Source organism: Thalia democratica, chromosome 7, assembly GCF_965202585.1.
Source record: "Thalia democratica chromosome 7, ktThaDemo2.hap1.1, whole genome shotgun sequence".
Lineage (NCBI taxonomy): Eukaryota > Metazoa > Chordata > Thaliacea > Salpida > Salpidae > Thalia > Thalia democratica.
In genome coordinates this window covers 38,688,108-38,760,196 of record NC_139171.1, presented here as the reverse complement: position 1 = coordinate 38,760,196, position 72,089 = coordinate 38,688,108, and the positions used below count along the sequence as shown (strand labels likewise).

General features: G+C 26.5%; 1 protein-coding gene across 2 annotated transcripts; it reads left to right on the top strand.

The window, feature by feature from the left end:
* The first annotated feature begins 25,037 nt into the window (after positions 1-25,037).
* On the top strand, positions 25,038-45,697 carry LOC145840237 (SRSF protein kinase 3-like). Of its 2 annotated transcripts, none has more exons than XM_082947420.1 (17): positions 25,038-25,132; positions 31,726-31,816; positions 32,274-32,407; positions 33,909-34,105; positions 34,335-34,422; positions 34,566-34,672; positions 35,861-36,026; positions 36,486-36,517; positions 39,876-40,022; positions 41,423-41,597; positions 41,721-41,754; positions 41,864-41,983; positions 42,340-42,438; positions 42,637-42,877; positions 43,828-43,897; positions 44,116-44,205; positions 44,816-45,697. In XM_082947420.1, the coding sequence occupies exons 1-17, from the start codon at positions 25,117-25,119 to the stop codon at positions 45,001-45,003; spliced, it is 1,995 nt and encodes a 664-aa protein (XP_082803546.1). In that variant the 5' UTR covers positions 25,038-25,116; the 3' UTR covers positions 45,004-45,697. The 2 variants fall into 2 exon arrangements, with proteins under 2 accessions (XP_082803546.1, XP_082803547.1); XM_082947421.1 differs by lacking the exon at positions 25,038-25,132 and adding an exon at positions 25,324-25,413.
* The last annotated feature ends 26,392 nt before the right edge of the window (positions 45,698-72,089 follow it).

Sequence of the window (72,089 nt, the reverse complement as noted above, 5' to 3'; positions counted from 1 at the left end):
TAACTTGGTGTTTTTAAATCACACAGATCTTAAAAGAATGTTCATAATGTTTAACCCATACTAAAGTTAAAGTTTTTTTGGTTTTATTTTATGCAAATTATTTTATAAAATTATTAAAATCTTATAACCGCTTGTTGACAATTGTCAGTAAAACTCAGGATAACTGAGGCTAGTTTTAAATATTTGAAAAACTCAGGCAATTTTTATTTTAAATCCGGCCAGTTATGAAATTCTTCCTTAATTTCAAGCGAATTTTTTTGACTTTGAAATTTTTCATAAAAATAATGTTTGTGTTTACGTTCTTTTGGCATTTTTTGGTATTATATTTTCATTAATAGTATTTTTTCAAGTTTTAGTTCACATTAATGTTTATTATATTTTCTCAAAGACTCAGACTATACTAGTTTAATGTAACTCAAGCTAGTTTTTTGACTTTAAGGTTTGATTTTTTGCCTTCAGTAGTGGCAACCCTGTAGATTCTTGGTAAGTGCTAGTTAAAAGGTTGGATAATTTAAGTTAATATTTCTATTTTAGTTTTTAAAACACTTAATTGCAGAGTGATTTTATTAGCAACTCTTTATAATAACCAAAACGTCAAAACTGTTTAAGATGTATATGCTTCACATCTTTAACTAGTTATATAACAATAAGTTAATTTCCAAAAGGCATATTTAATTTTATTATAAGCATAAGAAAGTATTCAATTAACGAATTAAAGTTGATTAATTTTCCTAACGGTTGTCAACGGTCAGCTAAGTTAATTTTCTAAATAAATCATACCAATTTTGGAGTAAAACATCACCTAAAATTACATAGTAACCTTATTATATGGCTCACTTTGTATTTTAAACTTAGTTGTTTTTTAGAGATTGTACAAATTTGTAACTGCACTTTTAAAAATCAGCTCTGAAGTATAGTAAATTTTAAGGATTATATGTACGTAAATAAATATTTTATTCGTTTTGCAGTTTTAACTATTAGTAACAAAAGTCTTAGATTTTAAGTAAACTATTAGCTTATAACATCATACGATTTGAGCCATATTAAAGTTTAAAACTTAGTTTTATACCATTGCTAATTTACTAAAGGTTTTTGAATTCCCTTTTAAGATAGAGATTTTGGTTTTATTTTAGTCTACTAAGTAAAAATTGTTCAACTTTTATGAAATCTAAGTTGACGTAACAGACGACTGTTTGTAGGTTAATCAATACAGCTTTATTTTAATAGTTTATTGAAAGACAAAAAAAGACGCTCAATATAGATCCTAGGACCTGGTACTCGAAGAACCTTTCGTTTATCGAGTCGCACACCACGGATACCTTTTAACGTCTTGTCCAGGACGTACATACGAATTTCGGTAAAAGCGAACCCGGGTCTAACAAGAGTTTGTTATTTAAGTTTGTCTTAAATGCACATGGAATCTCATGTTTTGGTTCTATTGAGTTTTACCGGTGTATTCTTGTTTTTCTACTATAACAAGAAAGATGAATACAAGTTCGGTTTTTTTTTTGTGGTTAATAGAATTTAAGTAAATTTTGATTGATAAAATAGATGCTTTAAGAAATTTGTCAAACAAATTTTAAGACACTAGTTTTTTTTTAGACATGCATTCAAATACATTGAATCAATGATATAGGTATTAGTTGTAGGTTAAAACTTTGATAGAACTTAGATGGTCGAAAATATAGCTTGAAAATAACTAGTCTCAAAAAATATTTAATGTGATTGATCAAAGAACAAAGTTTTTATTAAATATAATTTAAAGAAATTCAAGCTGCTTAAATCAGCATTGCCTTTGTTAATATTAAATAAATTAGAATTATTAAAACGCTTTCATAAATGAAGTTATATTGATTACTAATGTATAGATACTATTGTAAGACGAACAATAGTTTAAACTTTTGTGTAATATAGTGGTGTAAATTCTATGATGTCTGGCATTTAAATTTCCAAACTGCTTGTCTGAACAAAAAAAAAATATAGAATCTATAAAAAAGTATAGAAAAAACGATAAACTAAAAGAAGATTTATTTATAACGGCTTTGCTTTATAGGAAATTTCAAACTTAGCTAAAATTAAATATTTTACCCACGAGAGAGAAAACCTGGGTTGTTTTGGGTTATAAATGTTCTTGTTATACTCTTGTTTGATATGATGCCTTGTTTGTGTACTTCTTTAGGTTTTATTTCATATAAAGTATATATTTTAGTATGCATATAAATTTTAAATTAGCTATCTACTACATCAAAAAACTTTGGATCCGGATGTATTTTCAAACTAAGACCCGGTCAGATCTGGATATTTTTTCGAACTAAGATCCGGCCGAATCCTAATATTTTTTTAATTGGGATCCTGAAGATTTAAGTTGCTTGTAATGTAAATAGAATACAAACATTAATTGCGTCTTATAAATTGAGTCTTACAAATTTAATATAAAAATGTTTGAACAATTTTTAACTGTTAAAGATTATTCTAAAAACGAAATATGTACATATGTTTTTCTGATACTAAAAATAAATTGAGCTAGATACACAAAATTTTTGATATGAGTACAAGCTACACCAATAATAAACTTGTTATTTTTATTCTGTAAAAGAACTCAAATAAAGATTTATATAAATGCTTGAAATGGAAAACGAAAACAAACTAAACTCAAGTACTTTACGTTCAACTTAAAATTAAAGTTTTACAGTTACAACAAACGAATTAGAAAATTAACTTTTGAAACTGCGTAAAACTAAAAAAGAAGTACAACTCAGAACAACTAGGAAAGAAGTTACAATTAAAACAAAAAAAAACAATTACATACAATTAAGGATTGAGTTTTTACCATTACAAAGAAAAAGAAACTTACTTTGGAAAACCTTTTTAAAGAAAAAAATGATCTACAATTGCAAAAGACATCGCTACACTCTTATACTACAAAAAACTGTTCTTTTTTTTTTAGTTGTGAGGGATAAATATAATCTTGCCGCCGGTCTTTGGAAGCAACCGATTACGCTTTTGCTCGTACAAATTACTAGCTTTAGAAATAAATCTTTCAGAACACGCAGAAGATGGTGGTGCGGAAAGATATTTCTTTGGGAAGCTGGCAGGAGGTATTTTGTCTTCTTCTAGTTTCACCTAGACAAGACTTTAGCCTCTTCAGTTTCTGCATTCAAATTTTCTGTAGGAAAAAAAAGCATAATTTCTAATATAATTTCTTCATCTTTATAGACTAATTTGGAAAACTGTATTAGTTTATAAACATTACTTTAAACAAAAAACTAATTTGAAACAACAAATATGTTAATTTGTTGTAAAATAATTTAAACTTAATTTTAGTTTAAGACTTTCTAGTTAAACTAATTTAATAAAAAATATTTTTACTCTGAGTTTATAACAGTGTTATTAGGTTATTGAACGACAAAAAAATAACGGTCAAAATATTTGGTCCCAGGACCTGGTGCACGAAAAATTCCTTCGGTTATGAAGTCACAAACCACTTCGATAACTTCTTGTCCAGGACAAAAAAAAAACAAAATTTAAGTTACAGTTATGCCTATAAAAAAACTTTTTAAAAACCTATCTAACTGAGTGATTGTGTTAATAACGCATTTAGTTAGATAGAAGTGCAAAAGTTTTGATTTTCAACCTAATAAGGAAACGATGATTCATCATATCGCGAAGTTAAAATTTACTTGCAATAACTAAATTATTATTTACTTAATTTTTTTGCGTTAACAGATAGATGGTTATTTAATAATTATTTTTACATTTATACTTTTAATTTAGTTTAAATTAGTTAGTTGTCCAAATATGTTAACATGTTAACTTATAAATGAAATTATAAACACTATTACGAACTTTTAAATTTAACAAGTAACGATTCGGTTATTGTTTACTTTAAATTTTTTTATTAGTACTTGCTTTTAAATTATAACATCAGAAAGTTTGAAATTTTTTTTAACTAGTTGGTTAGTGTCTCAGTTTAAAAAACTTATTTTTTAACTTAAAGATGAAATAGTTGTATTAATTCTATCAACATAAGACTTATAAGAATACTTTTGTTTTATTATAAAAGTTCTTTATTTTATATGTAGATTTAGTATCTTGTACAACTTTATTCTACAAACATGAAACTTCTTTCCATCTACGCCTTTAGTTTGTTATCAGTTAGTGCTGAAAATGTACAAGGTAAACTTAAATTATATAAATTTATATATTGATATTTTTATCTACTGCATTTAAAAAAACTTTCATACAAATTAGTGATTATATTTAAGAGATCAAAATTTAATTTAGTATTAGTTATTTTTTATGAAATTGATTCAATATATAAATTAAATTGATTCAAATTTAATTGCTGAATACAAAATTTACATCTTCAAAAAACGATATAAAAGCTTATATAATAAATTAACAACAGTTACAGACTGTCTGCATTTAGAGGAAATTTCAAGTGGTAATATACAATGTACTCTTTGAAATAAAGTGGGTAGCGAATGTACTTATTCTTGCATTCCTGGTTAGTGTTATTATACTTTTATTTTGTTGAAATAGTTGTATAAAGGAATACTTAACATTTTGGTAACAAAAACATAACAAACCAAGTTTTTTACAATTTTTAACCAAACTTTGTATAATTAGTAAGTGTGTGTTTTGAAATTAATTATATGTGTATTTTAAATTATAAGCATAAAGCGCTTGGGTACCTTAATGATTTTTTTTTAAAGACAACGAATCTTTGAAATTTTATTGTCGTTTTAGTCATTTTTTTTCGAAAAAAAAAGTGTTACAGTTTGTTGAAAAGTTTTAGATATATCTCTACATAATAAAATTTATACATTTTTAACAATCAATTACTATTACTAGGTTTTGAAATAGACGACGCTTGTTTAACAACCAACTACTGTATAGACGACGGATTTAACAACGGCATGTGGAAACTCATTTCTCCTAATTGTGTACCAAAAAAATGTTAGTTCTAGAATTGAAATTTTTTTAAATTTTTTGATTGAGTTTAGTCAATTAAAGTATGTAGATAAAATTTTCAAAACTAGCTCATAATTTTTTTTTTTTAATTGTAGTCAGAAAGTTTTCTCGTCTGTTTTATCTTATTTAATGTTTTTCAATAATGGTTTACTCAAGAACCTGAATCTGATTCTTTTTAACAACGGACATATGTAAATAAACTTGTAAAAGTATTGTTTATAAACCAAAATTTATATAATATATACTATTTATATTTTCTAACGTAAAAGTAACGACCTTGTAAAAACATTTGTACGAAAAAAGCATAATATTTGTAAAAATGAATATTTATATAAAATATGGCTAAAGAAAATACTTTAATGTATAGTTGAATATTAAAAAAAAGGATAAATTCAATTATAAAGACAATAAGTTTTACTTGAAATAGTTTGTTTAAAATTTTACTATTTCTCAGAAAGCCAACTTCAGAAAAAAAAACAGTTAAGAATAATACACAAAAGACACTCAGTGCAAAATCCAGATATATTTCACGCTATTTTCTCCAGTGGAAACACATCAATAAATAAAATATAAACTTAACTTATATAGTAACAGTTGTAATCATCATAAACAAATAATAATTACATACAAACTCAAATACACAAAACTAATCAAAATAATAATTATTAAAGCTGATAAAATACAAACATGTAAATACTAAAAAGAGCATTAAGTAAATTAAAAAACACTCTAGTCAAATTCTTTTTGCTTACAAAGGGTAGTTTTTCTATTTAAAGTACATATAACTTCCATTTTAACTAAGTCAAACACGTTATAACAACTTTTAATTATCTTAAATCTTATCAAAACTATTCAAAAACTTATCACTGCAAAAATATTGGTGAACAATCAAGTACATTTGGTGAACAATCAGAGTTGTGCTGAAAATTTCAGTTTGGATAGATTTAAGATAATTAAAAGTTGTTATAACGTTTTTGACTTAGTTAAAATGGAAGTTATATGTACTTTAAGTAGAAAACCTACCCTTTGTAAGCAATAGAATTTGAATATAGTGTTGCTTTATTTACTTACTGTTCTTTTTGGTGTTTAAATGTTTGTATTTTATCAGCTTTAATAACTAGTATTTTGATTAGTTTTGTGTAATTGACTTTAAATGTAATTAATATTTGTTTATTATGATTACAACTGTTACTATATAAGTTAAATTTATATTTTATTTATTGCTGTGTATCCGCTGATGAAAATAGCGTGAAGTATATCTGGATTTTGCACTGGGTGTCTTTTGTATGTTGTTTAAAATTAATTTCGACTTCATATGTTTTCATAATTAAGAACAAGTAAAAATTAAAACTGTGGCTATTTCGGACATAGTTTGGTTGTACAGAATAATTGTGTAAACATTACAAAAAAAAACATTATTATACTATTAAGTTAGTTTAGAGTAACTTTAAAAAACTTCTAATAAAACAGAATCACAGCACACGCTTTTACTTTTTCATTTAGATATAATTCAAAAAGAGTTTGTAAACATTTACAGTGACTTTTTTGGTGGCAATTGATCAATAAATAGTACGTATAAACTACTTATAACTTTGCAACACACTAGTTTAAAGTATGTATATGAAATGGTTTTCAGAATTTGATAATAATTTTATTTTAACATACAAAAAATATATACTAATTACTTTTACAGATTGTCAATCATTACAAAAACCGGGTGTGAGTACAAAATCAGGAGTTTACGAATTTTTAGTTGGTGAAAATCTTGTCTACCTTTTTTTGTGAAATGAGGTCAGCCAACGGAGGATGGACTGTTAGTATAAACTTAAATTTATTAAATTTCTCTGAAAACAGGTTATGTAGATTTAGCAGTATTTTAAGTTTTTTTTATTAAATCATACAGTTATACTTTTGATTTATAATTAACACTTCTAATTTAAACAACAAAAAGTTAGCATTAAAAGTACACCTAATTTATCATTTTTAAATTTTAATATACAGCATTAATGTATAAGACACTGCAAAAACCTTATTTAATAACTTCATTAAAATTTATAGAAATATATGAGTATTGACTTTAAAAACCTATGTTTTTTTTCAAACTTATGTACCTAAACATTTACATTCAGTTGTTTTGATATTTTTTTACACAAGCCCTAACTTAAACCTTAAACAAACCAAAAACTAACTTTAAAATAAACGAATATATATATATATATATGCATATAACATAGATTTTTTTTGTTTGACTTAGTTAATTAATCAAGTACAAACATCTAAAACTGCTTCAAATGACCTTTATGATAATTTATATATTTTCTCAATTTAATTAACAAATGGCTAATTTTTTTTATAATTTTTTGTGATGACCTAACACGAGCGTTACTTTGGCTCGAATAGCGTTTTATTTTTAACAGACTTATATAATTAAGTTTTATAACGTTATTAAATTTTTTTCCAACTTATTATTATTTTTCAAATATATGACCAATTTAATTTTTACCTAAATTATTAGCATTTGATTAGAAATCCCTCAAATTACGTAAACAAAAAATTTAGGTAAAACTTGTATGGGTCATATATCAAAAAATAATAATAAGCTGGGAAAGAATATAATAACGTTATAAAACTTAATTCTATAAGTCTGTTAAAAATAAAACTTATAAAAGATAATTTACTTTTGCTATAAAACCATGAAAAAAAAAACCAAAATCGTGTAAATTTGGAACTTTTTTGAAAAATTTATTTAAGCATATGTTATAAAAAAAAAACTTTGAAAAAAAAAATATCGTCTTAAAACTCAGTTTCATAAGTGTGTTAATAATTAAAAAAAATGAATAAACAAATAACTTTTGAATAAAAACGTTGCAAAGTGAAAAAATACAAACAAACATTAAATTCTAAAGGACCCCACTACAAAATTAAAACCCCAATTCGATGTAAATTATCGTGAAAAGCTACGCAAAAGAACGTTCTTTAGAATAAATAAAAAATTCCAAGTTAGCATTAAAAAATTCAAAATAATTGGTTTTAAAGTTTGGTTAAAAAAAATTTACAAAAAGCCACAAAGCCAAGTTTACGCTCGTTAACCTAACTTATAGTAACTAACAATTATATGAACTTATTTGTAACTAAGAAAAATTTATTACTTACAACAAAATAACTAATTTAATATTTACACGTGTTTACCTTCAAATTGATCTTCTCTATTTTAGTAAACTGACAAAACGAGTTGAGTAACTTGCCGTTGTTAATGTTTTGAGAAGAACTATAAACATTAAAGTGGAAGTTTTATAAATTAACTATGACCAAAAGTTTTAATTTAACTGTATAGACAACTTTTTTAACAGCTGTTCATTTTTTTATAAATTTGTTATTTGTTTAAATTTCTTATTAAATTTTAAGGTGATGCACAATCGGTTCGGCGTTGTTACAGTAAATTTTAATATAAGTGTATATTTTAACACTATTTAGTACTTTCATACCAAACTTATATCGATAAATGACAAGCTATATTTTTCGCAGGTTTTTCAACATAGATATGATGATTATGTTAATTTTGCAAGGAATTGGACGTCTTACGAAAACTTTTTCGGAGATATCAATGGAGAATTCTGGTTGGGTAAGAAAACTTTAATTTGTTGTAAAACAATATAAAACTTGATACTAAAAAAACGAAATTAAACAACAAAATAATACAAAAAAATTACAACTAATATTTTTCAATAATGTTAAATAAACTTAACAGGTTTAAAAACAATCAGCAAAATGACCAGCGATGGAAGAAATTACAAACACAGAATCGAGATGACCAGCTTTACAGGAGTAAAAAAGTATGCTGAGTATAAGTTAGTTAACAAAAAAGATCCTCACTACAAACAATTTTTTTAAGTCACTGCAAAAAGCACTTTTATATTTTTAATTGTAGTTTTACTAAAATTAAATCAAAATAAAACAATAAAATATTTTTTTGCAACCACCTTACTGTAGGTAAATTTCAACACTTTTAAAACATATATTTTTAGTCTTTGGATAAGGTTTAACGCAATGTCTTACACTATATACTTTCTGTTTAATGCAAAACTAACAGTATCTTAAGTTTGTACAATATTTAAGGAGTATCTTCCAGTGTTCGTTATAAAATAAATTACAATAGTTTGAGTTAAACTGGTAAAGATAGATAACTTATTAAAAATATGCTCTTAGTCAATTTTTTTAGTTCTTAAAAGTTCTATGAAAGAATTAAATAATGTAAAATAAAATATTTGATACCCTTTTTATCTTATGTAGATATCAGTTTTAATACTGTTTAATGAACTTTTTGCAAGTACGTTTTTTTTTCAGAAACTTCAAAGTAGCTGATAATTTGGAAAACTACAAACTAACGTTTGAAGAGAACTCTTTCTCCGGTAACGTAGGTTAGTACTTTTTTAAATAAATGTATATTTTTAAAATCATTATATCATAGTTAAAATACTATGTACTTATTCATTGTTATTTGCTGACCAAAACCGGCGGAAATTATATAAAAAACAATTTTACAAAATTATTATTTATATGAATCAATCTCTTAAAATACTAAGTTGCAAGTTAAACTAAAAACGATTTATATAAAACTGTCAAGTATTTTGTTTAATTGTAATTACATTAAAGTATTATAAATTAAATTTGTCTTGTTTCAAACATCTAGAGTTGTAGGATAAGTAGCAGGGGCGTGTCTAGACTTTTTTCAAAAGGGGTTCACAAATTTTTTTAGTTCTTAATTTCCCGCTTAAGTACGCATTTCTTAGGTATGCACTGCCAGTTAAGTACGCAATATTTGGCTGAAAAAGTGTTTGTTTAAAATGTTTTTTTCTGCCTAGAAATAAGAAAAAACATATAAGTAGTAATGGAAAAATATTATATATTATTATTTATTATACTGTACTAAATTAAGATAAATTGAAACTAAAAGAGCTGGAAAAATTATATTTATAGTAAAATTTTTTTTTAAGTAACTTAAACTATAAATATTTAAAATTCACTAAAAAAATGGGTAATTACCTAGAATGATGTTGCACCAATATCCAGCTGAAATTATATTAAACTCAATGTTGTTTTTTACCATAATTATAGGCATAAAACTTAGTTTTTATAAAAACATAAATAAAACTTATTTATGATAAACCAATAAAACTTAAATATTTAACTCCTTTTTATTTTAAAACAAAGCAAATGATACATAACTTATATACATTACTATACTATAAAATAAAATCAATTAAGTATTTTAAATTTTAACAAATGATTTTAATTCTAACTATGTATTTATTAGCTTGTTTAAAACGAAGTATAATTTTAGATCAAACATACAAGGCTTAAATATTGATTTTAAGCCTAAAATCATGATTCAAAAAGATATTTAACACAATATAATTTCAGCTTGATATTAGTGCAACATCATCCTAGGTAATTACCAAAAAATGTTTAGACTTTTACAAATAAATTAAAAAGTCGTTAAATTATAATTAAATGTTTGGTTTTACACACGAATCGGGGCACACGCTTTTCAAAATTATTTGCAGGAACTTTTTACTATTATTCATGATATTCAATATGTATTTACTAACAGGTCCAAATTTCTGTGATTTCAAAAAGTAAAGACGTCTTAAGGTAAGAACTTTGAGAGGTACGCACCCGCGTAAGGTACGCACTATTTAAAAAAAAGAATTTAACTATCTATAATTGGTTTGAGATACTTATTAAAAACTAAATATTTAAAAACAATTCACAGGTGTTATCAGAGACGAAGACAAGCTCTTTAAAGCAAAATTAGAAAACTGTAACTACTAGTGACATTTTTGCTATATCAAAACTTTATCATCAAATAAATGAAAATTTTAATTTTTATGAAACATGTATTTCACTAAAACCAAATAAATTAAAAAAAATTATAATAATAAGTTTAAATTAGTGTAAAATAAAAAATTAACTTTATTTATCAGTAGATAAAAATACAACTATTCAAACAAATGAAATAATATATAATAATTTTTCAAGTTTAAACTACAGACCATTTTTAAAATAAATAACTAAACAACTTGAATTTAATTTTCAAATTTTATTCATTAAATTTTGTCACAAAAAACCTTAATTAACGCGGTACAAGATTTAACTAAACAATTATAATAAAACAACTAATCTAATATATAAACACAAGTTTATTTTACATAATTATTTTTTAACTTACACAAAATGAGTTTAATTATTGTTCTTTGTTTTTTTTTACACAGTTAAGGTTTTATAATTTTAAACACTGAATCGTAAAACAAGTGAAATTAAACAAAATATATAGAATAAATTTATTAGAATTATTTTGTTAGGTTTAACATATTTTTTAAACCAGTAAAGAATAAGCTTAAACATATTCAACTGTACATCTGTATCAAGACTTCAGTCGGGGTACACATACTTAACTGTAATCAAACAATGTATACACCTATTTGGGCACGATTGTTTTTTAACTCTTTTTTGATTTCAATGTTGATAGAAAAGTTTTGGTATACATTTTGTTTTTAATTTACTAAGTAAATATTCTATTCAGAATTTTCGTTTTACTTAGTTAAATTTTTGTTTGTGTTATCCGTTGAAAATAAAAAAAACTTATTTTATTAGATCGTAATAGGTTGTATAAGCATGTTGTGTACGACTCGATAACCAAAAGGTTTGATCTTTCACCAGGTATTTAGACCAAGGTTTTTGAGCGTTTTATATCGTTAGGTAAACAATATTATAAAGTTTAAGCTTCAGTCGAATTTCTAAGCTAAATAAAAACTAACAAACAATCTTAAATATAAATCTAAGTTTATTTCAAAAAGAACTATTATTTGTATTAAAAACTTAGCCTCAAAAGTACTCTAAACTTAACCTTTTCATATTTAAAAACAGCTTCTACCCATGACTCATACTTGTTTTGGAAACTAAAAATTATCTTTTAAGCATAAATACTACATTGTATGACTGACTTGACTTTAGCATAACATAAGCTTGCATCGTTATAGTTATGCGTGCAACAATTTATAGTTTAAAAAAACTATTTTAACAAATTTTTATTGTTGAATAAACAAAATATAACATATTGTGGAGATACTTTAAAAAAAAACAACGATATATTTAATGTTTTATTGTTTTATCAAGCAAATACATAATATGTGCAATAGTTTTTTAATTTAATAAAATAGTTTAACGAAATTTTGGTTCAATTAAACAAGAAATTTTACGCGTGCATAAAGTTTTAGAAATAATAAAACAAATTAATCTTATTTTATTGTTATATTTTCAAAAAATAGCAATCTCTGTTGTGTTTTTTTTTAAATACACGTTTTTAATATTGTTTACATCAATATTTTACTTTTGTTTCTTACAAAAAAAAAAACTAAAATAGCGTAGCAGTCGCCTCTTAATTGCCATGAAACGGCTTTTTATAGCTAAGCTTTAGGTAAATAGTCATATTTAAGGAATTAGTTTCAAAATTTCCGGATTTAGCTTTTGACAAATGTACAAATATTTTAGAAATACTTGATTTAAAAATATTTTAATACTTTTACAATCTTAATTGTAAAAAAAAATCTATTTTTTTTTATTTAATTTTCAGCAAACAAAGCAAATGAAAAAAGAAACAAAGTTAAACAAAAACTCTGAGTTGTATTTTTACTATAAAAATATAGCAAATTTATAATATCTAATTAGTTTGAAAATTTATTTAAAGTTGTTTTTATTTTTATTTAGAAAAAAGATCTGTAGTTTAAAATTAGAAAGTTATTTAAACTTAGTTAGTTTAAACTTAAAAAGTTTGATAAATTTTAGAGTCTCTTTTCTTTTAAATAGTTGCATTCTTATTTTTATCTACTGATAACAATAATTAATTTTCTATTTAAAACATTTCTAGTACAAGTTTGATTAAACTTTGGTTTAACTAAATATATTACTAAACTTTTTTTTTTTAATTTTAGTTGGTCGTAGTCAAATACATGTTTCATAATAATAAAAATTTTCCTTTATTTGACGATAAAGTTTTGATATAGTAAAAATGTCAAACGTAGTTAAAATGTAACTAGGATTTACAGTTTTCTATCTTTTTTAAATGTTTAGTTTTTAAAAAGTATTTCAAACCAATTATAAATAGTTATTTTTTTTAAATAGTGCGTACCTTACGCGGCCGCGTACTTCTCAAAGTTCTTACCTTACGACGTCTTGACTTTTTGAAATCACAGAAATTTGGACCTGTTAGTAAATACATATTGAATATCAAAAAAAATCGTAAAAAGTTTCTACAAATAATGTTAAAAGCGTGTGTAAAATTCGTGTGTAAAACCAAATGTTTGCCTGTAGTGCAGGCAAGTTCCGGATCCTAGCTGAGATTTGGCTGGATCCAGGTAGATTGGAAAGTCTTTGTTTTCTGCAGTCAGCTTCTTTAAGTTTTATACACTTAGATTATTGTGTTTTGAATATTTAAAATATTTAAAATAAGTCAAACGAAATAGACTAACTAAAGCTTAGTTAATTCAATCATTTGTTATAAACATACAGGTACATATATCCATTGGAGTAAAAAATGTAATTGTTAATTCAAAGCTTCTTGCAGAATAGATTCTTCTATTGACTCTATAATTTAGTTCTATCTATAAACTTAAAATGTTTTATTTATTTGATATTAAAAATATAAATTTTATAGTATTTCAATTTGTTAAAAGTTTTTACAGTTTTAATATACTTTTTTATTTTTATTTTAAAATATCAAGTAATGTAAAAATTCTAAAAATACAGCTCATTTAATATTTGGTTACTATAACTTTTTACTTTATGATAATTTTTTTTATTACTGCTGCATGCGGGATTTTACTCGACCGGGGGAAGCAAAAAGGCAGCAGTTGTTCAAGTTTTTTTTTTCAATAGTTCATTTTACAAAAAAAAAAATTTAACCCTGGTTTAGATGAAATATATATATAGTTTTAAAACTATAAAACACTTTTGTAAAAACTTTAAAACTTAGTTGAACAACTGCTGCCTCTTTGCTTGCCTCTGTCAAGTATAATCCCGCATGCAGCAGTACTAAAAAAAATTTAAATCATAAAACTAATAGTCCACCAGGTCAAGTTAGTTCTACACCTTAGCAACCTTGGCAGAAAATATAGAAGAGTGTTTCAAAATATGGTTTTATACTACTAATAACAGCTTACAAAATACCTTCACGATAACGACTTTTTTTACTCACAACAGCTGTTGGTCGACGGTATCGACTTGAATTTTTCCCTGCTAATCTTAAACAAAAGGTTCTAAGGCTACTGTAATTAGAAGTAAAAATCGTAGTTGTCGTGAGACTGGTCAACGTGGTCAAGTTCCTCTAGTACCGCCTAATAACCTAAAGCTTAACTTTATTATAGTTATTGTTTATTGAACGACAAAAAAAAAGACGCTCAAAATATTTGGTCCTAGGACCTGGTGCACAAAGAACCTTTCGGTTATCGAGTCGCACACCACGGATACCTTTTAACGCCTTGTCTAGGACTACCTAAAGATGATATTCCCGATTTTTTGTCGTGCTACTCTACATTTAAATCGGAAACAAGTGCAAACATTCACGAAAGTGAGCAACAAGATTCTGTTGATCAAGAGATTTAGACAGAAATTAAGTTTGTTATTGGCTGAGGAAAATTTATCTGCTGAAAAAGTCAAAGAAGCAGAATTCTTGTCTTGGTTGAACTCAAACTAGAAAAAATACACACATCTTGCCAGGTTTTTTGCAAGAAGTTATCGTTCGGCACCACCATCTTCTGTTTATTCTGAAAGCTTATTTTCAGAAGCTGGTAATTGTACGAACAAAAGCGAAATCGATTGCTTCCCAAAACCGACGAAAAACTTTTATTTCTTAATCAAAACTTGAAAAATTAAGAATTGTTTCTTTTTAGCTTAATGAAATTAATATGAGTAAATGTTATTTACTAAACTATCTTTTAAATAAAGATTCTCAAAGTCATTAGTGATCATTCCTACTCGCCTATTTACTTTGTTTAAGGAGTTAATGGTATTCGTCATTTAATATCCAAATTTTTATTAATTTTTTTAAATTTTAATGTTTTTGTTCGAAAGTTGATTTGTTTGGTTACAGTAACATTGGTTTAGTCCAGATTTTAGCATTTTCTATCTATTTATTTTTAAGATTGTAGTTTAAGATTACTATTTAAAAGTTCATTTAATATCCTTTTTTTTTTTGTTGGAAAGTAGATTTGTTTGGTCACATTAACATTGGTTTAGTCGAGATCTTAGCATTTTCTGTCTAGTTATTTTTTAAATTATTTTTTAAGATTACTATTTTGAATTAAGTTCAGAATACTTACAAGCTTTTTTTTTCCGTATAAAAACTTTTTTTATATAACTTAATATTATCATTTTTCTTTTTTTTTTGCATGCAAATGTAAAAAGAATAGTTATAGATGTTTATATTTTAGCAGAAAATAAAGTATTTAAAAAGTAAGCTGAGATAACTGTTTCAAGCAAATTTATGTTAAAAAATCTCTTTTTGAGCAAATCAAAGAAAAATTCTTCTTTTTTATGTTTGCAAATGTTGTTTTTTTTTTAATATTATTACAGTTAAGACTTAGACAAGTGTTCAAAAATAAGAAAAGAGTTTTTTTTTTTTAATTGATTTAATGGAAAGAAATTTGTTGATGTTAGTATCATTATGGTTAAAATTATTATTGTTTTTTTTTCTTTTTGAAAGCATAATTTTTACAGTACTTATCTTTATATTTTAATTTATAAAAGTTAAGTTCAGTTATTGTAAAAATCACTTCTTTAAAATTCTTTAAAATTTTACAATAGTTTTATTTAACTATTCAAATGTGAAATATTTTTTATTTTTCAACTTAAATTATCAAATAAAATAAAAATCACCTTTTTAGCACAAAATACTTAATTTTTTTTTTTAAGTCTTTCAGCGTATTACATTTTACTTTCTTTTTAGAGGTTGTAACCTAATTCAAATATCCACACGTTTGCTTTTAGTGTTGTTTATCTCATTTAAAAAATTAATTTAAAGTTATATATTTCTTTTTTTATTTTTATGTTACTAAACAAGATTCATAGTACATTACTAAACACAAAATTCAGTTAGTTTTCGTTCAGTTTTATTTTATTTTATTCATTTTATTTTCTTTCATTTTTTTATTTTGTTTAACTGATTGTTTTATTAGTAATTGTCCTGGACATGACTTTAAACTGTATCCTGGTGTATGACTCGGTAACCGAAAGGTTTTTTTGTACACCAGGTCCTTGGACCAAATATTTGAGCGCTTTATTTTTTCGTTCAATAAACAATTATATAAACTTACTTTTATTCATCTAAACAGTTGCTAAAGAAGTTATTGTTCATCTTATAGTTCTAACTTTCGTAAATAAAAGTATAATGTAAAGCTTACCATTAAAAAAATAAATAAAGCCCGTTATTTTTTTAAAGCTTTGTAACATTTAGTTTGTTTTTCATCATGCAAGGAACAAAATTCAAGTTTAGTCGTATAAGTAACTTAAAATTTAACAGTTAAACTGAGATTTCGTACAGGTATATTTTTCTTTTACTACGTTCTTCTTCCTAGTGTTTAAATTTAGACATAAAATATTTAATATAAAAATTTAGACAATAACATTGTGTTTTTTTTTAACTGAATATTTGTTTTAAATAATTTTCAATAATTAATAGTATTATAGTAATTAAGTTTTATAAGTTTGTTCTCTATTGAAACTAGATTAAACTCAAGACATTTAGGATCCGGACCCGGCCGAATCTTAAATTTAAAAAAATCCGGACCCGGTGGATCACTAATGATAAGTTTTACTTAAAAACAGTTAAAGATAAAACAATATTATTTTCTTAAAAATACTCCGATACGCTTATTTAAGCTTCGATTCGTAACAACATTATGAATTTTACAACTTCCTACCAAACAGGTTACAATACACTGGAAGCGCACAACGGCATGCAGTTTTCAACATACGACGTTGACAATGATGAGTTCAGCCGATTGAATTGCGCTGAGAGAGAGGTGGACATGGAGGCAACTGGTACAACGACTGCTTTGACCAGAACCTCAACGGGATTTATGAAGATTGTGATGGTATAGATGTCATGAGTTGGTATGGTTTCGACGCCAACAAATCTGCAGTGGCCCTGCAGCAGATGAGGTGGATGCTCCGTGAAGTTGTTTAAATTATTCACTGTTGATATTTGATAGTTGATGTGTTTACTGAATTTTATACTTTAATTAGTTACTCGTTACTTGTTAAAATTTTATTATTTTCTGCGATCAGTACTCTAGATCAGTGCTTCTGAAATGGGGTTCCGCGGAACCCTAGGGTTCCGCGAAGCCTTTCGAAATTTAAAAAGAAATTTGAAAGAAAAAAAACATAAATCGTAAGACTTAAAAAAAAATGGAAAACATATATAATTATAGCATTCATGGATCTGCATTCATAGTGTGTATCTAGCGGTAGGACTTTTAATGGGTATTCATTATTAATAGGTGTCCTGGTTGCCTAAATTTTTTGAACTTCTATTTTTAGTGAAGTCATGAAAATACTTGTATTATCACTAAGGCAAACAATGTAGGAGCAATCAAAACAAATTCTAAATGTTTACACAATAAAACTATATAAAAAATCTTTATCAGAAACTTATTTCTGGTATATTATATTGTTTTAAATGCTGTAAAAATGTTTAAAAAGATGTCTATTAGCTTGATTTGAAATTTTTTATGTATAAAAGCTTATTTTTTACTTAAAAAATGCTATTATAATTTTTAAAAAATCTGGCCAGCCCTATAAAATTTTAACAGAAATTGAATTTTAAATAGTTTTTTTTAATTTACATGATAAAAAACGATACTCTAATTTTCAAAAGTTGTGGCCAGGGCTTTAAAATTTTAACAGAAATTGAGTTTGAAATAATTTTTTAAATTTACATGATAAAAATGTTTAAATGTCTATGTGTTAGCAAAGCTTTAAAGTTTGTTATTTAAGTAATTGCTTTTTCTGTTTAATTATTATAACTCAATGATATTTTTTTTGATATTCATTTATAAAAAAACTTCTGTTAAAGTAATGTAATGTGTCGAAAAGTATTTCATCAGCAAGGGTTTAGAGTGGAATAAATGTGTCGGTATTTGTACTGACGGTGCAGCGTCTATGACTTGGTCCAAAAATGGTGTAGTGAGGAAAATGAAGGATAAAGCAGTTGAAGCTAAATGGATACATTGTTTTTTACATAGAGAAAATTTGGCAACAAAACATCTTCCTTCTTGTTTACAAGAAGTTCTCTCAGCGTCGATTAAAACTGTTAATTTTATAAAGAAAAGTGACACAAAGGCCAGATGTCTCAAAGACCTATATGAAAGTTTAGATGCTGACCATCTGCGACTTCTTTATCACAACGAAGTTCGCTGGCTGTCGAAGGGGCGGACACTGGTTCGTCTCGTTTAATTAAAGAAGTAGGTGTTCACCTTTCTTAAAGATGAAGGCTCAGAATTAGTGAAGTTCTTTGAAGATGATGTTTTTTTGACCAAGCTAGCTTATCTCACCAATATTTTCGAAGAATTGAACGCTTTGAACTTAAGCATGCAAGGGAAGCAAAATTCCATTTTTGTCATGACAGACAAGAACTAGGCGTTAAAAAATAGAATTAATTTTTGGAAGAAAAAGGTTAGCAATGGTAACTTTGCGATGTTTCACCGGTTTGATGAGGCCCATGAAAAATGCATATAATTCAACTTTTCTGACGAAATATACAACCATCTTGATCTTTTGTCTCTAAAGTTTCAACATTATTTTCCTGAAGATGTTTGCATCGGAAATTTATGGATTTTGAATCCTTTTATGTGTGATATTGCTTCAGAAGAAGTGAATCTTCCTACAGATACAGAAAACGAATTGCTGCAACTATCTGAAGATAGAAATTTAAAATTGAGTTTGATAGGGAAGGAGCTTTTAGATTTTTGGATATGTGCAATTTCAGAGTACACTGTCTTAGCAAAGCGTGCAGTAAAATTTCTTTTATCATTCACCACCACTTATCTTTCCGAGTCCGGCTTTTCGCATGTAACAAAAATTAAAACGAAGCAAAGGAACTGTATGCTGACTCCAACCTTATCTGCCTGTCTCCGTCTCAGTCTATCAAAAATCCAGCCGCGCATTGACATGCTTGTTGCAAAGAGACAAGTTCAAGTTTCGCACTAAATGTTTTTTAGTTATTTTTCGTTAGGCATCTTACCCGTTTATTACGGTAATCTGTGAACTTGATTAGGTTCATGTTCATTTCGTTATTGTTTATAGCTCTCATTTTGTTTTTATTATGCAAGGAAAGATTTTTATGACGATGCGATTAATCATGTTTGTTTTCGTTTATTTAGTATAGAATCATAAAATACCTATTGCCTCTGGCGCACTTTGAGTTTGACTCGGCTTAATACTAATACAATTGGTATGATTTCTAACAATGATAAAGTTTTGCTAAAAAATTCGTTTTTCACTGAAATTCTTTTGTTTTTGCAGGAAATATTATATTAAACATTTTATGTAAAATTAAATTAGGGGTTCCGCGGAAAAGTTGAACTTTGGAAAAGGGTTCCACCACTAGAAAAAGGTTCAGAAGCACTGCTCTAGATAGAATAGAAATAATAAGCTCAAATATTTTAACTACAACTGATTTTTAAACTACATTTTGACAAACGCCTTTATGACATAATTGACCTCTACCCACAGGTTTCTGTTGAAACAGATTCTTTTATTGTAGCGCTTTTTATTGCTTGCTCTTTTACATTTTATTCACTATCAATATTATTGATCATAGAAATAAGTAACTTACTGCAACATTGGTGTTATTTGAATACACTTAAGTAAGTTAAACAAAATTATGTTTTCAAAACAAACGTTTTTTTTATACATAATAAAAACACAAGTTAAAAATTTTAATATAGATCTTTAGCTAAATTTATAATTTCTAAAAGTGTAAAAAATAGTTACTTAAAACTATTAAGATACATTTAAGTGTAAAAAGTAAAAATAACGAGGAATATATTTTTAAGTAATAAAGTTTTTCAAAAACTTATTTCAACTTAAATTTACTAGTAAGAAGCATACAACAGTCAAATAAATATTAATAAACTGAAGAAATGTATAGATCGTTATCAAGGTATAAACTTAACTTTTAAACCGCGAATTTTTCTTTTTTTGAAATTTGGCCCAAGACAACTAAATGTATACTGAGCCCTAATATAAGCAAACTTAAGCAAAACTATAAGAATTTCAATTACAATTACATTTTAATGTAAGGATTAGAAGCTTTGTAAGCAACCATTTAAGAGAACACGAACTAAAAACTATAATCTTAGAGTTCTAGACTTACTGTTTCTATCTTTTTTAACTTTTTATTAAATTTTGTCTGAAATATTTTTTAATTTTGTTTCTCTTAAACAAAGCGGATTCATTTCAGCATAAATTTAATTGATAAAAAAATTAAATATTAAAAAAGTCTACTTAATAATTAAGGTTTTTAATAGTTATAAGTTTTCAAAAGCCGATGCATTTTTTTTCTTATCACAAGTTAATTAAATTAAGTTTAGTCATGACAATCTGTATTTAACATTAAAATGGATTATGTGGTCGAGTTTTAAAATATTATTACAATTTTTAAGTGCAAATACATTGTTCAATTAATCATTAGAAAAAAAAAACATGTAAATTTCTTCAAAATATTGTTTGTATATATTTTGCAGGAATATTATCGTTTTAAAACATTTAATAATACTTCTTACAACCAACGCTTTATTGAAACAACTGCTAAATGTACACAGTTTTAAACAAACAAAAATTAAACTAATTCTAATACACAAAAAACAGCAACGATTTAAAGCTAAATCATAGATATAAAAAGTTATAAACTTGTATAGTTTTTTACTTTCCAGTATAACTAACAATTCAGAAGGTAAAGTAGTTTTTTTTACCGAAAAAAAATAAAACTTTTTCTTAGAAACTAAATTTGAGGTGTTTTATAACCGTACTCTAATGTTATAAATAATCGAACTTTTTTTAGCTCCTTTGAACATGCTGACACACATAGAAGTCCATTCATCTGTAGTGGTGTTGTAAATGTAGACAAGATTTTCCCAATTTTTTTTCTAAAGATCCCTTTAATAAAATAAAAAAAGCTATGGCCTCCTCGCCTAAGGCCTTTTTTTTGCATAAAAATTTATTATGTGAAAGTGAAAATCTAAATCACTAATTTTTCGCTTTTAAGTTTACTTGTGAAATAAGAAAGAAAATAAATTTTCAAAGATTGGAATAGAACTGTAATATTTATTTATATTACTCCAATATTACTGTAGATCAGGGTTTCCAAAACTTTTTTTTTAAAAGCCCCCTTTAAGAATTTATAAAAGCTATGGACCCTTGCCAAAGACATTTTTTTTTGCTCTTCATAATCAACTCCAGAATATCTAAAGTAAGTTTAAAATTAAGACCCCATTGCCCCCCTGTGACCCTTTACTGCTCATAGCCCCTCATTGGACCTTTTGCTGCTTATGGCCCACTTTATAAACCCTACCCTAAACTAAGATCAAAAGGCTTTTATAAGTCGCGAGCCTTAAATTCATTTTTAAGTTGACTACAGGCCATTGCCATTTAAAATAAAGTGTAATACCAAATTAATAGCTAAGATGTAATATCAATTAATAATATGACCCTTTAACAAACTGCATTTTAATCTTTTCTTAGTTAAATACTCCTAAACTTTCTTATGATTTTATTAGAACTTTAGTACTGTTTTTAGTTATAGAAAGTTTATACTAAAAAGCAAAAACAAGTCATTATGACGTTAATAAACTACTTGTTTATAAAAAGGTTTAGACATTAGTTTTAAATATCGTCTCTTTAAAGTTTAAACTTTTAATCGTTAGATGACTCGAATTTATATTTTTAATTTAAAACATTTTAAACAGAAAATTAACCTGCTTTTGTATTTGCAAAACAATTATAATGTTACTAAATGCTTTTGTACTGATTACTTTTAGTACTATTTGGATGCTTGACCTCAAACTTTTAATGAATAGTTTACTTAATAGTTCAACAAGCATTCTTACAAGTTTTATTAAGTTATAATTTTTTTTAGGTAAGTTGAGTTAAAGTAAATGAATTTTTTTTGTGAAATTAATAAAACTAAGTTTACAAAAGTACAATGTACCAGGGGCGTGTCTAGACTTTTTTAAGTGGGGTTGTACAATTTTCTTTGTTCAATAATAGAGTAGTTTTTAATAATGTACTATGGAAAATTACTTAACCGTCTACTACATTACTGTTTAAAGTATCTCAGGTTGATAAAAATGTTAAAATACTAAACAACTTAAATATACCAGCAAAACTGTATGCAAAATCTTAATAAGTAATTCAGTTCCTTTTTTTCTTTGAATATTAACCTAAGTCATTTTGTTACTGACAATTATAAAATTTTGTCTTACAATGTAAAGCTAAGGTGTATAACCGAAAAGTTCCTTTATACACCAGGTCCTTAGACCAAACTTTATGAGCGCTTTTTTTTATCATTCAATAAACAATAATATAAGGAAATATTTTGTTTATAAGAAACTTAAAACAAACTAATAGTCTAAGTAAGTAATTAATTTGTTTTAATAATAGAAAAACATGTACAATGACATGTTAAAAATTATTTTTGAACAGTTCCAGTTAAAACAATTTAGCTAAAATCTAATTTAAGTAAAAAACAAAGTATACTTTCTAAAACAAACTAGTAGCAGGCGTGAACTTTATTTTATATCTTAATGAAAAAGATAAATTGTAAAGCTACGGATTTTGGTTGGCTAATTTTTAATGAAAACTTTTAGTTTTCAAATGTGCTTTGTAGGTAATTACAAAAAATTTTAAACAGTAAATATTTTTTAAGAAAAAAACATTTAAAACTACGTAATTTTTGAAGTAGTTCTTTATAAAATATACACTAAATTTTAATTAGTATGAAAAAATGAACAAATAGATATGAGATTTTAACAAACTATTTTAAATAAAAACCATAATTAATCGTTTTTTTATTAAGTTTATTCTAGCTTTTTACAGGGATCGCACAGGAAACAGAAGACCAGAAGCCCTTGCATCTTTTTTAATGGGGTAGCAATCTATACTGACTTAAAAATCTCTGTACCTCTATTATATATATATAAAACTCTATACCAGATTTTTACATTACAAAAACAAACAAAGTAATAAAATTTACTGAAAAAAGATTTGTATGTTCCACTAAAACAATTTGAAAATATTTTGATTTATAACCCTTTTAAATGTTTTTTAAAAGTTTACGGATTATTTTACCAATTTGTTTTCTAGATTATTTTTCAATTCGTACTTGTTAAAATTTTTCGTCATGCTGATTTACAAACTAAAATTATATAAAGATTTATAAACTATTTGTATTTTGTGAAAATATTAAAAATTAAGTTTGCATTGTTTAACCTTTTTTGACATCGTTCTATTGAAACAAAAACTACTGTCTTGTTTTAAAATTAGTAAAACTATAAAAATTTAAAGCAAAACTAACTTAAAAAACCCTTTGATAAAAACTTAAGCATTGAAATAAAAACTAAAAAATTCATAAAAATTTATTATAAAACAAACGGGTGCCTAAGAAAACTTTGAAAATTAAATATAATAAATATTTCTATAGGTATAAACTAAAAAGTAACATTGTAATACAATACAACAACTTAACAAAAATAGGCGTACTTTTTAGTTTGCATATTCTTAATATTTTCTTATAAAATAAAAGGCGTAAAATAGTTGTTTACCTAATTTTTTTTGAGTTTCTGTCTTCTTAAAAGTTATGCAGTCTGCCGAGTGCCAAGCCGATCCTTTGTTTTATGCATAGCTTACTAAAGTGAGAGTATTATTTTTAATTGTGAACGACTGTTGCCTAGTTCATCCATTTTTTTTTATTTCGAGCCTGACATTTTTAGTTAAAATAAAGTTTTTATTAGTTATTTAGTCTTGAGACCTCTTTTTTTTTGAAAATCCTATAAACATGCAGTTCTTGTTTTATCTTTAAAAACTAAAAGCAAGCTTTATTTGTTGTTAAAAATACTACTTTCTATCGTTTATTAGACTTTATACAGTTTGTTTTGACTTTCATCAATAAAACATTTAGTTTAGAACTTAGTTAGTTACTTTAGAACGAAAATTTAGCATCAATAAAATTTCCAAAACATATACTTGTGAAGCTTAGAACTTATACTAAAGATTGTGTTTATTTAGTGCTAATATTCAAACGTTTAACTAAAATAAGTAAATAATGATTCTTTTATTTATGTATTAAACATGTTTGGAGTTATCATTTAACAAGTAAGAATATAAAGTAACTTAGCTTTACTTAATTCCTTGGCTATTCGTTTATTTTCAAAGAGATTTGCAATACAAAGTAACAAGTAAAAAGTACTCATTTATAAACTTATGTAGTTCTTATTTTATAAGTTATTATGTTTACTTAGATACAAAGTAGTAAAAACGAATTGTTTTAAAAAAAAGTTATAATGAATATATTGTAGGTACTTAGTTTGGTACGTAGTACGTACTTTGATTTTGTTACAAGTTAAAAGTCTAGAAGTCTTTTTAGGTTTCTATTTAACTTTTTAAGGTTATTTGATTATAAACTTTTTACATTATATTTTTTTTCTAATGTTACTGTACTAAAAAAAACTTTACTTTTCGTTAAGTTATTGTTTTACACTAAAATCGTTAAATTTTTAAGGACTTATTTGATCTATTAACGGGTAATTTTTTAAGTGTAATAATTTTGATCAAAGCCTAGTTCCTTTTCTGACTTCCATTGAATGCTGAATCTACATATTTTATTTAAATCTTTTCTTCTGGAAAAGTATAATTTTCATTTATCAAATTTGGAAAGTAAAATTGCTCTATTTAATGATATATGCACTTTAAATCAATCAAAAATTGTACTCTAAACTATCTTATCTATTTTCAGCTAAAATTCTAAATTAACTTAATTAAATTTGTTCTTTCAACTTTCCTAACTGTTTTTGAACTTCTTTTTACTTCAATATGAGCTCACGGAAAGGTTAGTTTATAAAATTTTGTATTTTATTTTCAAAGTGATAAATATATTACAATTCTCATCAATTATTCATTTATATGCATTCAAAAGATATATGCACTTTGGCAACTATGAAATTGGCATAGCCAAGAGTTAATCCTTTAATGCCATCTAATCATAAACCTTTAACATTTATCTTTTACTTATTGTGACAAGTTTAGTTAATTCAAAGACATTATAGTTTACTGATATTGCATTTCATATGGATTATAAATAATGATGCAAATAAATCTAAATATTCTATTGTAAGTTTTATTTTATTATTTAATAAGTTTATTTGTATTTAAAACTTAGTTTTGAGTTTGTTTTTATGAATGGTAATAATAAAAAAATAATAACATCACATATCAGTAACTCTTTAAAATCAAAATGCTGATCAGTGTTGTATTGTTATTATAATTAAAATTGATATTACATTAAAATTGTATATAAAAGCACATCCTTCACTTTTCATGGCTTCATATTTTTGTTTTGACATGTCTATTTTTATGTCTACAAATTAATGATGTCATTTTAACTATTATAGTTGTTTTTTGACCAGATATTATTGTAGTACTGTATATATTTTCTTATAAACTCTCATTTTGATTAAAATCAATAATCCTTTAATTTTTAAAGCTATTTATATTACAAAGATTAGAATATATCTAAATATCTTCAAAAAAGAAGTTTAATATATAGCTTTTGAAATTAAAAAAACTGTATTAAAGTGAAAATAAAGTTTTTATGAAACATTTAGTATGCCACTAAAGTATATGATTAATAAAGTTGTTTATAAAGTGTTGAACAAATGTTTAGTATTACATCATTATTTTAGTTTTTTTTTAATATTTAGTTTACATTTCCATTTAAAGTGAACATATAAAAGTTTGAAACTATTAAAAACATATAAAAAAACAACTATAATTGTAAAAAATAGAGCTGAAAAAGTTTGGGGGTCTGCTTTGATATAACTTTAAGTATTGTTAAAAGTTGTGAAAACTAAAAATAAAAAAGAAATCATTGAATCGAAGTTTGTTAAGAACTTTTGGAAATATTTTTTTTTTGGAAAAGTTTAGGAGTCTCCTGGATATTTGAAAAAATTAACCTATGAAAAATGTTTTAAATTATGACATAATTTAGTTAAAATAAACCTAATGTAGGGTTTGTGCGCATCAGGTCAAATCAGGCTAAATCAGTTAAGGCCATAGGGGGGGGTAGACCATGTTTTTTACAAGTTGATCTTATTTTATAGAGTTTTTACTAAGCTTCAAGATGCTTTTTACCGTTTTTAAAAATTCAAATTAGTTTTTGAGATATGACCGGCCAAAGTCGGGCCGCATAACAGGTTCCTTATGGGGAAGGAAAACTAAAACGGCGAAAAAAGACTAATGCATTCAAAATCTATCTCCTCCTTCATTTTTTAAGCAATCTTCTTCAAACTTTCACAGTCTATTCTTTATACAATAACAAAAAAACGTTATTTGTGACTTTAAAAAATTTCAAGTAAAAATACCTTTTTTTTGTAAAAAAAAATTTTTTTTGATGAAAATTCACTTTTTTTTTTAATTTTTGTCATAAAATTACAAAAAAAAGGTATTTTTACTTGAAATTTTTTAAAGTCACAAATAACGTTTTTTTGTTATTGTATAAAGAATAGACTGTGAAAGTTTAAAGAAGATTGCTTAAAAAATGGAGGAGGAGATAGATTTTGAATGCATTAGTCTTTTTTCGCCGTTTTAGTTTTCCTTCCCCATAAGGAACCTGTTATGCGGCCCGACTTTGGCCGGTCATATCTCAAAAACTAATTTGAAATTTTAAAAACGGTAAAAAGCATCTTGAAGCTTAGTAAAAACTCTATAAAATAAGATCAACTTGTAAAAAACATGGTCTACCCCCCCCTATGGCCTTAATTTGAAAAAAATTGCTAAATATAAATTTTTTCATTTTTTTTTTGCTTGAAAGTTTTAGAATTTCAGTTTATGTCATTTTAAATGCTTAAAAACTTCTGAATTAAAAAAAAATTGAGAATAATTTTTATTTTTCATGAATATATCTTATTAAAGTGTGAATTTATTTCTAAATATAAATTTATTTATTAAGTGCAAAATCAGTCAGTGTTTGTAAAAATAAATGCTTAAAACCTTTTTTTTGAATTTTGTTGAAAATGTTTAAGAATCTTCATTGCCTCAAGTTGTCTAAGCTACAAGTTGCTTTATGTAGATTTTTAAGATCAAAATAAATTTTGAGATTAAGCGGGTTGAAGTTGGAGACTACAATAATACTACTTGAGACTCCAAAATTACTTCTGAAGGGGATTTTCCTTACTTTGAAAAAATATCAGGCTAAATTGGTCTCAATCAGGCTTAATGAAAAAAAAAATCACGCACAAACCCTGAAATGTGCAAACTTGTTTGCTCCTATATTTTGTTTGAAATTAATTATTTAAGCATTTTCAAAATCTCAATTTTATAGCTTAATAAAAAAAATTTCTGCTATCATTACTAATAGAGTTTTATCAATTACGGCACTGATTATTTTAGTGACATTTTGTAAAAACAGTTTTTAATGTTGTTTATTTTTCAACAAGGTCTGCCACAAACTTCAGATTGTTTGACTTAAAAAAACTAAGCTGATTTATAATTGTTTAATCTATTTTGCAACACTCCAGCTAGTTTTGATTGTTTTTGTAAACTCATTTTTTGAGTTAACTTTTTCTTAAAAACTGTAGTTTTTAAATCATTTTTTACTACTTTGTTATATTAACTGTATGTTTGTCCATAATTTTCTTAGTTTCTGCCTCAGTTTTTTATTTTAAGTTTTCTAATAAACTTTGGTTGACTTAAGCTAGTTTTTGGACACTCAGACTGGCTTTTAGTCTTAAAGAGGGGCAACCTTGTTTTAATTAAGCTAAGAGGGCTGAATAACTTAATTTCTCTTAAATAAATATTTCAACTTTGATAATTTTGATGATAATTCAGACTTAGGAGTAGAAATATCTTAATTTGTTATGAAGTAAAGAAAAAATCTAGAAATGTTGTAATGCCAAGAAAAAAAAAAGTTTGAGATGGAAGAGCAGCATTGTTATGGTATTTAAAACCTTACTATCAGTCTTCAATGAAGTTTAAGAATTTGTAAATTGTAAAAAATAGTATCAAGAAAAAGCTGAAAATATTTTAGGAAGCAACTTTATTGATATTTTTTTTAAATTGTTAAACTTAAGTTAAATTTTTACTCCAAAGTATATTAGTATCTTGACAAATCATCTTATTTTTTCTAATTGTATTTTATGAAACTAAGTGTTTGTACTTTTTGGAGGTCTCACTTGGTTTTTACTAGTTACTCATTTTTGGAGACTTAATACATTTTACAGCTTTAATTGTTTTTTTATATGTACAGGGTTGCCACTTTACCTGGAATCCTGGAAAAACCTGGAATTTGACAATTAAGGCAAAAAATAAAACCTGAAATTTTAACAATTTTCACATAATCAGTAGTAAAATTTCAATTTGACTTGAACATTTTATCATATAAAAAAAAAATTTTTGTCACCATAATTTTTTTGTTATAAAACATATTTAAAGTAGCTTTAAAGTATCTTTTCAATGTTTTTATACTTTTTAACACAATTTCTTACCTTAAACTTAACTTTAAACTAAAAATTGACCCAAATATGTGTACTTTGAAAAACCTGGAAGAATTTTGGAAAACCTGGAAAAATTTTTGAAAAAACTAGTGGCAACCCTGTATGTATCAATGATAGTGAGTTGAAAAGATTTCATGTTTTTAAACAAAAACAAATAAATTCGAATATTTCATTAGTCATGTTCTTTTATAATTTTAAGTCTCTAACAATTTTATTTTTACTAATTATTATTATTTATATTCCAATTTCAATTATTAAATGTTTAAAAAGGGTTAAAAAAAGATTTTTTTGAGTTTGTGTCAAAAACTACTTATGTTTAGATATTTTTAAATATTCCCTGTGTTAGTGTTGTTTATATAAACTGTTAAAGAAGCCTACAAGTTTTGAATCTTAGCTCAAAAACTAAAAAGGATTCAAAGTTTTAGTGAACTTCAACTTTTTAAGTTGTTGATAAAAAATGGTGTTTATGTTTGTATAATAGACTAATAAATTTGAGTATATCTCAAAGTTATAATAAGTTTTATTTTTGTCTGACTTAAAGTTTTACTTTTAGCTTTCTTTATAAATTTTTATTCTAGATTTTGTGAAAAAAAGGCCTTGACACACTCTATGACCTGAACAAGTAAACAAATGATTTAACACCTATCTGTAAAAAAAAACATTTTATTCTTTTTAGAATACAGTTTTTTGTTCAGTCTATTTATGATTATTAAATGTTAATTATTAAAAATGTTAGGTATCACTTTTTTCACAATTTTATTTTATTTTACAGAGTTTCAACTAAACTACCAGATGTTTTTTACAGATTTTAAAAATATAATTTTTGAGTTATAGCAGGTTAAAGTTGGAGCCAACAATAAGTTCCTTACGGAAGGCGCAAACTAAAACGGCAATAAAAGACTGTTTCACTAAAAATCTATCTTCTATGTTTTTTGAGATGATTACTTTAAACTTTCAGGAAATGTTCCTTGCAATATTTAGGAAGTTCTGTTGGAACAAAATTAAAAAATAAAAGAGGAGATAGATTTTTAGTGATTTCAAGTTATTTTCTGTTTTAGTTTGTGCCTCCCCTAAGAAACCATTTGACTGGCTATATCTCAAAAAATATTTAGAGTTTAAAAATCTGTAATAAGCAACTTGCAGCTTAATTAAAACTCAATAAAATAAGACTAAATTGTGAAAAAGGTGATTTACCTCCCCTATGCCCTTAAAGAATTAAAAATCTCTATGAGCATTAAATCCTAATTTTCTTTAAACTTTAGAAAATTATTCTTAAATGATTATGAAAAAAGTTATTGCAACATTGTGAAAAGAAGCTTTAAAGAAAGTCAAATAATTATATAAATACTTTTTGAAAAACATAATCTAATTATAAAGTATGAAAATTACTTTTGTATTATTTAGTGACAGTATGGCTAAAAGGTTTGTAAAATAACATTGGATTTGTTGGAGAAAATAGACTCACTGATGATTTTAAAAGTTTTATGCTTTTTAGTTTGTTCTTTTTGAAATTTTTCAAATAAATACCCTTAGACCACATGAAAGTTATTTAAATTAGTACAAAAATTAAAAGCTAAACAAGTCTGGACAACAAGATCAATCTGTAAAAAGTGTTTTGATCTGCATAATAATTGAAAAAAAAGTTAAAGTAATTAAATATGTAGAATTATATAGCAAATCAGAGTTAAACTTTTACTTTAAATCTTGAAAATCTTAAGTAAACAGCAGAATAATTAATTTAATAGCTAAACACGTATAACAGTAACCATAGTTCTTTACTGCTCATTATCTTTACAAAACATATTTTAGTAATTTTGGTGTTAATACATAAACATAGAAAATAATATATTTGTTAAACACAACCAAAAAATTATTAATTTTGTATTAGTGTATTGATTTATTATTATTAATGTATTGCGATGAGAGCTAAATACAAACTAAATACTTTAACTGTAATTTTAGTTTTTAATAAAAGAAACTTTTTATTATACATTAAAATTGTATGACAAAAGATTTGAAAAAAACAGTTATAAATAGTTGTGGTAATATTTACTACAGTATTTATAGTCACATAAAATCTTTATTATTACATTTTTAAAAATTAAGATTAAGGAAATAAGTACATGCAAAAGAATAAATATAGTTTAAATTTCCATATTTGTTTAGTTTAGATTTTTTATTTATTTATTAAAACCATTTACAAAATACAAAACATTTTTACTTAGACAGGATTGCTCCAGAAGTTACTTATTAAGGGCATAAGAGTTAATCACTTTTTTCAAAATTTAGTCTTATTTTATTGAGTTTCAACTAAGCTACAAGTTTTTTTTTACAGATTAAAGCTATTCAAAATAATTTTTGAGATATAGCCGGTCAAAGTTATTGGCTATAATAGGTTCTTTATGGGAGGCACAAACTAAAACGGCAAATAATTAGAATACACTAAAAATCTTTCTTCTCCTACATTATTTGAGATATTTACCTCAAACTTTCAGGAAACGTTCCTTGCAATATTTAGAAAATTGTGTAGGAAAAAAATTTAAAAACAAAAATTAAAAAAAAAACAGTTTTTTGTCACAGAAATTTGTACTCACAGAACTTTCTTAAAATTGCAAGGAAAATTTCTGAAAGTTTGAGGTAGTTATCTTAAAGACCTTTTTAATTTGCACCTCTCATAAGGAACATATTTTAGTCTCAACCAACTATTTCAAAAAAAATATTTTGAGTTCTAAAAATCTGTAAAAAGCAACTTACAGCTTAGTTAAAACTCACTAAAGTAAAATAAATTTTGAAAAAGGTCTTTTACTTAAGCCCCTATGCCCTTAAGTATAGGTTTTGGCTGTCTGTCATTTCAGTTTTAAAACTTAAATCAATTAATTTTTTTATATTGGTTTCAAATATACTTGCTAATCTGTCTAATTTTATAATTTAGTGATGGCAATACAAGCAAGAAAGAAGCGTTCTAAACCAAAAAAGAATGACAAAGTAAAGAAAAGCAGTAATAATCACAATTCAAAGAAAATGTAAGTTTAATGTTACAGTTTAAAATGAAATACAAAAGTTAATAATTATATATTATTTTAACAAAAGTTAAGAAAAATAAAAATGGTAGAAAGCCATAACTATTTTTTTGGTATAAAAGCTAAATTAAAAAAAAAAAAAAACAATTCTTGCTGGTAGTAAAAGTCAATTAGAAATTTTAATATAACATTTTAAGGAGGCAAATTATAAATTTGTTTTTTTGATTAAGGTGTATTCTGTCATTCTATTTAAAACTTGCTTCTATATTGTTGTTATTAAATATTAGTTTTTAGTTTATAATAGTGCATAAATTGTGTTTAAGAATAATAAAAATAGTTGTTTTTAAAATTGAGTAAAAAAATTTAAATTTTATTAAAGAAGTTAAAAATTTTCCAGTTTTTTAAATAAAATAACTTTTTTGGATAAATTTGACTGTGAGATTACACAACATAATTAAAGATCTACTATGGAAGAAGAGAAGTATTACAGTGATGAAGAAAGATACGAAGATCATAATGATGAAGAAGATGAAGATGAGGAGTGCAAAGGCTCTGATGATGACCAACAAGAAGATCCTCAAGACTACAAAAAAGGTGAGGCAGTTTCATGTTCGTTTGTTTTATTTTTACAACAAAATATATAAAGATATGTGTAGTTTTCGTTAGATTTATTTGCTCTTGCACAAGTCAAAACTATATAAATGCAGTATTGTTAAATGTTTTGTTTAGAAGTTTAACTTTTATATTTTTTAATGACAAGTTTCAATAAATTAATACTATGAGCTATCAAAAAATTTCTGTTTTTTGAAAATATTAATTGTGCAACTACAAGGCCAATGCTTATAAGTTTTTTCTGAGTTGCCTAAATTTGGGTCTATCCTTTGTTATAGTTGTAAAATTATTTTCTGAAAAGTAATTGCCTACTTCCTTCTTGATTCTATAACAAAGTATTATTTTGTAAAATTTTACTAGTCCTGTTGTTTTATAATCTGTATAGCAAGGTTTCCCAAACTCTTTTTTATAAATGCCCGTTGGCAGAATTAAAAAATATACTTTAATTAAAAAAAATAATTTAAAGTAAATGAGTATAAACTTAGATGATTGCTAAATAAATTATTTTTAAAGTCCGACAAGAACCTCTTCGACACTATAAAAGAGGTGATGCACGTTTATATTCATTTGTTTTATAACAAAATATTTTTAATTTAATTTTATTTTTGTACGATCTAGTTGAACAATTCAAAATTGTATGTTACTGCTTTTTTATGGTGAATTTTTTGTTAATAAGTTTTAAATTGTTATAGTATTTGATGATAATTTTCTTTTGATACATTGTAAGCTATCAAAAGTATAAATATTGTTTCCAAGTTCTTTTTGTTGTAGGTATTTTTAAATTCAAGCTGATATATTATTCTACCATTTTAAATATTTTTTAAGTGTTGATTCAAGTTATTTAAGTAAATTTTCAGTCTGCAACTATCTCTGCTTTAATATAACTAAGTTTTCTTTGATATTATTAAGATGATCATATAATCAATTTCTTTTAAAAAGTTGAAAATTATTTTATCAGTTATTGCAACTTGTTGTATTATATTTCAGATTATTTTAAATAAGTTTAATTATTTTTGTGCTTATATATGTCTTAAAAAATAAGTTAGAGTAGTTAATAATCACTTTTTATAATCTGAGTACTGTTTTATAAAGAAAAAAAAAGTCTTAGTTATATATATAAACTTTTGAAAGTTTTCGATATTTTGTAAAAGTTTTTATTTTCCTACAAATGTATTTTTATAGCGTTTTGTAAACATAAAGTGTGCATTGTGCAAACCTGTATTCATATTCATGCTCTATCTATTGGTGATTTTGAAATGAAGTTTACCAGTATAAAACTTTAAGGGAGGTGCAAAAATATAAAGAACGTTTTTGAAAATCGTAGGCTATTTTTTTTTACTCGGGCTAAATTTTTATGCTTTGAAGTTTTAAGAATGATAACTAGGTAACATGATGTAGATTTAAAAAAAAATATTTAGTAAATGTACACATTAAATTAAACTATAATTATTATCAGTAACAATAAGTAATAAAATATTCACAGGTGGATACCATCCAGTGAAGATTGGTGACCTTTTTCATGGTCGCTACCATGTTGTGAGAAAACTCGGTTGGGGTCATTTTTCCACAGTTTGGCTTTGTTGGGACATGAAAAACAACATCTTCACAGCTCTCAAAATCGTGAAAAGCGCCACTAACTACACCGAAACTGCTATAGATGAAATAAAAATTCTTCGTAGTGTAAGTTGTTTTGAAACTTACTATTTGTATCTAATTTTTACAAATTATTTGTTATTATAAAGTGAAATAAAATCTTGCTTTTATGTTAAACCAACAAATTTTATGTTTTTCCTTTTGCTCTTTTAATATATAATTAGCCGTAATATTTTTTTTTGAATGTATTTAGTACTTATATTTGCTAAACTTTAGTTAAGTTGATACGTTTACTAACTTGCATCACTAAATTTAGGTCAGGGAAGCAGATGCTGAAGACGAAAATAGAATCAAGTGTGTTCAGTTATTAGATGACTTCAAAATACATGGAGTCAACGGAACTCGTAAGTGAAACAAACTTATAACTAATCAGATTTAATATAATAAGCTTTTTCGGTACGTGCAGCAAAACGGTTTTAATTAACTATTACTTTTTATGTAAAAGTCAAATTTCCACACAAGTTAGTTTTTGCTAATAATTTTGCAGATGTTTGCATGGTGTTCGAAGTTCTCGGCACTCACTTGCTCAAGTGGATTATAAAGTCACAGTACCAAGGGATGCCTCACAACTGTGTCAAGTCGATCATTAAACAAGTGAGATAATTTTTATTCGATAAAAGTTTAGTAGTAAACATCATTGCTTATGGAAGGTTGTTTTGTTTTCACGTATTCAAATTAAACAACTGATAATACATTAGATCAAAGCTGTTATTTATTTCTAATAAATATTTTTATAGCATTTATATCTAAAATTATGTAAGTTAAGTCTGCTGTGTTTGTTTAAATCTAATCTTAATTGAAGGGTTTGGTTGAATATTATTATTATAATAATTTTTATGCACTGTTTTTACTTTTTTAGTTCACTTGTTATTTGGTATACGTTTTTTTATCAATAGTAACAACTAATACTTGTTAAAACAAACCCATGAAAGAGAATAATATAAATAGCTCATTGTTATTCGAAAAAATACTTTAATAACTGTTATAAGGTATAAAAACCTTAATTGAATATACATCAAGAAAATGTATAAAGCAATTTAAAAAACTGTTAATTATAAAATAAGCTCGTGGAATGTTGTTAGTGACATTTATCCAAAAAATGAGAAAATATCCAGAATTTTTTCATTAATTTAGTTTTACTTGATCATATACATATATTTTTGAACAAGCTTTGTATTGGCAGTCAAATTGAGTTCAAAAATTTATAACAAATTTAATTTTTTTAAACAAACTGATGTTTTCATAAATGAGATTGACTTGAAATTGATAAAAATATGTTTATTTATTTCTGTTAATAATGTACATTTTAGGTGTTTTATTTCTTCGTTAAACTCGCAGACAAGTTACTTGTGTGTGCAAAGTAAATATTTACATTTAGTAAAGTTCGCCTCACAATTAATAACCGTTACAAGATATGTATTGTTGTTTTTGTGACGCTTCGTCTTTTCAAAAAGTCTCTTGCGCCATTCAATACATAAGTACGCGTCAAAATCTAATTATGAATTGTTTTCCATGTCGTTTAATTTAACCACTTATTTTTTTTACAAAGCAGTTGAGTTAAGCAAATTAATTAGAGCAAAGTGATCTAGTTTTTATTTATTTGTTCTATTTGAAATAGAAATATTTATTTAATGCACTTGACGAGCATTTTGAGCAAAACTTTGTTTACTTGACAACATTTTTGAAACAACAAAAATATAATTTTAATTCAATACAGTTTTAAATTACCACTTCCATATTTTACACTTAAAATTAACCTCGTAATAAATCTACTCAACTCAGGTGCTGCAAGGCCTGGACTACCTGCACAGGAAGTCGCGCATCATCCACACCGACATCAAGCCGGAGAACATCTTGCTGCAGGTCGACGAGGCCTACGTGAGGAGAATCGCCGCCGACGCTCAGAACTGGCAGCAGAATGGGGGAAAACCCCCATCCGGATCCGTCGGTTAGTACAGCACTTTAGATAGCTTAATGAGATATTTCTAGATCCCTAGTTTTATTGAACACGTTTGTCGTTTGCTTTCAATTCGTAAGTTTATATATTATTTTTTTTGATGACTGGCTGATGATTTAATTTGCAAAAAGTGACTTTAAGATTTTGAATTGACTTTTTAAGTCAATTTGTAAGAATTGCTTCTTTTTAACTTTTGACACTTGAAGTTTATTAAGGTATTTAATTTTAACTTTTATAACAAATAGAAATCTGTCTATGTGTTTGATAAGTTATTACAATAAATAAATGTTTATTAACTTAAATTACATCTGCTTTTAAGTTATGTTACAGCTATTTTAAAATATTATAATGTTACTGGCACAGTTAGTTTTGACAGATTTTGAGCAACTTTTGCCTTTAATTTTTTTTTACATACACTTAAATATGTTGCTAATATTTATTTTTTTACAGTTAGTGCTGCACCTCAACAAAGATCACGTTTGGTAAGTTGTTGATTTGTAAAAAAAATATATATTAAGAAACTGTATCTTCTAGTGTGTCAAATGTACTTGCTTTTTTAAATTTATGCACAATAATGATTATTTTTTGATTACATTTTTGTGTGATTTACCTTATGTCTTCAAATTTTAGGGATTCTGATGTATTCAATATACAATTTATGTTCAACCAAATTGTAATTAAAAAAAATCACATGTTAAACCTCTATTTGTAGTAGTAATCTATTTATTATAAGAAATATTTAAAAATTAGCAATTTGTTATATTAAGCTAAATTAATCTGTTTATAAACAGTCTTACGTTTAAAACAAATTGAAATTAATTAATATTGGACAAAAGTTCTGATATTTTTTTAGATTATGTTTAAACATTTATATATTTTTTTCATTTAATACTGGTCAATGATTAGCTAAAATACAATGGAAAATTTTATATTATAAAATATTTTGGTTCTTGTTGAAGTATCTAGGAACTGTTAAAATGTTTAATGTTAACTAAAGTTTAATATATGTTAATGTTAAAAAAAGTTGTACTGTGAAAACCTTTTAGCATTTAATTATTTGAGGTATGTCGAAGAGTAAAATCAATAAATAATTTTAAATTAGGAATGGAAATATTTTAAGGCCCGACTTAAAAAACTGTTAAGTAGCAAAGCTGAAATGAAATAATCATTAAATAAGCACTACTGTGTGCTGAAATTAAAATTAAGAGAACATTATAAGGTATTTGTTATAAGACAAATCAATTTTGTTTGTTATACACAAGTTTTTTCAAATTAGTAAGTATGTTAGCCACCCCTAATTTAGATGAGACTTCTGTTAAGTTGAATGATTATCTATAACAATTAATTTTTAAATACATCACATATTTAAGAAATCGTACAAAATTTATTAAAAGCGTTTCTAGTTTTTATGATTGAATATAGGTGTTTTAAATAAATAGTGACATTTTGGAACTTTTACTTAGAAGTTTACCTGTAGTTTTTTGAATATTTTTAGTTTGTGATTATTAAAATCACAAAAAGAAATCATATTAAATAAAAAGCCTTTTGTATTTGTTCTAAAAAACATATTAAGTCACGTTTACGCATGATGAGTTATTTTTAATTGATATAAAATGATATAATTATCTTTCACATGTTTTTTTTGTAAAGTTTAGCTTTTTATTTACTATACATGTTTTATTTTTCATCTTAAATTAAGAATGAAATAAGTAGCGTTGTTCATTAAGAGTTCAGTTTTTTGTTAAAAAGGTTGAAAGGTTAATATAAGTTTTATTTTAAAGTTTAAAATATTAAAAAACAAGCAAAGTTCGAATTATCTGGTTACTTAGAACTTAAATTTAAAACAAGACAGGTTATTTTTTATTATTTGCTTCATATCAATGCTCAATTATCGTCATGTATTATGCATGTTTTTTCTTGTTTTTACTACGCATAGCTCTTGGCACTAGATAAAAATGTTGTCTCCCCATTTTTAAATACCTTAAGCTTACCAAAGTTTGTTTTTGTAATCAATACTTTTTTTTTCTCGACTCTATTATTAATCTAAAGTTGATAGATTTTATAATGATGTGTTTTAATTAAAGTTTTATAACATGTATGTTAGTTATAGTATTAAATATAATAATGTTGGACCTTATAACAAGGGTATAAGGTTGAACCTTGGACACTTTTTATTTTTTAGTGTTTATTTAAATGAATTAATTAATTAATTAGCAAAGCTGATTAAAAGTTCACTTAAATAGTATATAAAATATAAGTAAAGGCAATTATATTGTGATGACAAAAGTTATTAGATTTTAAACATCACAGTCTAACAAATAAGAGTTTTAAATTATCTTAGTTCTTGTTTTGTTAATTTTATTCAATGAAAAATAATGTCATTCCCTTTTAAGTTTTAAAAGTTAGCAAATGATATAAAAAAGATGAGCGCTAAGTTTATACTAGTACTAGATTACTTTTATACACTTGATTTCTCTGGTACTAGTATGTTTCAGTTCAAAACGTCTGATTACTAAACCAATCTTTTAATTTTTATTGTTAAGTTAGTAGTTGCTGGATAGTCGTACTTTTTAGAATCGTTTCTCTTAAGGATAACATAATGTTTGTGATTGACATGTGTGCAATGAACTAGCTGAAGCTGATGCAAATTGTTATGTTAATAAAGAGAAAATTGACTTTAATCTTTCAGACAATTGTTTGTGCTGTTGTAAAACATTATATTGGATATATCAGTGTAGCTAGTTTATGAAGCCTGTTAAAATTTACCCATATATGCTTTTTTTATCAACAAAATAAAGTATTTTTTTGTATTAAAATAATTTGAAAACTTACATGCAGAGACGATAAAGTATGCAACATTTAAAAAGTTTTGTTTAAATAAACTTTCTAAATTAAAAAAAAAAGTTAAGCAGACAAATTGCTCCAAAATATATAACTAAATGTTTTACTTGATATTAGTTAAAAAATGTACTTAAGAACATAAGAGGTAAAAGTAGTATTCATTTAATAGTTTGAATAAGCAAATTTCAAAATTTGTTATAATTTATTAAACACTATTTATCGAAGGTCTTACGAAACGAATTCATTTACAAATTTATTTGAAATAGAAATAGTCAATTTAAGATAAAAACAACGCTTTAACGAGTTTTCAAGTTTTAAATTAAGCACTTATGTTAATAGTATGGCATAAAAAATTGGGTAAAATTTTAATTTTAAATAATGTTTGTTGAAGTTATTTTTAAAACGTCTATGAACTTGCAAGTAGATTGATAATATTTAAGAAGCTATTTACCCCATAGATTAAATTACTCTACAGCTGAGGTACTTAAGTTTATTTAGATTGATAAATAATACCTATAATTATTCAGCCCACCATAACACTGAAAATGTGTCACTTTTGAGTTATTAATCAGACATTTCAAAAAGTGACTGCGTAAAAACTACTAGATAGTTATAGTATTTAACTATTAACATTATATGTTTAAGTTCCATGTTATTGTTTTTAGTTAGAATTTGTTCCTTCTTTAGTTTACTGTGTAATTCAAGAAATTAAGCTTTAAAATGTTCATTCGAAGAAAGTTTTATAAAATTCGTAGCAAATTTTCTTCGAATTGCAATGCAAGCATTTATGCAAACCAGTTTGAATTAAAATAAGTATGTGTAAATTTTCAATATTTAATAATAAACAACTTAAAATACTGTTTATTTGACTACATTGTTTGCTAAATTGAAAAAGTTTGCTAATGAGTATTTATTTAGCTATCATAAGTATTAGCAAATCTGTTTTATTTTAATTTTATACCGTTTTATCAAAGTTGTAATTTCAAACAATTTAAACAGCCAAATGAAAAAATGTCGAAAAACAAAAAGAAAAAGTTAAAGAAAAAAGCAAAGAAACAGCAGCTATTACTTCAGCAAAGTTTAAATCAAATAGAACAAACTGAACGCGAAGGCAAACCTCTCATAAACCCGTCTCTCGATAGCCAAGTTCGTTGCTTTCATAGAGTAAAAGACATTTTTATTTATATTATATGAAAACTTCTATCAGCTTATTATAAGTAATTAAGTTAAACACTTAACTAGTTATGTTAATAGCTGTGTACTCTACCTTATTAAAGCTACTTAAATGTTCTTTTAAGTTAATTTCAAACATTTTATACAATTTATTAAAATATATTTTACTATTAGTTTTTGTAAATAATGTACTTTATTTACTGTTTAAATGTTTGTATGAATAATTTGGCTGTTCGAAAATCAGCTTACCATCATTTAAACTTTCGATGCCGTTTTTAATACTGTTTTTTCCATGCATCTTTGTTGAAAAGCATACTTATGTAACTTTAGTAATGACCTAGCTGAAGCTTTAATCTCTGCTAATTAACGTCAAGTTACCTAATGTACAGTAGACGACGCATCATGTTAGAACACAAGTCACTCAACTACCTTTTTGTTTCGCTGTTACATATAACAGCTTAGTTTGTCTGCGAGCTTTCGAGCTAAATACATTACAATGTTTTGTTGAAGTTTCAAACAATACCCATGAGTACTCTTTAAAATACCTTAGTTGCTTGAGTTTTAGACAATAAGTGTTAATATATTGCTATCTTAGTGTGATATTTTGTTTTCTAAATTAAATAAATGCTGCAGCTTGCAGAGCTTTACAAGTACTTTTGTAATGTTTTTAGTACTGATTTAAACTTTCAATACATTTTAAATTTCAGTAAATCTTAGTTATAGCATCTAAATTAAGATTTCATAAAAAAGACAATTAATCTGCTACTAGATATAATTATACAATTAATAATTTATCTTAAAGATAGCACATTTGATAATTTTTTTATAATATAAAAACAACCATTAATTTTTTTATAATCAAAATTTTTAAACTTAGTTAGTTAAAAAACGTTTAAAACTTATAGCTAAGTGTACTTGTATGTCTAAAATGAAATAATTGCAAAATTAGTACAAAAAAAACGTATATTGAGTAACAAAAAAAAAATTTAATGAACCATATGTATGTATAAATATAATCACCTTATCAATTCAAGTGATAGTTATATTATTAAGCACACTTGATAATTGATGAAAAATATGTGCATATTAAAAAATGTTCCCACAATTTTCTTAGATTGAATTTTTGATTTTATCTCTGTTTTTTTTTTAATTTTCTTTGTCCTAATAAAATTTATAGTTGATGTTATGAAAAAATAATATTATTAATCGATATAGAAAATGTTTTCAAAATAAAATTAGAATACGCTTATCAAAGACACAACTTCTTTAGTAGCATATAAATGACGAGTAGAGTTTGGAATAATTATACTAAATTTTCACAATAAATTTAAAAAATGTTAACTTTTCTTGTTTTACACGTTTTCTAACAACAGCTTGCCAACACAAATGGAAATTGCAACCTCCAATCTCCAACAACTTTGCAAGACATTTGTGAAAACAACCAAGATTTGAACGAAGTTGAAGCTAAAGAAGTTACTAACGAAGTTATTAATAACGGGGATGATGAAAATTCTAAAGATAATCAACAGTCATTAGACATTAACGCCGGTACTTAATTTAATCGTTCAGTTAAAAGTACACATTATTAATTACAGTTTTATTTAAACAAAAAGTAATTCATTTGTTGATGTCTGCATCACTTCAGATTTATAAACGTAAATATTGTTTCAGAACCGAAAGTTAATGGAAATGGGCTCACAGAAAAGTAAGTCAGCTATATATTGAGTATTTGTATTATGTTAATTTTTTTTTTATAAAATATTTGTTTATTTTACCGTAACTTTAACAATTTCAAGTCTCAATATTATTGACAGCCATTCCGCGTCAAATGATCATTTGAACGATGAAAATATTGAAAAGATAGTTGAAGAAGCTGAAAAAATTTCAATTGTTGATGATAATGTCACTTCTTCCTCAAAACCTAATGAAAATGAGTTAGTCGATATAGGATATGTTTTCTAACTATATATATCTATATATTTAGTTTTTGTAAAAGAAGTACAACACATAAAAGTAAGTTAAACCTTTACAAGTATTTTAGATGTAATCTAGTTAACAAAATTTAACAAAATCAGCTTTAAACTATTTTAAGTACACATATTTATTAAGTAAATTTTTAAAGTTAGAGTAAGATGCTAGACTATACTAATATTAGTTGATTATTTTGATAATAAAATAAAATGTTTTGTAGCATTAAAAATATTTTTTTGCATAAAAGTCATTAACAGTTTCAAAACAAAGTCCTTTTTCATAACTAAAAGTTTTTTAAAGGTTTTAAACGTAATTACAGCGAAAGGCAGACGAGAACGTGCCATCCAAGCAACGGTCACCCGGAGGAAGAAAAATTAACCGAAAGAGACGACAGGAGCGCGTCGTGCAGCACCGAAACGTTCGTCGTTGATTTTAAACATAACTTTGCATTCACAATCAAAATATAACCAACTCACTAACTGAATTATCTCTATAAAAGACACTAATTGTTTTTTTCTAATCCTTAAATTATTTATGAGTAAGTTTTACACACTGGGTTTTTCGTTTATATGTTGCCAATAAGAACTGATATTTTTATCACGTTATTACAACGCAGCGGTCGCGTGTCGCAAGCCACGTCCGATTGGAGGTCGTGCGACGCCAACGAGCTGATCACCAACGTCTTGGACCCGAACTGCGCGGGCGACCTCAAGGTGAAGATCGCCGACCTGGGCAACGCGTGCTGGGTGGACCGGCACTTCACCGAAGACATTCAGACCCGCCAGTACAGGTGCATCGAAGTTCTGCTGGGGTGCGGCTACTGCACTGCCGCTGATATCTGGAGCACCGCTTGCATGGTTGGTTTTCCTCTTTGTTTCTGTTGGTGTGAAAGTAGTTTAGTAGTTTGTTTTAATGTTATCCAATTATTGATATTTTAGTATGATATTTTCCATGTTTTAAACAACATGTACCTACGTAACAATTCTTTATTTTGTGTGCCTAAATATTATATAAAGTTAAAACTTGTTTGATCAACTTAATGCTTATATGGAACTGAAAATTTTGTTCACTATTTTCCAAAATTTGTTAATAAACCATGTTTTTTTCATTTTTCAACATATTGTACATGTGTATGACTTTTTTAAATTTTAAAAACAAATTTTGAGATGGTTAATTGTAAGGTCCTACTTGCAATTTTGTTGATTTAGTTTTATAGTTTTAAAATAATTTCAATTGACCCTGTTGATAATGTTTTAGTCAATTAAGCTTTCTTATTACTTTTTTTTTGTTAAGATATTTGAAATAAGTAAAATACTTTTGTTTTATACAAATTTAACTAATAACTATTTATGTTTTGAATTAAATTTTCATTAAAAAAAGTTATATATCAAAGTAACAGAAATAACTTATCTAGTCAAAAATAAATGTTTTAGATATAACTTGTTTAAATATAACCTAATAATTTTAGTATGAAATTTTATATATATATTATAGAATAGTTGTATTACCATTTTCAAACTCTTAAGATTTGAATTATCTAGTTTCTCACTAAATATAATTTACAATTTAACAAAAGACTTCTTTTTAAAACAGCTACTGTTATATATTATGTAAATTTCAATTGTTCTTTCTTATGTTATTTTAATTGAGAAAATTAATAAGTAATAAAGTCTATTATATATTATAATTACCTTGTGAAGTAGACGTTTGTTTATTGGATAGATTTGAGCGATGTTTAAATTACGCCCTTAGTTTTTAGTTATTTTAAATGAAGATTAAAAATTTGAATTGTAAATATTTTATTCAGGCATTTGAACTGCTCACCGGAGACTACCTGTTTGAACCTCATAGCGGGGAAAACTATACTCGTGATGAAGGTTATTTTTTTTTACTCCTGGTAAATAAGTTTTTCCCATTTTAAGACCTTTCTGTTTTGTGACTTTTATAGATGAAAAAGTCTTTACAAAATTTACAAAACAAATCACTAACTAATTTCAAAACAATAAATATTTCTGATAAGTGCCATAATGAATGCATTGTGTTAACCACTTTGTTTTTATTCTCAAGTTTGTTTCTAACAAAAACTAATTAACAGATCACGTTGCGCTTATCATTGAACTTTTGGGTCATCTTCCTAAAAAACTTTTGAAAGGCCAGTATGCCCGGGAATACCTCAACAAAAAAGGTTTCAATTATTACTTGTGTTTTTTGTTTCTAACCTTTAAAAAGTTTTGTATCATAACTTTTAGTTTAAGTATTGTTCCTGATAAGATTTTTTTGATCTAATAATAGTAAATTTACTTAATAGTTAAGTATTTACTATTGAGAATACTTTTTTCAAATATTTTATTTAGTTAGTCTATTTCATTTTTTTAAATTGATAATTATAAAAAGGGTTTACTTGTAGAAAGTATAATAATCAAGTTCTTACTAGCTTCTATGATAACCTCTCATTAAGTAAATTTGTAATATGTTTTAAATCTCAATACACTGCTGACTAAAAAATTTTCCTTTTACTTTCTGTCACAGGCGAGTTGAAATTCATGAGAAAGCGGAATTTTAAGAGAGGTTTTACTTGCAAATAGATTTAAATCAACCTCTCATTTACTTTGTAGTGTAATTGTAACAAGTTTGTAAACAGTGTTTGAATCAGGGTTGCCACTTTACCTGGAAAAACCTGGAATTTGACAATTTAGGCTAAAATAACTTGGAAAAACCGAAAAAAAAAATTGAAAAAACGAGTGGCAACCCTGTTGAATACAATAAAATTGATTGAAACAACCTTCTAATTGCAGGCGAGCTGCGCCACATCAGCAGGCTGAAGATGTGGAAGCTGAGAGACGTGCTGGTGGAGAAGTACGAGTGGGAAGAGGAGGAGGCCGACGAGTTCTGCTCCTTCCTCCTCCCCATGCTCGAGCTCGACCCCAACAGGCGCGCCACCGCCCTCCAGTGTTTGCAACACCCCTGGCTCAACATCACGTGATCTCGAACACGTGACTAAGCGGATTTCGACCCTCAAGCGCGCCGTTCTCTCGACTTTTTAAATTTTCCTAAAAACCTTCCATACAATTTGATTTAGAGCAATACTTGGAAAACAGAGTCCGCTCATACTGTATGTATAATAAATACTTCATTTTTTTTATCTTTAAATTTGTTGCATATTTATGGTTAGCTTTAATAATCCATAAAATAATATAGCATTTGCAACTTTATAAAAAGAGTTTATAGTTTATAAATATAAAATATTTTCTATAATTTCAGAGCGTGAAAATGCTACGTACTTTTTATGTTTATACTCAACTTAAAAATTGGGCGATGTTCTACGTTTCTATTGCTGTTAATTTATTTGGTGCTAAGTCAGCCCTCATGTGAAGTCTCTTGTTTTTACTACTAAGAGTTTTGTTTTTATCTGTCTTAGAGAACTGTATGTTGATATGTTTATAAAAAACACTATTAGAATAGCAACATTTATTTTTCTTACTCATTGAAAACAATTGACACATACTTCAAGGTTGTTATTTATTGAATTTTTAGGAGAATATGAATTTTGAAATAGAAAAGGGCTCACAAAACAAGTGTTTAAAATTCGTTATTTTTTGAAGTTGTAGTTTAAATATTCACAATACAACTAGGTTTTAACTTTTCTAATATATATTTAAAGGATTGTAATAAACTATAAGAAAGTAATCTTTGTTATTTTTATTGATTTATTTTAAGAGTTGACACTCTTAATAGTTAATTTTATGTGTAATTATAGTCATAAAAATATTATAATTAAAGTGATAGTGTTGTTAAGATAATTAAAATACTAAATATACTTAATTTCAATTTATAAATAGCAGGCTCCAGTGCAAATGCTCTAAATCAGGGTTTCCCAAATAGGGCTATACCGCACTTTTTTGGGTGATTATAGTAAGTCGGGGAAATGTTTTAGAAGTTTTGGCAAAGTTAGAATTTTAAATGAAACTAAGATAAACTGGGTTTTGTAATGAGGAGTAAAATAGCAACGGGGGCAATAACTAGTGAGGTGGTAAGGAACCAATTGATGAGCAAAAGATATTCTGAGGTTTGTCCGCAGATTTCTGAACAGTGAGCGATTAGTATTTTGCTAGCTGGCAATTATATAAATGAACTTGGGATACCCTGCCCTAGATTATGCTGCTTCATTCTTATTCTGAATGGATTTGAATAAAAATACTAGGTTTTGTTCATTTGATTATATATAGCCTTGAACTAGAGTTAAAATTTTATGACACAAGTATATTGGCACCTTGAAAAATAAAGAAAATGTAGAAAATCTGTTTAAAAAGGTTATAAAAATTGCAAAAAAAAAAGTTAGTGGTTATTAGATATGAGCTAATGACATTTAAAAATTTTATTTTACCGGTACTATTGATAAAGCCAAAGGTACGTAGCAAAACTTTTTTCACAATTTTTCTTAAAATAGCTTTAGAACACGGTTTCCTAAACTCATTTTCGTAATCTCCCATTTGGTAGAAATTCAATAACTATTCGCTCATTACCAATTTATTTTTTCGTCCCCTTTACAGTTATAACGCTCTAACAACAAAACCACCTCGGAAAACCCTGTTTTGAAATATATTTCTGCTTAAAACAGACAACTTAGTCTCTTGAAGACTTAAACTATGTAGTTGACTTTTGTTATACTCGAATGTAAAACCAAACAAAATAGGTTTTTAATGGTTAATAGAGTAACTTGCATTTCGATCAGTTCTTTTTGGATAATTGGTTTTCTGAAATGTTTTAATTTCTATAAACAAAAGATCTTAATATTTTTTTTAATAGTTTTCAATAAGATTATAAAATAACTGTTATTTAATAACTTATGTTTTTAATAACTGCAAATAAATTGGTTTAAACAAAAACGTAACTACCTTTGTAAACGGATGATTGAAGTAAAAATCCTATGCTATTTTCAAAATGCGCATTAAAGAGGCACCAATCTGACAATAAAAATATATTTCACTTGTTGAAACACAAAGTCATTTCTAACATTGAATTAATTTTGAATTAAACAAGTATTTGTTTAAAACATTGATATTTAAAGCTCTATTCAGAATATTGTATGATTGTTTTTTTTTTAATTATAGCAATAGTATGTTTCTCTAATTTAAAAAACGTTCTAAACTGCTAAATTCTATATTCAGAAGGTTTTTAAAAAGTTCTAAAGAAACTTGAAACCTGAATTTGAAAATAACCGAAAATGTTAAACTTATTTACAAATTTCTGTTTACATTTAATTTGTTTCAAGAAATCACGACTTTTTATATACAGCAAGCGACTTAAGATAAGATCAAATTTAAAAGAAAACCGGAAAATTTTCGTTATTTTATAATTCAAAATTAAATAAAAAATCCTTTAAATAAGTATATTGACGAGCTATGCAGAGAATATAAGTTCGTTCAAGTTTGTCATTAGGAAGTATAAAGTTTAATTTTTACATGATAACTACAGTAAATCTCATTTGCTTAAGAAATATTTAATAACTCTAATCAACTAACCAGTTATAATTAATAAATTACTTAAAAAGTTCCTTTATACAGTGAAAAATATTTTAAATTACAAAAGTTAAGATAAAAATGTAGTTATTTTCCAAACATCCTGGAAATGTAAAATGTATCCGTTTTGTATGGCTCAATAACTGATAGATTTTTTTGAACACAAGTTCCTTAGATCAAAAGTTTTGAGATTTTTTTGTTGTCCAATTAGCAAATAGCATTTAAAAACTTAAAACATTCTTATTAAAATTTGTATGAATAAGCACTAATGAATTTTTGCTTAGAAAGATAAATGTTAGAAAAATAATAAAAACTAATTCAACCACGTTATCATTTTGTAAGCCCTTAAGGGACAAAACTCTATTACTTTCTTGGTTATATTTTTAACAATTATTAATATTCTTGATCGACTTTTAGGAAAATAGTGGTTGTTCATTGAAATATCAAGATTCTTCCTACAGAAAAAAAAAAACGAACCTGTTGTTTGTTTTTGACAATCAGTGTTAAACTTAAAACCATTTTATCTCGCTTTCAATGATGACATTTAAAAAAAAAACATGCAAAAAATTTACTCATCCACAACACGCAGTCAGAATATAGAGTTGTTCAGAGCTCAATTGTTGTCCATGTTTCACTCTTAACGAAGGTGTCTCAATTGAGCAGCAGCTTTCTTTAAGACGAAATCTGTCACAGGAGCTGCTGGAATGAAACTGATTGTTGACCGTAGTTTCATGTTTTCAAGAAGGGTTTGTTAGTTAATCTAAGGGATTATGGGTGGGCAACATTTATAATCAGAAAGCCAGTTAAAAAAAACTTGTAATCTACCGGATCAATAAAATTAGATCCAGCTGGATCATAATTCAAATTTTTTTAAGTTTTTTGAATGTCAGCAGAATAAGATCATGCACTATTGTCTAATTATTATATTATTAGTAATTTAGAATTAAGAAAAATTAAAATATTTTTCGATTGTCAATAAATATATCCTTCTGTAAATGTTAAAAAACTTAAGTCTCTTTAAGAAGTAAAAAAAATAAACTTAATTACATAAGAACTCATTTTAAATTTCTCGATATGAATACAAGCTACATTCACTATAAACTTGTATTTTCGTTATTTGTCTGCTGTAAAGGAAAATAAATTAAACATCGTTTTAAATAACTGCTTAAAGTAGATAACAAAACACAAATAAAGTTAGCTTTTTTATGCTCAACTTAAAACTAAGTTTTTACTGTCGCAACAAAGGAAATGGAAAGTTTACTTTTGCACTGTTAAAAAATTTAAAACAAAGTACAACTGAACACAACATAGAGTCATGATAAAAATAAATATAGTATCAACTTTAGTAAAGCACTAAAATAGAAAAGGAAATACAGTGAAATTAAAAGTTTTTACATTCAACTTAGCGTTAAGCTTTTACCATTTTAAAAAAGAAATAAAATATTAACTTTAACAGCTGTTTAAAGTTATAAAACGAATTACAATTGCAAAATACATATCTACTTTCTTACATTTATAGATATATTTCATTTTTTTAAAGTTCTGGTTGAGAAGTAAAAGCTTTTCGCTGGTCTTTGGAAGCAATTGACTGCTATTTTTGCATAAGTTACAAGCTTCGGAAAAGAATATTTTGGAATACACTGAAGGCGGTGGTGCGGACATAAGTTATTACAAATTATTTTTTATACAGTTTTCCCTTTTTAATACTGTAAGATACATAATCTAAAAACGATTTATCACCAACTAATAAGGCGATAAAGAGCTGTAAACAATTTTACTTTCTAGAATTATTTAAGCAAGAAAACATCAACTTGGGTCTAACACATTCATAACGTTAGAATATGACTGGATACAAATTTTTTTTTTAATTAGGGTTCGGCCGGATTAGGGTCTAATAAGGCCGAATTCAGCCGAATCATGGATCTGACAGATCCCTAAAAAAGCCTTATGCGGGCTGAACATATTAAAATTAAGTTTAAGAATATCACGTATTGAAAGAAATTGTAGTATGAAAACTAAAAGAAAAAAATCAAAAAAGAAATTTAAAGGTAATAGTCACTTAACAAAATTAAAAAAGCTAAGAAATCAAATAAAGAAAATATTTCAAAATATTCGTCACTAAAAAACTCAAAATTATAAATTTTTCCTATATAAAAAATACTTTGTAAGTCAGAAACTATTGTTGGCGAGCGGGATCTGGCCCGCGGGTCGTACAACCCCTAATCTAAGGAAACCCGCTACTTAAGTGTTAAGTAAATTTCTTTGTTTATTTTTTTCTTATAAATCATCCATAAAATAACGTGTTTAGCAAAAGTTTTAAACGTTATTATCTTCTACTCATATCTGAAAAATTTCTCAGTATTTTTGAATACTATGTCTATGAAAATAGCTATTAAATTAAATTGATAAATCAATCATAAAAACGCATACTTAGAAGCACAACGACCAAAGGCAAACTTTAAATACAGCTAGCACATTTTATATGCACACATAAACAGTTAAGTAAAGAAGAAACTTAAAGTAAACTTTATCTAAACTGTTTAAGTAATTTGTTTATTATTTTATAAAGATTTTTTAATATTATTTTAGCGTATATTAAGAGTAAAAATCATAGTTCTCAACTTCAATTCAAAAAAATAAAAAACAAAATTATAATTAACTAACTTATTCCTAAAACAATGTTTTACTCAATTAACCAATGAGATCTTCTATTACAACTAGTTTCTTATCTAAATTGAGTTCTTAAGTTATAAAATTCTGTTTGAGTAAAAAATAAGTTGTAACTGAGGATCACATTAATCTCATCGATTAACTGAGTGAAAAACAGTTTTATAAACAAACCCGTGAATAAATAAATTAGAATGATAATCTTTATCTAGTTATACTTTTTTAAAAGCCTTTTTATAAATTTTAAGTTCATTAAAAACTTAAAACTACAAATTCTAATAAATACTTACAGCTAAAGTTCCAAACTTGTCATTTTAATGTAATAAAACATTGTGAAAGATTTAGAAAACTTAAAAATTATCTTTGATGAACAATCATATATAATAGATAAAAAATAACGATTAAAAAAAGTTTTTTAAAATAAATAGTTTAAAAGAAATAATTATGATTTCATGTTTAAAAAGTTAATTTACAGTTTTAATTCAGATTTATAGTTTAAAAAATACTACTTTGAGTAAGATACCATTTATTATAAAGTAAACTTTAAAGTTATAGAATAAAAAAGCTATAGTTGAAACTAAACTATTTTTAAAGTGAAAAAAATTAGTATTTTTAAGAATGGATTAGACATAATATATCTGTATTGTTTCGTTGTCTACTTATAGAAAACTTTTAAGATAGAATACATATTTTTAATACTATATAACCAGATGTCAGCGAACTGCGGCCTGTGGCTGCACTCAAAACTTTATTTCGATCATTTAAAAAGTTTTGTTTTTTTTAAATTGTTCTCAAGTCAAAATTGTACAAAAAATTGAAACTAATCCATTCTATAAATTACGTATTCATAACCATTTAAAAATAGTTTTTTTGAGAAAACTAACTTTTTTCCTATTCATATCTGTCGTAAGCTGGTTAAAAAAGTTATTTTGTTTTTTATAGTCTGAACAAAAAAGTTAATCTGACCTCAGGACTTATTGCTTAAAATATGTTATAACTTAAGTTCAAATACGAAAACTTAAGTCTATATATAGTTTAATGTCCTGGTGTATGACTCGATAACCGAAAGATTTTTCGTACACTAGGTCATTGGAAAAAAAATTTGAGCGCTTTTTTTTTGTTCAAGAAACAAGTAGGTAAGTAATTTGTAGAATTATTAAAAAAATATAAAAAAGATTAATACATAACATATGTTTAAATTACTAAAAATAAAAACTTAAAAGATACATGTTATGTACGACATTACTAGACCTTAGTTAAACAGTTTTAGCTTAGAAACAAACTTTTGCTTCAGTGTGTGTTTGAAAATATTTTATTTTATTTTTTTTTGTTAACTAGATTTCAATGACAATTGTTAGGCATAGTACAAATTATATATCCGCAATTGAGTTTGGAAAACAACTACAAGGATTCGAATAAAGGCTCACAAATAGGCTTTGCATATTACAAACTGTAAGTCACAATTGAATTAAAAAATCCATATAAACAAATAAATTAAACTTCTTGAAGTTAAAATTAAAAAAAGTTTTGTATTAGTTTATTAAAAGGTGGATATGCTTTATTGAAATAAATAAATTTCATGTTTGCAATATTTTCGAAATTTGTACAAGTTATGATTTCCGATCAAACTTCTTTTACATTTTGAAAAATTTTTGCAACAAAAAACGTCATAATTAAAGCAAAACAAAATTTCGGAGAACTTTTATATTTTCTGAACTATATTATTTTATTGGACACAAAACATGAAAATAAAACTTATTCTAATCTTGTGCTTCTTGGGATCTTATAACGACTCTAGTCTAAAAAAAGACCCAAAATTCCCGACGCTACCAAAACAAGAGCCGTATGCGAATGATGGTGTTTTCAATGAGGAAAACCTATTCAAACTAGATAGGCTCAAAGAAAATGTAAAAAGGTTCTTAAAGTTCCATGCTGGAATCCAGGACAAAGTACCGAAAAAATATATTGAAATGAGTCTGATGGAACTCTTCCATCAACTCAACCCCTGGATGAAACCGCAACCTGTAAACGTCTGCGATGACAGAATACCGTGTTTGGCAGGTTACGCAGCAATGAAAAAATACAACGACTTATTCAATGCTAGCCGCGATTTTGTTGCAAATCGCGGCTTCCATTTGAAAGATTATCAGATTTTAGGGCTGTTCGGTTGTGCTGTTTATGCGACTCATTTGTTTTCCAGGTTTAGTTTTTTTTAATACACAATAGTAATACGTACTCTTTGATACTTTGCTTGATTAGTATTTTGATGCTTAAATTATTATAATGAGTTCAATAAAAAATTAAAAGTTAAAATATGCTTATCGTTTCCTAATAGGACTGTATATATTTCTGTGTGTAATACTTACACTAACGTTTTTAGCTCGTTGATGACAATTACTTTCTTTGTGATCAAAATTCTTATCAAAGGAACGATAAGAAACACAAAAACGTCGGTCGAAATCGCGTGGTCGCTTTTAAAGTCAATCTTTATGAACTTGTTGAAGTTATCAAACATGATGAGAAAAATTATTGTTCAAGCTGGTATTTACTCAATCGGCTTTTTCAAAACAAGGGTTAGAATTTTTTACTATGTAATCTACTTTTTTTCAAATTAAAACTATTAGACTATAAATAAATGAAAATCTATTGAACTCACTTATACTAAAACACTGTAACTTTCTATATTTAGAACGAGTCACCTCATAACTTTATGAACCAACTACCTGCAATGTGTGAGGAAAACTTAAATGCTGCAGGTGATAAATTTAGTGGAGGTAAAACAGCTGCTGATGGATGCAATTCTACGGAAGGAGATACTTTGGCAGCATCGAAAAAAGAACATTTGAATGGCATAAAAGAAGAGGCAGAAGGTAAAAAGCTGCCTCAGAAAATATTAAAGCGACCTAAGCGTTACACTAGACAAAAGACAATGGCGTTGAGTCATTGACAAACTCTACTAAAAAGACAGTAATGTCAAAATTTGTGTGAAGAAGCTTGCCATTATTGTTACCCAGACTAGGAGCCTCACTGATTTCCTTCGAAATTGCCTCGGTCTCAGGCTCGACAATCTCATCAGATTCCAGGTTAGCAGTAATCTCGGAACAACTCATTTCGGTGCACGAAGGTGTGCGTGGCACTTTCAAGACTAATGCCTTTTTTAGGGGTTTTAAGGACATAACTATATAATTTATATAACTAAATATAATAAAACTAAGTAATGTTGTTTTATTATGTACAAATAAACGCAATGACAGCTCACAGTAAGTCTAAACACTTAAAGTTAACAATTAGAAGGAAAACGTGCTCTGGATTCCCTCCTTGACGTGTCACTGGTCTCCGGTCGCTCAGTTTCTGGCACTCGACGTTGGTCCGTCTCGTTTACAGAATCTTGATGAACGTGGCTTGATTTTCTTTCGTTTCCTTTCCGTGAACGGAGCGTGGCGATAAAATACAATATAAATAGGCACGATGATATAAATGTGTATAAATATTACAATACAAGTACAATAGTAAGTAGATACGATAATATAAATATGTATAAATATTACGACAGAATTATTTAAAAGTACGAAACAACTTGTTCGTAGAAGTGTAGCTAAGGTTGACGCCACAGTCTGTGTGGGCTTGCTCGATAAGATGAATGTTCAAGTTTGTTTCCTTGAACGCTGAGGACTCAATCGTGGAATTCAGTGTTCAAATTGATCCAAAGAAGTTGTCTGCTACAGTATGCGTAGGCTTATGAGTATGGCACGTTAACAACTCAAATCGAGTTGTTCGCCCCGTCGACGTTGTTGAATAAGAAGGTTTTCTCGGGTGTCATCTAGCTTTTCCAAGATGGCGACTTATGTTCAGAGCGCCAAGAGAAGGTTTTTCCAAAAATTAGCTAGCTTTTCCAAGATGGCGGCTAACGCTCAAATTTGCGAGCAGCAGAGTGTCGCTTCGTGCTTGTTTCGAGGTAAATGACCTGCTTTACGCTCTGATTGGGCGTATTTATAGTTTTCCGATTCTTTTTCTAGAATTTTCGTAAATCACGCGATCTCTCATTTGATTCTCTCATTTTCCTGGACTTTGGACTGTAGATCACTTGATCTCTCATTCGATTCTCTCATTTTCCCTTAGCCACACCCATAAACAAGCTATTTCCAGTTCAATCAAGATATCAAAAACATAAATCATTTTAACTAGCACTTATTTTGTTTGTGAAAAATAGTTTTTTTTGGGAATTAGTTTTACTATATTTATTTGTTGTTTTTTTTTAACGAAAACTATAATATCAAGTGAAAAACATTAATTTCTTTAAATTATCAAAATTTGGACACATAAGGAAAAATGAAATTTTGCATAAGTGTCCTACATCGACTATTGTTTATTTTATTTTTCTTTTTTTACCAAAATTTTTATTTTTGTTTTTAAATTGTAGAAAAATAAAAAATAAATGGATAAGAAAAAAATTATTAGGTAGACGAATATTAACTTATAATTTCCAAGTTTGAAACAGCTTGTGAAATAAAAAAAATAAAGCGATATCATGTTTAGAAGAAAAAAATAAATAAATTGGAAGTTTTAACCAATCCAAAAATTAATTATACATAAGTTCATCGACACATGAAAATGAAAATTGCAGTTTAGTATAGAGTGTAAATAAAAAGTCTAACAATACTTTTAATTTTTAGAGTTCAAAAAAAAGATTATTAATAGTTAATGAAAAACCAATAATTAGAAAATTCAAACACTTAAATATCAAGATCCAAAACACCGCGTAAGGATAATGCAAGAAAAAAATACAGGTTTACAACGACAAACGTAAAAACAGTGTCAAAAGAAAACCAGAATTTGTTTTTAACTCTTACCTAATTATCCGTATACAAGACATGTACTTATCCAAAGAAAAAAATGAAAAAAAGTTAATTCTAATTAGTATGAAACGTTATCATATCAAAGTTATAATATTTTTCATGAATGAATTAGTTAAACTAAAAAAAAATTAAAAACATCTGAAGTAAGAATTCGAAAAAGTCTAAATTGAAAATTGGTTTGATTTTTTAATTTTTTAAGGTTAGAAGAGAAAAAAAATCGACTTTTACTTAATTGATATAAGATATTAATAAAAGTTTATGAAGTTCAAAGAAAACAAGAGAAAAAAATATATATATAGACAAATAAATTAATAGAATGTGTTTTTTTTTTTTTTTATAATTTTGTTTTTATTTTAGTTTTAATTTTTTTTTTTCGAAAAATATACATATTTTTGAAAAACTAACATGCTATAAACTCACTTCCACACTGTCAGTGAATAACTTGAAATTAGAGATAGGTGGAAAAGCGACATTCCTAACTATTTAGATTAAGCAATTTGATTGACGGAACATTTTAATAAGATTGTTTAGTGGCAAAAAAAGTTAGCTTAACAGCTGGAAGTTATTTATACTTCAAGTTTTTTGTGAACTGCAAAAGTGATAAAACAAAAATACGGGAAATTAATTTGGTTGTCACAAGCTTCTTATAAAGTTATTTAAGTTAGCTTAGCGCAATAGTTAAACTCTTGGGAGTTAATTTTGACTGCGCATATTTCGAACTTTAATAACACGTGTGTCGTAAAAAATTGAGGGTTGAAAACAAAATATCACCTGATATATACGAACTTCATTGCTGCAAACTTCACGTGCAACTGTACGAGAGTGACTAACAGTTAAAGTTGTAAAAAGGCAAACCATTATCATCTTAGAGTTCAGTAAGTTTGCTGCATTCAGTTTAGTTGATTGTACTAGTCGGCAAAAAAAATCATTTGAAAAGGAGAAGATTTGAGCAGTTTAATTTTTTGAATAGATGTTAAAGAAAAACAATGTTTTCTTTTCAAAGATTTTTATTTTAAAATAGACCAGCTTGTAATAGAAAAAAATACTTCTTTTTTGTTTCCAACATATAAGTTCAATAAGTATATAATTATTTATTTTTGGTTTCAGGTTAGTGAGTTTGCGCACTCTTTTTAGAGCACGATTTAAATAATTAAATTCTTTAAGTTATAAACAGAAAAAGACCAAGCACTTATTTGGAATTGAATTCTTATTAATCTGGGGTCAAATTCATACCGGAAAAACAATGTCTATGATTTAGAAAAATTATAATTTGAACGCTTCCGGAATTTAATTTAAAACGAACAGAAGAATCATTTATTCTCTTTTTTTTATCGTGCAGCTGCGCGAGAAAAAGAATAATATAAATTTGTAATGTTGCAAGAACAGATACTTTAATTATTAAATTGTAAACTTGCAGTATTTATTTTGGTTATTGTGTAAGCACAAAAAATTGTTAGAAAGAGGGAAAAAAAAAGTTTGTTTTGTTTTAAGTCTCATGTTAGGAAAAGAATAAAATTAGTATATACACATATACACATATATACATTACATATATAAATATATAAAAGAAGTAGAATAAGTTTAAAACTTATAGCTCGTTATTCACTGATAAAAGAAACTTGAAAAAATGAACGTAGATGTGACAGGATTAAGAAATTATTCCAGTTGACAGAACTTATGCTGTCTTAATATCGTTAAGTGACTAGATGCGTGTAGTCTTTAAGGTCATTTTTTTGTTGGAGATAAAAGTTGTCTCTTGTAATTTTCTTTGTTTCTATTAAACAACTAAGAGATCGATTACTATGTAACGAAATTACTTTCTGAGTACTGTTCCACTTTTTAGAAAACAAAATTACAGCTTTAGTTAATTTAATTGTTTTGTTTACACAATTTTTGACGGTTGGTAAAAATGATATTGGGAGGTTGTTTTTATCATTATTAATTGTTTTTGGAATTCTTCCTTTTGACAACTTGTTGAAGATGTTTTCTTTTGTTTTTGATATTATTGCATTCGGTGCTATAGCTTTTTTATGACGAGGCAAGACTTCGTTTTTGAGTTTTATATCAAGAACATGGTTATGTTGTGGTTTTTCTCTGTTACTTGATTCTTTTGCGACTACGGGAAAAGTTTCTAAATAATTTTTCACTTCTTTTCTAATGGTTTTTTTACGAGAAGGAGCTGACAGTTCAAGTTTAAGTTTAACTCCTCTTTCTGTTTGTGTTATCGTTTTTTCCTTTGCATTGATTGTTAGATTTCTCTTTACTATAAAATTTGAGCCAAAAATAGCAAAAGGGTTGTTTGATTCTATTACATAAAACTTGTGAGGTAAACTTTGTTGTAAACCAATGTTGACCTTTAGAGTTGTATATCCTAGAGCTTTCATATCATTTCCCCAGACGTCCCAAATTTCAGGTACTAATTCATCTTCTTCATATGAACTAATTAATCCCTTAGAAATAATCGAATGTTGTGCATTGATATCAAACAAATAAGGTATTTTATTATATTTATCTGTAATAACTAGTAGTTTGGTACTTATATTTGACTTTGTTTCACAGAGTACTTCATTTTCTCGAAATTTGCTATATTTTCTTTTTGGTTCAGTTGACTTTTGTTTAAGTTTTTCGTTAAGTGTTTTATAGGTTGAGCACGAACTTGCTTCTTTGATTCTTATTGATTTATCTTCACATGTGTACTTCAATTTTCCTCTTTCCAACCTTTCTTCTATAAATAGTTCTTTTTTTACCATTGTTGATTTTTGCTTAAAATATTTTATTTTATTTTCCACAAACTTTTTGTACGTTTTACATTGCGGGCCTTCACAATTTTTAGCTTTCTCACCAAAACGAACATAATAGCGACATCTGTTAAGTTTTTTATTACTAAAATTACTTTGATGTTGTCTATAGTCTTTTGAGTAGTTGTTTATGTTTTGATTAGGTTACGAATAATTTTCATTTCGGTTTTGATGATATGTCCTTTTAAATTTATTATTCAACTTATATTGCTTATTTGATTTTTTACTATTATAACACATTTTCAAATCAGTTGGGCCTTGTTCGAGAATTCACATAAGACGGTTCTTAAACTTCTTGATAGGAAGTTCAAGGTCTTTTATTAGAATTTTACTCGCCCATTTGGGACTATAATTAATAGTAAGATGTTTGTAGAGGTCATCTGGCGAGCAAGTAAGACTTTTCAATACCAACTGATGAATGTCTTTAAAAGTTGGGGTATGACTCCAAATAGGTGGAGGTTTGTGTATATCCGGTAAGCATGGTGTCATGCTTGAAATTTCTTGTTTGAAACAGACATAGCTAGATGGTTTACCAATTTTTACATAGTAAAGTATATCATTAATTGGCCATATTCTGATTATGATTTCAAACTGAATTGTATCATCGAAAATGCCCTGGCTTTTACACTGAAGCTCAAACAATTTGAACTCCTCTCTCGGATTTTTTCCTTTAATTTTCCTAAACATTCGCTCGGGAAAACGCCTTGAATTTGTTGCTTTGTGGAAGTTTTGATTCTCGGGGGAAGATTCTTGATTGAAAGAGATATGATTGCCATTAGTCTGATTCGAATCTGTATAACAATTGGGAATTTTGTTCACTTTATTTTGTAGAATGTCGAACTGTCGTTTAAGCTGCTCGATATTTGAGTTACTGCCGTAAAAGTGACTTAAATTTTTCTCATTTGATTGATCAAACTTTAGGTTAGAATTTAGTTTTTTTTTATGGGAATATGGTCGTGAAAAACTGTCTAACGATGAATTTGTTGGAGTTATGGATGTAGTAGGGAGTGTTTGTATTACAGCTGTGACTTGGTAACTGGATATTTGTAATGTTCTTGTGTTCAGGGAGTCTTAAAGGAACGTAGGATTGTTGGCAGCAGTTGTTTTGGTCATCATATATTTACTGGCTGAGGGCGAGTCTGTCAAGTTTATATGTGAATTAAAACAATTAACTGAACTTACCACACTTCTTGCAGGGGTGTTGATTGATTGAGAATTCTGTAAAGAAATTGTTTTTAAAATAGAATTAAATCTATCTTCTATTAGTTTGTTACTATTTTCTACTAATTTAGTTAATTCGTTTATTTTTTTAGTGTTGTCTTCAGTGGTTGGCAGATGGTTGCTGCGGAGGACGCCATTATTGTTACCCAGACTAGGAGCCTCACTGATTTCCTTCGAAATTGCCTCGGTCTCAGGCTCGACAATCTCATCAGATTCCAGGTTAGCAGTAATCTCGGAACAACTCATTTCGGTGCACGAAGGTGTGCGTGGCACTTTCAAGACTAATGCCCTTTTTAGGGGTTTTAAGGACATAACTATATAATTTATATAACTAAATATAATAAAACTAAGTAATGTTGTTTTATTATGTACAAATAAACGCAATGACAGCTCACAGTAAGTCTAAACACTTAAAGTTAACAATTAGAAGGAAAACGTGCTCTGGATTCCCTCCTTGACGTGTCACTGGTCTCCGGTCGCTCAGTTTCTGGCACTCGACGTTGGTCCGTCTCGTTTACAGAATCTTGATGAACGTGGCTTGATCTTCTTTCGTTTCCTTTCCGTGAACGGAGCGTGGCGATAAAATACAATATAAATAGGCACGATGATATAAATATGTATAAATATTACAATACAAGTACAATAGTAAGTAGATACGATAATATAAATATGTATAAATATTACGACAGAATTATTTAAAAGTACGAAACAACTTGTTCGTAGAAGTGTAGCTAAGGTTGACGCCACAGTCTGTGTGGGCTTGCTCGATAAGATGAATGTTCAAGTTTGTTTCCTTGAACGCTGAGGACTCAATCGTGGAATTCAGTGTTCAAATTGATCCAAAGAAGTTGTCTGCTACAGTATGCGTAGGCTTATGAGTATGGCACGTTAACAACTCAAATCGAGTTGTTCGCCCCGTCGACGTTGTTGAATAAGAAGGTTTTCTCGGGTGTCATCTAGCTTTTCCAAGATGGCGACTTATGTTCAGAGCGCCAAGAGAAGGTTTTTCCAAAAATTAGCTAGCTTTTCCAAGATGGCGGCTAACGCTCAAATTTGCGAGCAGCAGAGTGTCGCTTCGTGCTCGTTTCGAGGTAAATGACCTGCTTTACGCTCTGATTGGGCGTATTTATAGTTTTCCGATTCTTTTTCTAGAATTTTCGTAAATCACGCGATCTCTCATTTGATTCTCTCATTTTCCTGGACTTTGGACTGTAGATCACTTGATCTCTCATTCGATTTTCTCATTTTCCCTTAGCCACACCCATAAACAAGCTATTTCCAGTTCAATCAAGATATCAAAAACATAAATCATTTTAACTAGCACTTATTTTGTTTGTGAAAAATAGTTTTTTTTGGGAATTAGTTTTACTATATTTATTTGTTGTTTTTTTTTAACGAAAACTATGTTATCAAGTGAAAAACATTAATTTCTTTAAATTATCAAAATTTGGAAACATAAGGGAAAATGAATTTTTGCATAAGTGTCCTACACCATAATTTGAAATGTGTTTTCGTTGTTAAAAACTTCACCTTTTATCTAATAAACAAGTTAGAAATATAATAAGTTGTATATTTTTATAGCTGCATAGACCAATTAAAAAAAAACTGCCCTAACTTACATGTTTATTTTTTTAAGGAAAATTAAGTTAGTTAGTTAGTTACTCAAACTTAATGCATATATATTGAAATAGTTAATTTTTGCAATAAAAAAAAAGAGATTTTAGCTTATAACTAACACAAGTTTTTGTTCTTGAGAGACTTTATGTCATATTTTTAGTATATAATTATGGACTCTCAAGAATAGTTTTATACAAACACTATAAAAAAATATTAAGTTTCGATAACTATTTTAGCAAAAAAAAGAATTTGTATATTATATAAAATAGCAATGATAATTGTTTTAAAAATAAGTTTTTCAACTAGTAATAAAACTTAAACAAAAAACAAAAACAAAGTTAACTAGTTTTTGTTAAACAATGTTAATAAAAAACCTGCAGTACAAAAATATAGTCTAGAGCAGGGTTTCCCAAAGTGGGTGATATCGCTCCATGGGGACGATTTTAGTAAGTCGAGGGGCAATAACTAGTAAAGGGGCGATTTTAAAATTTCTGAAAGTCGTAACATTTTTACATTTTAGCTTGATATTTTACTAATTTTAGCTTGCTTTCGAATATCGGACCCTGAGGTAAAACTTAACAAAAAAAGTCCATTTTGTTTACGTAGAATATGGAAAAAAAAAAAAAGTGCTTAAGTCTACTATTTTCAAGAAAATTATATATTTTTATTTATATCTTTTTTTATTTAACAACTACAATTATTACTACAAAGATTATTACTACAACAAAAAAACATAACGGTGAAACACCTTTTAATAAAATATAAGTACTTTGAATAGTTTGTCAATATTGTTCTTACCAACAACCGTAGTGATCAAAAACTAGTTTGAGTTATATCAAGCTAGCATCAGCTAGACTGTTTTTCATAAAAAAAACAAACTAGCCTGGGATAGCCTGAATGGCTTGAGTGAGTGTCAATTCTATTGTACAGTATAAAATTAAAACTACAATTGCTTAAACCAATTATAATGTAGTTTGATATAGTTTGAGTTCACTAAGGTTTAACGGTCAAAAGTAGTACAACAAATAGCTGAACTTTATGAAATCTAAACACTAATTTAATATAAATATAATTAATTAATATAAAAAAATAAAAAATAAACAAAACAGGACTATTTTTTATTTCAATACAAAAATAAATACTTGCAAAACTTTTTTATTGCTTTTTAATACAGCAAATTTAACAATTATAATTTTAATAATATAAGCATTACAACATCAGGACTAGTTTCTAAAACTAACTAACTTTTTAGTTGTAGAAAAACAAACTGTATTTTATTAAATTAAATATGAAAACATAAATAAAAGTCCTAACTTCTCTTCTTTAAGTCAAATAGAATAACTAACTTGCTTTAACACCGTAAATGGAAAAGGTAATAGTAACGGTTCAACTATTATGTAACAGTTTGATAGGGTTGCCACTTTTTGAAGCAAAAAAATCAGCGTGAGTGATTAAGTAATAAATACAATCTAGCCTGGATTGGCCTAATTTAATTTTTTGTTAAACTAGCTAAATTATCTTGAGTATCATGAGTGTGTTACATTTCATTCCTGTTTCTGTTACTAGACAGCTACTAATTATTATCTGTCAGGATAAAATTGAATATATTAATAATAAATATGTGAGTACATGATATTCAAAAGTTACTTTGTTTAATTTAGTAGTGCAAGCTAAAATACAAAATATCGATTTCAAAACATAGCTTATTTATTATTTATATATTAGTTAATATAATAATTAGTAGTTGTCTGGTAAAACATAACTTACAAAATATATCTTAATTAATTACAACAACTTTTTTGTTTTCTTAAAAAATTGACTTTAATATAATTTTATTCTTTAGTCTAACTAACTAACTTTTCAAAAAACAATTGGAAATATAATGAGGTGATAGTTTATAATAGATAACATAGGTTTTTACAAATAATTTATGATCCCAAATAGCATATATTTCAGGTTATGAAATGGTGAGAGGGATTCCATTCATCTATGACCGATGTAGTTGTTAAATATAAAAAGATATAAAAAAATATATTATTTTCTTGAAAATAGTAGACTTAAGCACTTAATTTTTTTTCCATATTTTACGTAAACAAAATGGATTTTTTTTGTTAAGTTTTACCTCAGGGTCAGATATTCGAAAGCAAGCTAAAATTAATAAAATATCAAGCTAAAATGTAAAAATGTTAAAACTTTCCAAAATTTCAAAATCGCCCCTTTACTAGTTATTGCTCCCCGACTTACTAAAATCGTCCCCATGGAGCGATATCAACCACTTTGGGAAACCCTGCTCTAGACTATATTTTTGTACTGCAGGTTTTTTATTAACATTGTTTAACAAAAACTAGTTAACTTTGTTTTTGTTTTTTTTTAGTTTTATTACTAGTTGAAAAACTTATTTTTAAAATAATTATCATTGCTATTTTATATAGTATACAAATTCTTTTTTTTGCTAAAATAGTTATCGAAACTTAACATTTTTTTATAGTGTTTGTGTAAAACTTTTCTTGAGAGTCCATAATTATATATTAAAAATATGACATAAAGTCTCTCAAGAACAAAAACTTGTGTTAGTTATAAGCTAAAATCTCTTTTTTTTTTATTGCAAAAATTAACTCTTTCAATATATATGCATTAAGCTTGAGTAACTTAAATGAATTTTTAGATTTATTTTCCTTAAAAAAATAAACATGTAAGTTAGGGCAGTTTTTTTTTTTAATTGGTCTATGCAGCTATAAAAATAAACAACTTGGTATTTTTCTAACTTGTTTATTAGATAAAAGGTTAATATTTTATACAACGAAAACACATTTCAAATTATGGCAAGCTTCTTCACACAAATTTTGACAATACCGTCTTTTTAGTAGTGCTTGTTAATGACTCAACGCCATTGTCTTTTGTCTAGTGTAACGCTTAGGTCGCTTTAATACTTTCTGAGGCAGCTTTTTACCTTCTGCCTTTTCTTTTATGCCATTCAAATGTTCTTTTTTCGAGGCTGCCAAAGTATCTCCTTCAATAGAATTGCATCCATCAGCAGCTGTTTTACCTCCACTAAATTTATCACCTGCAGCATTTAAGTTTTCCTCACACATTGCAGGTAGTTGGTTCATAAAGTTATGAGGTGACTCGTTCTAAATATAGAAAGTTACAGTGTTTTAGTATAAGTGAGTTCAATAGATTTTCATTTATTTATAGTCTAATAGTTTTAATTTGAAAAAAAGTAGATTACATAGTAAAAAATTCTAACCCTTGTTTTCAAAAAGCCGATTGAGTAAATACCAGCTTGAACAATAATTTTTCTCATCATGTTTGATAACTTCAACAAATTCATAAAGATTGACTTTAAAAGCGACCATGCGGTTTCGACCGACGTTTTTGTGTTTCTTATCGTTCCTTTGATAAGAATTTTGATCACAAAAAACGTAATTGTCATCAACGAGCTAAAAAAGTTAGTGTAAGTATTACACACAGAAATATATACAGTCATAATAAAAAACGATAAGCATATTTTAACTTTTTATTGAATTCATTATAATAATTAAGCACCAAAATACTAATCAAGCAAATTATCAAAGAGTACGTATTATCATTGTGTATCAAAAAAAAAGCTATACCTGGAAAACAAATGAGTCGCATAAACAGCACAACCGAACAGCCCTAAAATCTGATAATCTTTCAAATGGAAGCCGCGATTTGCAGCAAAATCGCGGCTAGCATTGAATAAGTCGTTGTATTTTTTCATTGCTGCGTAACCTGCCAAACACGGTATTCTGTCATCGCAGACGTTTACAGGTTCCAGTTTTCTCCAGGGGTTGAGTTGATGGAAGAGTTCCATCAGACTCATTTCAATATATTTTTTCGGTACTTTGTCCTGGATTCCAGCATGGAACTTTAAGAACCTTTTTACATTTTCTTTGAGCCTATCTAGTTTGAATAGGTTTCCCTCATTGAAAACACCATCATTCGCATACGGCTCTTGTTTTGGTAGCGTCGGGAATTTTGGGTCTTTTTTTAGACTAGAGTCGTTATAAGATCCCAAGAAGCACAAGATTAGAATAAGTCTTATTTTCATGTTTTGTATCCAATAAAATAATATAGTTCAGAAATATAAAAGTTCTCCGAAATTTTGTTTTGCTTTAATTATGACGTTTTTTGTTGCAAAAATTTTTCAAAATCTAAAAGAAGTTTGATCGGAAATCATAACTTGTACAAGTTTCGAAAATATTGCAAACATGAAATTTATTTATTTCAATAAAGCATATCCACCTTTTAATAAACTAATACAAAACTTTTTTTTAGTTTTAACTTCAAGAAGTTTAATTTATTTGTTTATATGGATTTTTAATTCAATTGTGACTTACAGTTTGTAATATACAAAGCCTACTTGTGAGCCTTTATTCGAATCCTTGTAGTTGTTTTTCAAACTAAATTGCGGATATATAATTTGTACTATGCCTAACAATTGTCATTGAAATCTAGTTAACAAAAAAAATAAAATATAATATTTTCAAACACACACTGAAGCAAAAGTTTGTTTCTAAGCTAAAACTGTTTAACTAAGTTCTAGTAATGTCGTACATAACATGTATCTTTTAAGTTTTTATTTTTAGTAATTTAAACATATGTTATGTATTTATCTTTTTTATATTTTTTTAATATTTCTACAAATTACTTACCTACTTGTTTCTTGAATAAAAAAAGCGCTCAAAAATTTTTTCCAATGACCTAGTGTACGAAAAATCTTTCGGTTATCGAGTCATACACCAGGACATTAAACTATATATAGACTTAAGTTTTCGTATTTGAACTTAAGTTATAACATATTTTAAGCAATAAGTCATGAGGTCAGATTAACTTTTTTGTTCAGTTTATAAAAAACAAAATAACTTTTTTAACCAGCTTACGACAGATATGAATAGGAAAAAAGTTAGTTTTCTCAAAAAACCTATTTTTAAATGGTTATGAATACGTAATTTATAGAATGGATTAGTTTCAATTTTTTGTACAAAGACTTAAGAACAATTTTTTTAAAACAAAACTTTTTAAATGATCGAAATAAAGTTTTGAGTGCAGCCACTGGCTGCAGTTCGCTGACCTCTGGTTATACAGTATTAAAAATATGTATTCTATCTTAAAAGTTTTCTATAAGTAGACAACGAAACAATACAGATATATTATGTCTAATCCATTCTAAAAAATATACTATTTTTTTTTAGTTTAAAAATAACTTAGTTTTAATTATAGTTTTTTTTTTCTATAACTTTAAAGTTCATTTTATAATAAAGGGTATCCTACTAAAAGTATTATTTTTCAAACTATAAATCTGAATTAAAATTGTAACTGAACCTTTTTAACATTCAATCATAACTATTTCTTTTAAACTGTTTATTTAAAAAAAACTTTTTTTAAATCGTTATTTTTATCTATTATAACTGATTGTTCAACATAGATAATTTTTAAGTTTTCTGAATCTTTACAACGTTTATTATTGATATGCGCTAGTTGAGAAACTAAAACTGAATGTATGAAAAAAATTGTTACATTAAAATGACAAGTTTGGAACTTTAGCTGTAAATATTAATTAGAATGTGTAGTTTTAAGTTTTTAATGAACTTAAAATTTATAAAGGCTTTTAAAAAAGTATAACTAGATAAAGATTATCATATCATTATTACCAAATATTATCTTATCATTTTTGAACAGTTTAAGATTATCATACTAATTTATTTATTACGGATTTATTTATAAAACTTTTTTTTCGCTCAGTTAATCGATGAGATTTATGTGATCCTCAGTTGCAACTTATTTTTTACTCAAACAGAATTTTATAACTTTAGAATTCTATTTAGACAAGAAACTAGTTGTAATGGAAGATCTCATTGATTAATTGAGTAAAATATTCTTTTAGGAATAAATTAGTGAATTATAATTTTGTTTTTTATTTTTTTGAATTGAAGTTGAGAACTATGATTTTTACTCTTAATATACGCTAAAATAATATTAAAAAATCTTTATTAAGTAATAAACAAATTACTTAAACAGTTTAGAAAAATTTTACTTTAAGTTTCTTATATACTTAACTGTTTATATGTGCATATAAAATGTGCTAGCTGTATTTAAAGTTTGCCTTTGGTCGTTGTGCTTCTAAGTATGCGTTTTTATGATTGATTTATCAATTTAGTTTAATAGCTATTTTCATAGACATAGTATCCAAAAATACTGAGAAATTTTTCAGATATGAGTAGAAGGTGATAACGTTTAAAAACTTTTGCTAAACACGTTACTTTATGGATGATTTATGAGAAAAAAAAAACAAGAAAATTTACTTAACACTTGGGTAGCGGGTTTCCTTAGATTAGGGGTTGTACGACCCGCGGGCCAGATCCCGCTCGCCAACAGTAGTTTCTGACTTACAAAGTATTTTTTATATAGGAAAAATATATAATTTAAACTTTTTTAAAGACGAATATTTTGAAGTATTTTCTTTATTAAATTTCTTTTATTAATATTGTTAAGTGACTATTACCTTTAAATTTCTTTTTTGATCTTTTTTTAGTTTTCATACTACAATTTCTTATAATACGTGATATTCTTAAACTTAATTTTAATATGTTCAGCCCGCATAAGGTTTTTTTAGGGTTCTGTCAGATCCATGATTCGGCCAAACTCGTCCTTATTAGATCCTAATCCGGCCGAACCTTAATTTAAAAAACACTTGTACCCAGTCATATCCTAATGTTATGAATGTGTTAGACCTAAGTTAATGTTTTCTTGCTTAAACAATTCTAGAAAGTAAATCTGTAATCACCTGAAAATAAAATTTAAAGGGAAGATACATACTTTAAAATAAAATGTACCTAAAGATACTACGATATTAACAGTAAACAATTGTAATAAAACAAATCATCTAAAAACCACTAAACTTTCAAATTTCAACAAAAAGAATGAACATAAATATACACCATCACAAAGTAAAAGAAGTTGAAGCTAAGAATAAAATTGAGGAGTTAAACTTCAAGAATCATAAGCTTACCTTGGACTTGGAGTATTCAAATGGAAAATACTTAGCAATGAGATTTGTAAGTTTAATGGTTGTTTAAATACCTTTTATATTCTGGTTCTTTCATGTTATAATTATAAATTATTTCGTTTAGGAGGAAATCGAACAGCAACTGAGACCTAAAAGATGTTTTAGTGAGTTATTTTTTAATTAGAACAGCTTTAAGCTATTTTAACAAGCTTTTTAATTTAATCTATGCAAGTAAAAAAATTGCAACACTTAGAATGCTGAGAAAACAAAAAAAACATAAAACTTTAATTTTTCACAGGGCGTTGCTTCTGGTGGTGGTGAAAAGATTCCTGTGTTAAATGTTGTCCGCGTCTTCTAATTATAAATTTCTGTTAACAATGCGCTTGTAACGATACTTTATTTAATTACAATTTTCTATTTTTTAATTGGAAACACTTTGTTGTTGGGAAAGCTAAAAACAACAACAAATGAGATGTTGACAAGTTATAGTACAAGAAGTTTGAAATTGTTGCTATAACAACAGTCATCATTCAAAGAAATGACTATTGTGAGCTTGGGGCATTGTTAGAGATAGTAGTCTGAGTTCTGAGGAAAGAATTGGAGTGGAGTTGATTGTCTTCCAGTAGATTCACCTTTTCCTGTGTGCTAGTGACTAATTTTATTGACTTTTTTTATAAGCAAGATACTTAAATTGTTTTTAGACAAATTTAAGTATTTTCTTGAATTTTGTTAACATTGTATAAAATTTTATAACAGTTTATAAAATTTTATTGATTTTTTCATACCTGAGTTTTTTATTGTAATTTTTGTCTAATTTTAACTACTTTATTCATTTTAAGTTTTTTATAAATTGTTACAAATTGGTTTACTATTAAGTTTTTAGTATATAAATTTATCCCAACTGCTTTGTATTTTATATTATTAAATAGTTTTTGTTAAAGTAAATTTTAACTATGTCACGGGTCAGTCCAAATCCAGAGTGTCTTCCAGACACTAGGATTCAAACTCGGGCTAAGAGTGCTCGCATTCAGAGCCAAAGACCTCTTAGCCATGAGTCAACCATTGACCCCCTACCCTTCTAAACAAAACCTTGGAAGTTGGCATGCCAACCTCCTCTGGTTTCACGCTGTTCAAAAACTTCAATTTGTTTATTAAATAAAATCATACTGCATTTATAAATTAAAAAAAAATTTCAACGTAAACTGTATTTAAGTAATCATTCAACATGTGTCTTGGATGACTCTTAAATGTACTAACAAACCATTTTAGTTTGAATAAAGCCAATTTTTTTATTTTATAAGTTTTGTATATATCTAAGAAAAGCTTTGAAAATTTACCAACTCCATTTAAAAAAGAAAGTTTAATAAGATTGAGGCAGATATGAAAACATTGTCAAGATATAAAAGCTAAACTCTTTACATAAATGTAGAGAATGGATGACTTTGAAAATTTTCTTTTTTTTTTGACACCAAATTTCAAAATTGTTTGCAGAAAATAAGAAAATGCACAGCTTAGTTAAAATGTCAGTGATAGGAAATATTGAACTATCAGTAAATGTACTATTAACTAAAAAAAAAGCTATTTTTGAAGGTAAACCATGCAATGAAATTTGTTAGAAAGTAAAATGTTAAAATATAAGGATTATCTTTGGCATATAATAAAAAAGATAGGATATTGAAACATTTGTGATGAGTATATTGAAATTAGTTGACGAAAGTGCTAAAAAAGCCAGGTAGCTACTTGTAGAAAATATTTGCCCGACTTCCGATAACAAAATACCGTGTTTGGTAGGTAATACAGCAATGAAAAATATAAAGATATGTTAAATGCTGGTCGCGATTTTGCTGCAAACCTGAAAGAATACGAGATTGTCCTAATGGTCAAAACATGCTTTAAAAACTAAAATGATACATACTTTCGGAGAACTTTTATTCTTTCTAAACTTGATACTTAATCTGACAAAAAATATGAAAAATAAATTTTTAATAGTTTTGTGCTTCTTGGTATCTTATAACGACTTCAGTCCAAAACAATACTCAAAGTTTTGGAGGTATGAAGTCTAGAGCCGTATGAGAAGTCTAATAGTTTTAACGAAAAAAGAAAATTTGATGATCACAAGGACAGCTTAGAAAAGTTCCATGCTGGAATCAAAGACATTATATCAAAAAAGTATAGTAAAATGAGTATGATGGAACTCTTCCATCAACTAAACCCCTGGAGAAAACTGGAACCTGTAAACGTCTGCGATGACAGAATACCGTGTTTGGCAGGTTACGCAGCAATGAAAAAATACAACGACTTATTCAATGCTAGCCGTGTTTTTGCTACAACATTAGAAAAAAAAAAGACTAAATCAAACAACAATAAAATACTACTTTGTTTGATACTTGTTTTATGATCAAAAATCCCTTTTTAGACCTACAAATGAATTCATGGCAAGTCTTACAGAGAAATTTAAAGTTTTCTAAAAAGGAGCTAAGATTTAAGAAAATTGAACTAAAAGGCTTTACGAAAAGACTTTAAAAGAACTTTTGAACGAAGTTAATTCTTGGGCTTACAAAAAGGAAGAAATTTATAATGACGAATTAAAATGACTAGTTAGTCTTTATGCAAAAAGGAGTATAAAAAAAGCATAGAATATATCCGCTTTTTGGCAGAAAAAAACTTCAGAAGCTCCAAAGAAAAAAGTACGTCATAGCACCTACATTTGTAGAAATTCCTAAAATGAAAGCTAAAATTAAAATGTTATCTCAAAAAAAAAACTGTAGAACATTTATAAGAAATAAAAGTTACAAAAAATCAAACGATGGTTTAAAAAACCCAAGTTTATTGCATACTTTAGTCCAAATCGATTTCGGACAACAGTCCTTGTAGATTTTTTAAACCATCGTTTGATTTTTTGTAACTATTGTTGCAGGAAAAAAATCACAAGTAAAAACAATTGACTGTGTCCTGGACCGATTTGAGAATTATATATAAATTTTGTCTAAGAAATAAAAGAAAACACAGAAAAAAAATGTCTCCAAATTAAAAACTAAAGCGGCCAAAACGATATAGCAAAAGACAAAAGCAGTTGTATTTTTTCTTATCACATACCGTTAGGCCCGTGCTTTATAGTTCCTCCGAGGAACAAGAGGTTGAAAACGAAATGATGAACTTCAGAAGAAAAGTAAAAAATGCTGAAATTTACTGGGAACAAATTGAGCACTTGGTGCAATTTTGCTATGACGGAAAAACCAATGATGTCCTGCTTGGCACACGCTATCTTTAGCTAATGCTAATGTACTTTTTATTTTAAGATAAACATTCTTGCCTACTCTATTTTCTACTCTTCCTTGCAGTACTTATTATTTTTATAGAACTCGGTTGAAGTGTGTTGAATTGTTTAGCACAGAGAAAAATATGTCAGTTCACTAAGGAAAAGTACTACGCAAATTGGTTTTACTGTATATACTAGCGAACTTGCTTTGCTTGATTCTGTTTTAAAAATTGATTAGCTTGGAATTTTGAACATTTGAAATATTTTAGTCGAGATTTCACTAACAAATGAAGACCTTGTTTAAGCTTTCATTTTTTTATAGTAAAAACTGGAGTTAGAAATAAAACAGAAAGCTTTAATCTTAAAGCATAACTATTTTGATTGTAGAGTTTGATACACAATAGCTGTTCTTAATACAAATAAAGTTAGGTTTATAGATACTCTAAAAGGAAGGTGTCAAACTTCGATGACTTTTGTTGCATTAAAATGACTTAGTATGTTAAATAAAAGAACTAATACAAAGTTTTATAAAAATTAAAGACAAATACTATTTTGCATGCTTTAATTTTAAGGAAGCAATAAAGTATGAAATATTTTTGAAAACAAGATCTAAATAAATGTTACGTCACTATTATGGTTAAGTTTAAAAATTTATGTACTGCTTAGATTAGAATTGATACTAAATTACTGTAAATATGTGAAAAGATTTGAACAAACTTTCTTTAAATTGACAAAATTAAAACTTACTATTAACACTAAAAAAAGGAAATATATCAAGAGAACAAACAGAATAGGTAGATAAATTAGATTACAAACTAATTATACGTATAAATAAACATACAAAAAATATAGTAGTTTATACAGTCGTGAGCTGTACATGAATAGTTGTTTACAAAACTTTAGCTTTTATGTTCTAACATTCAAAAAGACTCAGGCGGTCTAGTAACGTGAGAACTTAAGTTCTGACAATTTTCATTTTCCATTTCTTAAAAAAATGTTTTACGGACCACATCTTAAAAAATAATTAGTTTCTTTTAAATAAAAAATGATCATGTAGGTCTAATTTACAAGAGTATGATGGTAAAAAGTAAATCTAAAATAA

Excerpts from the sequence above, each read along its gene's own strand:
- LOC145840237 (XM_082947420.1), top strand. Across the intron at positions 42,439-42,636 it reads GCGTCGTGCAGCACCGAAAC|CGGTCGCGTGTCGCAAGCCA; the intron begins GTTCGTCGTTGA and ends ATTACAACGCAG. Across the intron at positions 42,878-43,827 it reads TCTGGAGCACCGCTTGCATG|GCATTTGAACTGCTCACCGG; the intron begins GTTGGTTTTCCT and ends TATTTTATTCAG.